Source organism: Camellia sinensis, chromosome 14, assembly GCF_055761805.1.
Source record: "Camellia sinensis isolate YWXY chromosome 14, ASM5576180v1, whole genome shotgun sequence".
Lineage (NCBI taxonomy): Eukaryota > Viridiplantae > Streptophyta > Magnoliopsida > Ericales > Theaceae > Camellia > Camellia sinensis.
Genome location: NC_138974.1, coordinates 124359653 through 124431741, shown reverse-complemented (window position 1 = coordinate 124431741; position 72089 = coordinate 124359653).

Genomic DNA, 72089 nt, shown 5'->3' with positions numbered 1-72089 from the left:
GAGAATCCGTATAGGTGTCCGAGTTTTCGAACCGTAATGCGCAAGAAATGGTATGTAAACCTCGTATTTACATATCTGTCACTGTGCAGGATAATCCGTATAGGTGTTCGAGTGTTCGAACCGTAATGCGCAAGAAATGGTATGTAAACCCCGTATTTACGTATCTGCCACTGTGCAGGAGAATCCGTAAAGGTGTTCGAGTGTTCGATCCGTAATGCGCAAGAAATGGTATGTAAACCCCGTATTTAAATATCTGCCACTGTGCAGGAGAATCCGTATAGGTGTTCGAGTGTTCGAACCGTAATGCGCAAGAAATGGTATGTAAACCCCGTATTTACATATCTGCCACTGTCCAGGAGAATCCGTATAGGTGTTCGAGTGTTCGAACCGTAATGCGCAAGAAATGGTATGTAAACCCCGTATTTACATATCTGCCACTGTGCAGGAGAATCCGTATAGGTGTTCGAGTGTTCGAACCGTAATGCGCATGAAATGGTATGTAAACCCCGTATTTACATTTCTGCCACTGTGCGGGAGAATCCGTATAGGTGTTCGAGTGTTCGAACCGTAATGCGCAAGAAATGGTAAGTAAACCCCGTATTTACATATCTGCCACTGTGCGGGAGAATCCGTATAGGTGTTCGAGTGTTCGAACCGTAATGCGCAAGAAATGGTCTGTAAACCCCATATTTACATATCTGCCCCTGTGCGGGAGAATCCGTATAGTTGTTCGAGTGTTCGAACCGTAATGCGCAAGAAATGGTATGTAAACCCCGTATTTACATATCTGCCACCGTGCAGGAGAATCCGTATAGGTGTTCGAGTGTTCGAACCGTAATGCGCAAGAAATGGTATGTAAACCCCGTATTTACATATCTGCCACTGTGCAGAAGAATCCGTATAGGTGTTCGAGTGTTCGAACCCTAATGCGTGAGAAATGGTAAGTAAACGCCGTATTTACATATCTGCCACTGTGCTGGAGAATCCGTATAGGTGTTCGAGTGTTCGAACCGTAATGCGCAAAAATGTTATGTAAACCCCATATTTACATATCTGCCACTGTGCAGTAGAATCCGCATAGGTGTTCGTGTGTTCGAACCATAATGCGCAAAAAATGGTATGTAAACCCCGTATTTACATATCTGCCACTGTGCAGGAGAATCCGTATAGGTGTTCGAGTGTTCGAACCGTAATGCGCATGAAATGGTATGTAAACCCCGTATTTACATTTCTGCCACTGTGCGGGAGAATCCGTATAGGTGTTCGAGTGTTCGAACCGTAATGCGCAAGAAATGGTAAGTAAACCCCGTATTTACATATCTGCCACTGTGCGGGAGAATCCGTATAGGTGTTCGAGTGTTCGAACCGTAATGCGCAAGAAATGGTCTGTAAACCCCATATTTACATATCTGCCCCTGTGCGGGAGAATCCGTATAGGTGTTCGAGTGTTCGAACCGTAATGCGCAAGAAATGGTATGTAAACCCCGTATTTACATATCTGCCACTGTGCAGGAGAATCCGTATAGGTGTTCGACTGTTCGAACCGTAATGCGCAAGAAATGGTATGTAAACACCGTATTTACATATCTGCCACTGTGCAGGAGAATCCGTATAGGTGTTCGAGTGTTCGAACCGTAATGCGCAAGAAATGGTATGTAAACCTCGTATTTACATATCTGCCACTGTGCAGAAGAATCCGTATAGGTGTTCGAGTGTTCGAACCCAAATGCGTGAGAAATGGTAAGTAAACGCCGTATTTACATATCTGCCACTGTGCAGGAGAATCCGTATCGGTGTTCGAGTGTTCGAACCGTAATGCGCAAAAATGTTATGTAAACCCCGTATTTACATATCTGCCACTATGCAGGAGAATCCGCATAGGTGTTCGTGTGTTCGAACCATAATGCACAAAAAATGGTATGTATACCCCGTATTTACATATCTGTCACTGTGCAGGAGAATCCGTATAGGTGTTCGAGTGTTCGAACCGTAATGCGCAAGAAATGGTATGTAAACCCCGTATTTACGTATCTGCCACTGTGCAGGAGAATCCGTAAAGGTGTTCGAGTGTTCGATCCGTAATGCGCAAGAAATGGTATGTAAACCCCGTATTTACATATCTGCCACTGTGCAGGAGAATCCGTATAGGTGTTCGAGTGTTCGAACCGTAATGCGCAAGAAATGGTATGTAAACCCCGTATTTACATATCTGCCACTGTGCAGGAGAATCCGTATAGGTGTTCGAGTGATCGAACCGTAATGCGCAAGAAATGGTATGTAAACCCGGTATTTACATATCTGCCACAGTGCAGGAGAATCCGTATAGGTGTTCGAGTGTTCGAACCGTAATGCGCATGAAATGGTATGTAAACCCCGTATTTACATTTTTGCCACTGTGCGGGAGAATCCGTATAGGTGTTCGAGTGTTCGAACCGTAATGCGCAAGAAATGGTAAGTAAACCCCGTATTTACATATCTGCCACTGTGCGGGAGAATCCGTATAGGTGTTCGAGTGTTCGAACCGTAATGCGCAAGAAATGGTCTGTAAACCCCATATTTACATATCTGCCCCTGTGCGGGAGAATCCGTATAGTTGTTCGAGTGTTCGAACCGTAATGCGCAAGAAATGGTATGTAAACCCCGTATTTACATATCTGCCACTGTGCAGGAGAATCCGTATAGGTGTTCGACTGTTCCAACCGTAATGCGCAAGAAATGGTTTGTAAACCCCGTATTTACATATCTGCCACTGTGCAGGAGAATCCGTATAGGTGTTCGAGTGTTCAAACCGTAATGCGCAAGAAATGGTATGTAAACCCCGTATTTACATATCTGCCACTGTGCAGAAGAATCCGTATAGGTGTTCGAGTGTTCGAACCCTAATGCGTGAGAAATGGTAAGTAAACGCCGTATTTACATATCTGCCACTGTGCTGGAGAATCCGTATAGGTGTTCAAGTGTTCGAACCGTAATGCGCAAAAATGTTATGTAAACCCCGTATTTACATATCTGCCACTGTGCAGGAGAATCCGCATAGGTGTTCGTGTGTTCGAACCGTAATGCGCAAAAAATGGTATGTAAACCCCGTATTTACATATCTGCCACTGTGCAGGAGAATCCGTATAGGTGTTCGAGTGTTCGAACCGTAATGCGCATGAAATGGTATGTAAACCCCGTATTTACATTTCTGCCACTGTGCGGGAGAATCCGTATAGGTGTTCGAGTGTTCGTACCGTAATGCGCAAGAAATGGTATGTAAACCCCGTATTTACATATCTGCCACTGTGCCGGAGAATCCGTATAGGTGTCCGAGTTTTCGAACCGTAATGCGCAAGAAATGGTATGTAAACCCCGTATTTACATATCTGTCACTGTGCAGGAGAATCCGTATAGGTGTTCGAGTGTTCGAACCGTAATGCGCAAGAAATGGTATGTAAACCCCGTATTTACGTATCTGCCACTGTGCAGGAGAATCCGTGAAGGTGTTCGAGTGTTCGATCCGTAATGCGCAAGAAATGGTATGTAAACCCCGTATTTAAATATCTGCCACTGTGCAGGAGAATCCGTATAGGTGTTCGAGTGTTCGAACCGTAATGCGCAAGAAATGGTATGTAAACCCCGTATTTACATATCTGCCACTGTCCAGGAGAATCCGTATAGGTGTTCGAGTGTTCGAACCGTAATGCGCAAGAAATGGTATGTAAACCCCGTATTTAAATATCTGCCACTGTACAGGAGAAACCGTATAGGTGTTCGAGTGTTCGAACCGTAATGCGCATGAAATGGTATGTAAACCCCGTATTTACATTTCTGCCACTGTGCGGGAGAATCCGTATAGGTGTTCGAGTGTTCGAACCGTAATGCGCAGGAAATGGTAAGTAAACCCCGTATTTACATATCTGCCACTGTGCGGGAGAATCCGTATAGGTGTTCGAGTGTTCGAACCGTAATGCGCAAGAAATGGTCTGTAAACCCCATATTTACATATCTGCCCCTGTGCGGGAGAATCCGTATAGTTGTTCGAGTGTTCGAACCGTAATGCGCAAGAAATGGTATGTAAACCCCGTATTTACATATCTGCCACTGTGCAGGAGAATCCGTATAGGTGTTCGAGTGTTCGAACCGTAATGCGCAAGAAATGGTATGTAAACCCCGTATTTACATATCTGCCACTGTGCAGAAGAATCCGTATAGGTGTTCGAGTGTTCGAACCCTAATGCGTGAGAAATGGTAAGTAAACGCCGTATTTACATATCTGCCACTGTGCTGGAGAATCCGTATAGGTGTTCGAGTGTTCGAACCGTAATGCGCAAAAATGTTATGTAAACCCCATATTTACATATCTGCCACTGTGCAGTAGAATCCGCATAGGTGTTCGTGTGTTCGAACCATAATGCGCAAAAAATGGTATGTAAACCCCGTATTTACATATCTGCCACTGTGCAGGAGAATCCGTATAGGTGTTCGAGTGTTCGAACCGTAATGCGCATGAAATGGTATGTAAACCCCGTATTTACATTTCGGCCACTGTGCGGGAGAATCCGTATAGGTGTTCGAGTGTTCGAACCGTAATGCGCAAGAAATGGTAAGTAAACCCCGTATTTACATATCTGCCACTGTGCGGGAGAATCCGTATAGGTGTTCGAGTGTTCGAACCGTAATGCGCAAGAAATGGTCTGTAAACCACATATTTACATATCTGCCCCTGTGCGCGAGAATCCGTATAGGTGTTCGAGTGTTCGAACCGTAATGCGCAAGAAATGGTATGTAAACCCCGTATTTACATATCTGCCACTGTGCAGGAGAATCCGTATAGGTGTTCGACTGTTCGAACCGTAATGCGCAAGAAATGGTATGTAAACCCCGTATTTACATATCTGCCACTGTGCAGGAGAATCCGTATAGGTGTTCGAGTGTTCGAACCGTAATGCGCAAGAAATGGTATGTAAACCTCGTATTTACATATCTGCCACTATGCAGAAGAATCCGTATAGGTGTTCGAGTGTTCGAACCCTAATGCGTGAGAAATGGTAAGTAAACGCCGTATTTACATATCTGCCACTGTGCTGGAGAATCCGTATAGGTGTTCGAGTGTTCGAACCGTAATGCGCAAAAATGTTATGTAAACCCCGTATTTACATATCTGCCACTGTGCAGGAGAATCCGCATAGGTGTTCGTGTGTTCGAACCATAATGCGCAAAAAATTGTATGTAAACCCCGTATTTACATATCTGCCACTGTGCAGGAGAATCCGTATAGGTGTTCAAGTGTTCGAACCGTAATGCGCATGAAATGGTATGTAAACCCCGTATTTACATTTCTGCCACTGTGCGGGAGAATCCGTATAGGTGTTCGAGTGTTCGAACCGTAATGCGCAAGAAATGGTAAGTAAACCCCGTATTTACATATCTGCCACTGTGCGGGAGAATCCGTATAGGTGTTCGAGTGTTCGAACCGTAATGCGCAAGAAATGGTCTGTAAACCCCATATTTACATATCTGCCCCTGTGCGGGAGAATCCGTATAGGTGTTCGAGTGTTCGAACCGTAATGCGCAAGAAATGGTATGTAAACCCCGTATTTACATATCTGCCACTGTGCAGGAGAATCCGTATAGGTGTTCGACTGTTCGAACCGTAATGCGCAAGAAATGGTATGTAAACCCCGTATTTACATATCTGCCACTGTGCAGGAGAATCCGTATAGGTGTTCGAGTGTTCGAACCGTAATGCGCAAGAAATGGTATGTAAACTCGTATTTACATATCTGCCACTGTGCAGAAGAATCCGTATAGGTGTTCGAGTGTTCGAACCCTAATGCGTGAGAAATGGTAAGTAAACGCCGTATTTACATATATGCCACTGTGCTGGAGAATCCGTATAGGTGTTCGAGTGTTCGAACCGTAATGCGCAAAAATGTTATGTAAACCCCGTATTTACATATCTGCCACTGTGCAGGAGAATCCGCATAGGTGTTCGTGTGTTCGAACCATAATGCGCAAAAAATGGTATGTATACCCCGTATTTACATATCTGTCACTGTGCAGGAGAATCCGTATAGGTGTTCGATTGTTCGAACCGTAATGCGCAAGAAATGGTATGTAAACCCCGTATTTACGTATCTGCCACTGTGCAGGAGAATCCGTAAAGGTGTTCGAGTGTTCGATCCGTAATGCGCAAGAAATGGTATGTAAACCCCGTATTTACATATCTGCCACTGTGCAGGAGAATCCGTATAGGTGTTCGAGTGTTCGAACCGTAATGCGGAAGAAATGGTATGTAAACCCCGTATTTACATATCTGCCACTGTGCAGGAGAATCCGTATAGGTGTTCGAGTGTTCGAACCGTAATGCGCCAGAAATGGTATGTAAACCCGGTATTTACATATCTGCCACTGTGCAGGAGAATCCGTATAGGTGTTCGAGTGTTCGAACCGTAATGCGCATGAAATGGTATGTAAACCCCGTATTTACATTTCTGCCACTGTGCGGGAGAATCCGTATAGGTGTTCGAGTGTTCGAACCGTAATGCGCAAGAAATGGTAAGTAAACCCCGTATTTACATATCTGCCACTGTGCGGGAGAATCCGTATAGGTGTTCGAGTGTTCGAACCGTAATGCGCAAGAAATGGTCTGTAAACCCCATATTTACATATCTGCCCCTGTGCGGGAGAATCCGTATAGTTGTTCGAGTGTTCGAACCGTAATGCGCAAGAAATGGTATGTAAACCCCGTATTTACATATCTGCCACTGTGCAGGAGAATCCGTATAGGTGTTCGACTGTTCGAACCGTAATGCGCAAGAAATGGTATGTAAACCCCGTATTTACATATCTGCCACTGTGCAGGAGAATCCATATAGGTGTTCGAGTGTTCGAACCGTAATGCGCAAGAAATGGTATGTAAACCCCGTATTTACATATCTGCCACTGTGCAGAAGAGTCCGTATAGGTGTTCGAGTGTTCGAACCCTAATGCGTGAGAAATGGTAAGTAAACGCCGTATTTACATATCTGCCACTGTGCTGGAGAATCCGTATAGGTGTTCAAGTGTTCGAACCGTAATGCGCAAAAATGTTATGTAAACCCCGTATTTACATATCTGCCACTGTGCAGGAGAATCCGCATAGGTGTTCGTGTGTTCGAACCATAATGCGCAAAAAATGTTATGTAAACCCCGTATTTACATATCTGCCACTGTGCAGGAGAATCCGTATAGGTGTTCGAGTGTTCGAACCGTAATGCGCATGAAATGGTATGTAAACCCCGTATTTACATTTCTGCCACTGTGCGGGAGAATCCGTATAGGTGTTCGAGTGTTCGAACCGTAATGCGCAAGAAATGGTAAGTAAACCCCGTATTTACATATCTGCCACTGTACGGGAGAATCCGTATAGGTGTTCGAGTGTTCGAACCGTAATGCGCAAGAAATGGTCTGTAAACCCCATATTTACATATCTGCCCCTGTGCGGGAGAATCCGTATAGGTGTTCGAGTGTTCGAACCGTAATGCGCAAGAAATGGTATGTAAACCCCGTATTTACATATCTGCCACTGTGCAGGAGAATCCGTATAGGTGTTCGACTGTTCGAACCGTAATGCGCAAGAAATGGTATGTAAACCCCGTATTTACATATCTGCCTCTGTGTAGGAGAATCCGTATAGGTGTTCGAGTGTTCGAACCGTAATGCGCAAGAAATGGTATGTGAACCTCGTATTTACATATCTGCCACTGTGCAGAAGAATCCGTATAGGTGTTCGAGTGTTCGAACCCTAATGCGTGAGAAATGGTAAGTAAACGCCGTATTTACTTATCTGCCACTGTGCTGGAGAATCCGTATAGGTGTTCGAGTGTTCGAACCGTAACGCGCAAAAATGTTATGTAAACCCCGTATTTACATATCTGCCACTGTGCAGGAGAATCCGCATAGGTGTTCGTGTGTTCGAACCATAATGCGCAAAAAATGGTATGTAAACCCCGTATTTACATATCTGCCACTGAGCTGGAGAATCCGCATAGGTGTTCGTGTGTTCGAACCATAATGCGCAAGAAATGTTATGTAAACCCCGTATTTACATATCTGCCACTGTGCAGGAGAATCCGCATAGGTGTTCGTGTGTTCGAACCATAATGCGCAAAAAATGGTATGTAAACCCCGTATTTACATATCTGCCACTGTGCTGGAGAATCCGTATAGGTGTTCGAGTGTTCGAACCGTAATGCGCAAGAAATGGTATGTAAACCCCGTATTTACATATCTGTCACTGTGCAGGAGAATCCGTAAAGGTGTTCGAGTGTTCGAACCGTAATGCGCAAGAAATGGTATGTAAACCCCGTATTTACGTATCTGCCACTGTGTAGGAGAATCCGTAAAGGTGTTCGAGTGTTCGATCCGTAATGCGCAAGAAATGGTATGTAAACCCCGTATGTACATATCTGCCACTGTGCAGGAGAATCCGTATAGGTGTTCGAGTGTTCGAACCCTAATGCGTGAAAAATGGTAAGTAAACGCCGTATGTACATATCTGCCACTGTCCAGGAGAATCCGTATAGGTGTTCGAGTGTTCGAACCGTAATGCGCAAGAAATGGTATGTAAACCCCGTATTTACATATCTGCCACTGTGCAGGAGAATCCGTATAGGTGTTCGAGTGTTCGAACCGTAATGCGCAAGAAATGGTATGTAAACCCCATATTTACATTTCTGCCACTGTGCGGGAGAATCCGTATAGGTGTTCGAGTGTTCGAACCGTAATGCGCAAGAAATGGTAAGTAAACCCCGTATTTACAGATCTGCCACTGTGCGGGAGAATCCGTGTAGGTGTTCGAGTGTTCGAACCGTAATGCGCAAGAAATGGTATGTAAACCGGTATTTACATATCTGCCACTGTGCAGGAGAATCCGTATAGGTGTTCGAGTGTTCGAACCGTAATGCGCATGAAATGGTATGTAAACCCCGTATTTACATTTCTGCCACTGTGCGGGAGAATCCGTATAGGTGTTCGAGTGTTCGAACCGTAATGCGCAAGAAATGGTAAGTAAACCCCGTATTTACATATCTGCCACTGTGCGGGAGAATCCGTATAGGTGTTCGAGTGTTCGAACCGTAATGCGCAAGAAATGGTCTGTAAACCCCATATTTACATATCTGCCCCTGTGCGGGAGAATCCGTATAGTTGTTCGAGTGTTCGAACCGTAATGCGCAAGAAATGGTATGTAAACCCCGTATTTACATATCTGCCACTGTGCAGGAGAATCCGTATAGGTGTTCGACTGTTCGAACCGTAATGCGCAAGAAATGGTATGTAAACCCCGTATTTACATATCTGCCACTGTGCAGGAGAATCCGTATAGGTGTTCGAGTGTTCGAACCGTAATGCGCAAGAAATGGTATGTAATCCCCGTATTTACATATCTGCCACTGTGCAGAAGAATCCGTATAGGTGTTCGAGTGTTCGAACCCTAATGCGTGAGAAATGGTAAGTAAACGCCGTATTTACATATCTGCCACTGTGCCGGAGAATCCGTATAGGTGTTCAAGTGTTCGAACCGTAATGCGCAAAAATGTTATGTAAACCCCGTATTTACATATCTGCCACTGTGCAGGAGAATCCGCATAGGTGTTCGTGTGTTCGAACCATAATGCGCAAAAAATGGTATGTAAACCCCGTATTTACATATCTGCCACTGTGCAGGAGAATCCGTATAGGTGTTCGACTGTTCGAACCGTAATGCGCATGAAATGGTATGTAAACCCCGTATTTACATTTCTGCCACTGTGCGGGAGAATCCGTATAGGTGTTCGACTGTTCGAACCGTAATGCGCAAGAAATGGTAAGTAAACCCCGTATTTACATATCTGCCACTGTGCGGGAGAATCCGTATAGGTGTTCGAGTGTTCGAACCGTAATGCGCAAGAAATGGTCTGTAAACCCCATATTTACATATCTGCCCCTGTGCGGGAGAATCCGTATAGGTGTTCGAGTGTTCGAACCGTAATGCGCAAGAAATAGTATGTAAACCGCGTATTTACATATCTGCGACTGTGCAGGAGAATCCGTATAGGTGTTCGACTGTTCGATCCGTAATGCGCAAGAAATGGTATGTAAACCCCGTATTTACATATCTGCCACTGTGCAGGAGAATCCGTATAGGTGTTCGAGTGTTCGAACCGTAATGCGCTAGAAATGGTATGTAAACCTCGTATTTACATATCTGCCACTGTGCAGAAGAATCCGTATAGGTGTTCGAGTGTTCGAACCCTAATGCGTGAGAAATGGTAATTAAACGCCGTGTTTACATATCTGCCACTGTGCTGGAGAATCCGTATAGGTGTTAGAGTGTTCGAACCGTAACGCGCAAAAATGTTATGTAAACCCCGTATTTACATATCTGCCACTGTGCAGGAGAATCCGCATAGGTGTTCGTGTGTTCGAACCATAATGCGCAAAAAATGGTATGTAAACCCCGTATTTACATATCTGCCACTGAGCTGGAGAATCCGCATAGGTGTTCGTGTGTTCGAACCATAATGCGCAAGAAATGTTATGTAAACCCCGTATTTACATATCTGCCACTGTGCAGGAGAATCCGCATAGGTGTTCGTGTGTTCGAACCATAATGCGCAAAAAATGGTATGTAAACCCCGTATTTACATATCTGCCACTGTGCTGGAGAATCCGTATAGGTGTTCGAGTGTTCGAACCGTAATGCGCAAGAAATGGTATGTAAACCCCGTATTTACATATCTGTCACTGTGCAGGAGAATCCGTATAGGTGTTCGAGTGTTCGAACCGTAATGCGCAAGAAATGGTATGTAAACCCCGTATTTACGTATCTGCCACTGTGTAGGAGAATCCGTAAAGGTGTTCGAGTGTTCGATCCGTAATGCGCAAGAAATGGTATGTAAACCCCGTATTTACATATCTGCCACTGCGCAGGAGAATCCGTATAGGTGTTCGAGTGTTCGAACCGTAATGCGCAAGAAATGGTATGTAAACCCCGTATTTACATATCTGCCACTGTGCAGGAGAATCCGTATAGGTGTTCGAGTGTTCGAACCGTAATGCGCAAGAAATGGTATGTAAACCCCGTATTTACATATCTGCCGCTGTGCAGGAGAATCCGTATAGGTGTTCGAGTGTTCGAACCGTAATGCGCATGAAATGGTATGTAAACCCCGTATTTACATATCTGCCACTGTGCGGGAGAATCCGTATAGGTGTTCGAGTGTTCGAACCGTAATGCGCAAGAAATGATAAGTAAATCCCGTATTTACATATCTGCCACTGTGCGGGAGAATCCGTATAGGTGTTCGAGTGTTCGAACCGTAATGCGCAAGAAATGGTCTGTAAACCCCATATTTACGTATCTGCCCCTGTGCGGGAGAATTCGTATAGGTGTTCGAGTGTTCGAACCGTAATGCGCAAGAAATGGTATGTAAACCCCGTATTTACATATCTGCCACTGTGCAGGAGAATCCGTATAGGTGTTCGAGTGTTCGAACCGTAATGCGCAAGAAATGGTATGTAAACCCCGTATTTACATATCTGCCGCTGTGCAGGAGAATCCGTATAGGTGTTCGAGTGTTCGAACCGTAATGCGCATGAAATGGTATGTAAACCCCGTATTTACATATCTGCCACTGTGCGGGAGAATCCGTATAGGTGTTCGAGTGTTCGAACCGTAATGCGCAAGAAATGATAAGTAAATCCCGTATTTACATATCTGCCACTGTGCGGGAGAATCCGTATAGGTGTTCGAGTGTTCGAACCGTAATGCGCAAGAAATGGTCTGTAAACCCCATATTTACGTATCTGCCCCTGTGCGGGAGAATCCGTATAGGTGTTCGAGTGTTCGAACCGTAATGCGCAAGAAATTGTAAGTAAACCCCGTATTTACATATCTGCCACTGTGCGGGAGAATCCGTATAGGTGTTCGAGTGTTCGAACCGTAATGCGCAAGAAATGGTCTGTAAACCCCATATTTACATATCTGCCCCTGTGCGGGAGAATCCGTATAGGTGTTCGAGTGTTCGAACCGTAATGCGCAAGAAATGGTATGTAAACCCCGTATTTACATATCTGCCGCTGTGCAGGAGAATCCGTATAGGTGTTCGAGTGTTCGAACCGTAATGCGCAAGAAATGGTATGTAAACCCCGTATTTACATATCTGCCACTGTGCAGGAGGATCCGTATAGGTGTTCGAGTGTTCGAACCGTAATGCGCAAGAAATGGTATGTAAACCTCGTATTTACATATCTGCCACTGTGCAGAAGAATCCGTATAGGTGTTCGAGTGTTCGAACCCTAATGCGTGAGAAATGGTAAGTAAACGCCGTATTTACTTATCTGCCACTGTGCTGGAGAATCCGTATAGGTGTTCGAGTGTTCGAACCGTAACGCGCAAAAATGTTATGTAAACCCCGTATTTACATATCTGCCACTGTGCAGGAGAATCCGCATAGGTGTTCGTGTGTTCGAACCATAATGCGCAAAAAATGGTATGTAAACCCCGTATTTACATATCTGCCACTGAGCTGGAGAATCCGCATAGGTGTTCGTGTGTTCGAACCATAATGCGCAAGAAATGTTATGTAAACCCCGTATTTACATATCTGCCACTGTGCAGGAGAATCCGCATAGGTGTTCGTGTGTTCGAACCATAATGCGCAAAAAATGGTATGTAAACCCCGTATTTACATATCTGCCACTGTGCTGGAGAATCCGTATAGGTGTTCGAGTGTTTGAACCGTAATGCGCAAGAAATGGTATGTAAACCCCGTATTTACATATCTGTCACTGTGCAGGAGAATCCGTATAGGTGTTCGAGTGTTCGAACCGTAATGCGCAAGAAATGGTATGTAAACCCCGTATTTACGTATCTGCCACTGTGTAGGAGAATCCGTAAAGGTGTTCGAGTGTTCGATCCGTAATGCGCAAGAAATGGTATGTAAACCCCGTATGTACATATCTGCCACTGTGCAGGAGAATCCGTATAGGTGTTCGAGTGTTCGAACCCTAATGCGTGAAAAATGGTAAGTAAACGCCGTATGTACATATCTGCCACTGTCCAGGAGAATCCGTATAGGTGTTCGAGTGTTCGAACCGTAATGCGCAAGAAATGGTATGTAAACCCCGTATTTACATATCTGCCACTGTGCAGGAGAATCCGTATAGGTGTTCGAGTGTTCGAACCGTAATGCGCAAGAAATGGTATGTAAACCCCGTATTTACATTTCTGCCACTGTGCGGGAGAATCCGTATAGGTGTTCGAGTGTTCGAACCGTAATGCGCAAGAAATGGTAAGTAAACCCCGTATTTACAGATCTGCCACTGTGCGGGAGAATCCGTGTAGGTGTTCGAGTGTTCGAACCGTAATGCGCAAGAAATGGTATGTAAACCGGTATTTACATATCTGCCACTGTGCAGGAGAATCCGTATAGGTGTTCGAGTGTTCGAACCGTAATGCGCATGAAATGGTATGTAAACCCCGTATTTACATTTCTGCCACTGTGCGGGAGAATCCGTATAGGTGTTCGAGTGTTCGAACCGTAATGCGCAAGAAATGGTAAGTAAACCCCGTATTTACATATCTGCCACTGTGCGGGAGAATCCGTATAGGTGTTCGAGTGTTCGAACCGTAATGCGCAAGAAATGGTCTGTAAACCCCATATTTACATATCTGCCCCTGTGCGGGAGAATCCGTATAGTTGTTCGAGTGTTCGAACCGTAATGCGCAAGAAATGGTATGTAAACCCCGTATTTACATATCTGCCACTGTGCAGGAGAATCCGTATAGGTGTTCGACTGTTCGAACCGTAATGCGCAAGAAATGGTATGTAAACCCCGTATTTACATATCTGCCACTGTGCAGGAGAATCCGTATAGGTGTTCGAGTGTTCGAACCGTAATGCGCAAGAAATGGTATGTAAACCCCGTATTTACATATCTGCCACTGTGCAGAAGAATCCGTATAGGTGTTCGAGTGTTCGAACCCTAATGCGTGAGAAATGGTAAGTAAACGCCGTATTTACATATCTGCCACTGTGCTGGAGAATCCGTATAGGTGTTCAAGTGTTCGAACCGTAATGCGCAAAAATGTTATGTAAACCCCGTATTTACATATCTGCCACTGTGCAGGAGAATCCGCATAGGTGTTCGTGTGTTCGAACCATAATGCGCAAAAAATGGTATGTAAACCCCGTATTTACATATCTGCCACTGTGCAGTAGAATCCGTATAGGTGTTCGACTGTTCGAACCGTAATGCGCATGAAATGGTATGTAAACCCCGTATTTACATTTCTGCCACTGTGCGGGAGAATCCGTATAGGTGTTCGACTGTTCGAACCGTAATGCGCAAGAAATGGTAAGTAAACCCCGTATTTACATATCTGCCACTGTGCGGGAGAATCCGTATAGGTGTTCGAGTGTTCGAACCGTAATGCGCAAGAAATGGTCTGTAAACCCCATATTTACATATCTGCCCCTGTGCGGGAGAATCCGTATAGGTGTTCGAGTGTTCGAACCGTAATGCGCAAGAAATGGTATGTAAACCGCGTATTTACATATCTGCGACTGTGCAGGAGAATCCGTATAGGTGTTCGACTGTTCGATCCGTAATGCGCAAGAAATGGTATGTAAACCCCGTATTTACATATCTGCCACTGTGCAGGAGAATCCGTATAGGTGTTCGAGTGTTCGAACCGTAATGCGCTAGAAATGGTATGTAAACCTCGTATTTACATATCTGCCACTGTGCAGAAGAATCCGTATAGGTGTTCGAGTGTTCGAACCCTAATGCGTGAGAAATGGTAATTAAACGCCGTGTTTACATATCTGCCACTGTGCTGGAGAATCCGTATAGGTGTTCGAGTGTTCGAACCGTAACGCGCAAAAATGTTATGTAAACCCCGTATTTACATATCTGCCACTGTGCAGGAGAATCCGCATAGGTGTTCGTGTGTTCGAACCATAATGCGCAAAAAATGGTATGTAAACCCCGTATTTACATATCTGCCACTGAGCTGGAGAATCCGCATAGGTGTTCGTGTGTTCGAACCATAATGCGCAAGAAATGTTATGTAAACCCCGTATTTACATATCTGCCACTGTGCTGGAGAATCCGTATAGGTGTTCGAGTGTTCGAACCGTAATGCGCAAGAAATGGTATGTAAACCCCGTATTTACATATCTGTCACTGTGCAGGAGAATCCGTATAGGTGTTCGAGTGTTCGAACCGTAATGCGCAAGAAATGGTATGTAAACCCCGTATTTACGTATCTGCCACTGTGTAGGAGAATCCGTAAAGGTGTTCGAGTGTTCGATCCGAAATGCGCAAGAAATGGTATGTAAACCCCGTATTTACATATCTGCCAGTGTGCAGGAGAATCCGTATAGGTGTTCGAGTGTTCGAACCGTAATGCGCAAGAAATGGTATGTAAACCCCGTATTTACATATCTGCCACTGTGCAGGAGAATCCGTATAGGTGTTCGAGTGTTCGAACCGTAATGCGCAAGAAATGGTATGTAAACCCCGTATTTACATATCTGCCGCTGTGCAGGAGAATCCGTATAGGTGTTCGAGTGTTCGAACCGTAATGCGCATGAAATGGTATGTAAACCCCGTATTTACATATCTGCCACTGTGCGGGAGAATCCGTATAGGTGTTCGAGTGTTCGAACCGTAATGCGCAAGAAATGATAAGTAAATCCCGTATTTACATATCTGCCACTGTGCGGGAGAATCCGTATAGGTGTTCGAGTGTTCGAACCGTAATGCGCAAGAAATGGTCTGTAAACCCCATATTTACGTATCTGCCCCTATGAGGGAGAATCCGTATAGGTGTTCGAGTGTTCGAACCGTAATGCGCAAGAAATGGTATGTAAACCCCGTATTTACATATCTGCCACTGTGCAGGAGAATCCGTATAGGTGTTCGAGTGTTCGAACCGTAATGCGCAAGAAATGGTATGTAAACCCCGTATTTACATATCTGCCGCTGTGCAGGAGAATCCGTATAGGTGTTCGAGTGTTCGAACCGTAATGCGCATGAAATGGTATGTAAACCCCGTATTTACATATCTGCCACTGTGCGGGAGAATCCGTATAGGTGTTCGAGTGTTCGAACCGTAATGCGCAAGAAATGATAAGTAAATCCCGTATTTACATATCTGCCACTGTGCGGGAGAATCCGTATAGGTGTTCGAGTGTTCGAACCGTAATGCGCAAGAAATGGTCTGTAAACCCCATATTTACGTATCAGCCCCTGTGCGGGAGAATCCGTATAGGTGTTCGAGTGTTCGAACCGTAATGCGCAAGAAATTGTAAGTAAACCCCGTATTTACATATCTGCCACTGTGCGGGAGAATCCGTATAGGTGTTCGAGTGTTCGAACCGTAATGCGCAAGAAATGGTCTGTAAACCCCATATTTACATATCTGCCCCTGTGCGGGAGAATCCGTATAGGTGTTCGAGTGTTCGAACCGTAATGCGCAAGAAATGGTATGTAAACCCCGTATTTACATATCTGCCACTGTGCAGGAGAATCCGTATAGGTGTTCGACTGTTCGAACCGTAATGCGCAAGAAATGGTATGTAAACCCCGTATTTACATATCTGCCACTGTGCAGGAGGATCCGTATAGGTGTTCGAGTGTTCGAACCGTAATGCGCAAGAAATGGTATGTAAACCCCGTATTTACATATCTGCCACTGTGCTGGAGAATCCGTATTGGTGTTCAAGTGTTCGAACCGTAATGCGCAAGAAATGGTAAATAAACCCCGTATTTACATATCTGCCACTGTGCGAGAGAATCCGTATAGGTGTTCGAGTGTTCGAACCGTAATGCGCAAGAAATGGTTTGTAAACCCCGTATTTAAATATCTGCCACTGTGCAGGAGAATCCGTATAGGTGTTCGAGTGTTCGAACCGTAATGCGCAAGAAATGGTATGTAAACCCCGTATTTACATATCTGCCACTGTGCAGAAGAATCCGTACAGGGGTTTGAGTGTTCGAACCCTAATTCGTGAGAAATGGTAAGTAAACGCCGTATTTACATATCTGCCACTGTGCTGGAGAATCCGTATAGGTGTTCGAGTGTTCGAACCGTAATGCGCAAGAAATGTTATGTAAACCCCGTATTTACATATCTGCCACTGTGCAGGAGAATCCGCATAGGTGTTCGTGTGTTCGAACCATAATGCGCAAAAAATGGTATGTAAACCCCGTATTTACATATCTGCCACTGTGCAGGAGAATCCGTATAGGTGTTCGAGTGTTCGAACCGTAATGCGCAAGAAATGGTATGTAAACCCCGTATTTACATATCTGCCACTGTGCAGGAGAATCCGTATAGGTGTTCGAGTGTTCGAACCGTAATGCGCAAGAAATGGTATGTAAACCCCGTATTTACGTATCTGCCACTGTGCAGGAGAATCCGTAAAGGTGTTCGAGTGTTCGATCCGTAATGCGCAAGAAATGGTATGTAAACCCCATATTTACATATCTGCCACTGTGCAGAAGAATCCGTATAGGTGTTCGAGTGTTCGAACCCTAATGCGTGAGAAATGGTAAGTAAACGCCGTATTTACATATCTGCCACTGTGCTGGAGAATCCGTATAGGCGTTCGAGTGTTCGAACCGTAATGCGCAAGAAATGTTATGTAAACCCCGTATTTACATATCTGCCACTGTGCAGGAGAATCCGCATAGGTGTTCGTGTGTTCGAACCATAATGCGCAAAAAATGGTATGTAAACCCCGTATTTACATATCTGCCCCTGTGATGGAGAATCCGTATAGGTGTTCGAGTGTTCGAACCGTAATGCGCAAGAAATGGTATGTAAACCCCGTATTTACATATCTGCCACTGTGCAGGAGAATCCGTATAGGTGTTCGAGTGTTCGATCCGTAATGCGCAAGAAATGGTTTGTAAACCCCGTATTTACATATCTGCCACAGAGTTGGAGAATCCGTATAGGTGTTCGAGTGTTCGAACCATAATGCGCAAGAAAAGGTATGTAAACCCCGTATTTACATATCTGCCACTGTGCAGGAGAATCCGTATAGGTGTTCGACTGTTCGAACCGTAATGCGCAAGAAATGGTATGTAAACCCCGGATTTACATATCTGCCACTGTGCAGGAGAATCCGTATAGGTGTTCGAGTGTTCGAACCGTAATGCGCAAGAAATGGTATGTAAACCCCGTATTTACATATCTGCCACTGTGCAGGAGAATCCGTATAGGTGTTCGAGTGCTCGAACCGTAATGCGCAAGAAATGGTATGTAAACCCCGTATTTACATATCTGCCACTGTGCGGGAGAATCCGTATAGGTGTTCGAGTGTTCGAACCGTAATGCGCAAGAAATTGTAAGTAAACCCCGTATTTACATATCTGCCACTGTGCGGGAGAATCCGTATAGGTGTTCGAGTGTTCGAACCGTAATGCGCAAGAAATGGCCTGTAAACCCCATATTTACATATCTGCCCCTGTGCGGGAGAATCCGTATAGGTGTTCGAGTGTTCGAACCGTAATGCGCAAGAAATGGTATGTAAACCCCGTATTTACATATCTGCCACTGTGCAGGAGAATCCGTATAGGTGTTCGACTGTTCGAACCGTAATGCGCAAGAAATGGTATGTAAACCCCGTATTTACATATCTGCCACTGTGCAGGAGAATCCGTATAGGTGTTCGAGTGTTCGAACCGTAATGCGCAAGAAATGGTATGTAAACCCCGTATTTACATATCTGCCACTGTGCTGGAGAATTCGTATAGGTGTTCAAGTGTTCGAACCGTAACGCGCAAGAAATGGTAAGTAAACCCCGTATTTACATATCTGCCACTGTGCGGGAGAATCCCTAGAGGTGTTCGAGTGTTCGAACCGTAATGCGCAAGAAATGGTTTGTAAACCCCGTATTTACATATCTGCCACTGTGCAGGAGAATCCGTATAGGTGTTCGAGTGTTCGAACCGTAATGCGCAAGAAATGGTATGTAAACCCCGTATTTACATATCTGCCACTGTGCAGGAGAATCCGTATAGGTGTTCGAGTGTTCGAACCGTAATGCGCAAGAAATGGTATGTAAACCCCGTATTTACATATCTGCCACTGTGCGGGAGAATCCGTATAGTTGTTCGAGTGTTCGAACCGTAATGCGCAAGAAATGGTAAGTAAGTCCCGTATTTACATATCTGCCACTGTGCGGGAGAATCCGTATAGGTGTTCGAGTGTTCGAACCGTAATGCGCAAGAAATGGTCTATAAACCCCATATTTACATATCTGCCCCTGTGCGGGAGAATCCATATAGGTGTTCGAGTGTTCGAACCGTAATGCGCAAGAAATGGTATGTAAACCCCGTATTTACATATCTGCCACTGTGCAGTTGAATCCGTATAGGTGTTCGACTGTTCGAACCGTAATGCGCAAGAAATGGTTTGTAAACCCCGTATTTACATATCTGCCACTGTGCAGGAGAATCCGTATAGGTGTTCGAGTGTTCGAACCGTAATGCGCATGAAATGGTATGTAAACCCCGTATTTACATTTCTGCCACTGTGCGGGAGAATCCGTATAGGTGTTCGAGTGTTCGAACCGTAATGCGCAAGAAATGGTAAGTAAACCCCGTATTTACATATCTGCCACTGTGCGGGAGAATCCGTATAGGTGTTCGAGTGTTCGAACCGTAATGCGCAAGAAATGGTATGTAAACCCCGTATTTACATATCTGCCACTGTGCAGGAGAATCCGTATAGGTGTTCGAGTGTTCGAACCGTAATGCGCAAGAAATGGTATGTAAACCCCGTATTTACATATCTGCCACTGTGCAGGAGAATCCGTATAGGTGTTCAAGTGTTCGAACCGTAATGCGCAAGAAATGGTAAGTAAACCCCGTATTTACATATCTGCCACTGTGCGGGAGAATCCGTATAGGTGTTCGAGTGTTCGAACCGTAATGCGCAAGAAATGGTTTCTAAACCCTGTATTAACATATCTGCCACTGTGCAGGAGAATCCGTATAGGTGTTCGAGTGTTCGAACCGTAATGCGCAAGAAATGGTATGTAAACCCCGTATTTACATATCTGCCACTGTGCAGGAGAATCCGTATAGGTGTTCGAGTGTTCGAACCGTAATGCGCAAGAAATGGTATGTAAACCCCGTATTTACATATCTGCCACTGTGCGGGAGAATACGTATAGGTGTTCGAGTGTTCGAACCGTAATGCGCAAGAAATGGTAAGTAAACCCCGTATTTACATATCTGCCACTGTGTAGGAGAATCCGTATAGGTGTTCGAGTGTTCGAACCGTAATGCGCAAGAAATGGTTTGTAAACCCCGTATTTCCATATCTGCCACTGTGCAGGAGAATCCGTATAGGTGTTCGAGTGTTCGAACCGTAATGCGCAAGAAATGGTATGTAAATCCCGTATTTACATATCTGCCACTGTGCGGAAGAATCCGTATAGGTGTTCGAGTGTTCGAACCCTAATGCGTGAGAAATGGTAAGTAAACGCCGTATTTACATATCTGCCACTGTGCTGGAGAATCCGTATAGGTATTCGAGTGTTCGAACCGTAATGCACAAGAAATGGTATGTAAACCCCGTATTTACATATCTGCCGCTGTGCAGGAGAATCCGTATAGGTGTTCGAGTGTTCGATCCGTAATGCGCAAGAAATGGTTTGTAAACCCCGTATTTACATATCTGCCACTGAGCTGGAGAATCCGTTTAGGTGTTCGAGTGTTCGAACCGTAATGCGCAAGAAATGGTATGTAAACCCCGTATTTACATATCTGCCACTGTGCAGGAGAATCCGTATAGGTGTTCGACTGTTCGAACCGTAATGCGCAAGAAATGGTATATAAACCCCGTATTTACATATCTGCCACTGTGCAGGAGAATCCGTATAGGTGTTCGAGTGTTCGAACCGTAATGCGCAAGAAATGGTATGTAAATCCCGTATTTACATATCTGCCACTGTGCGGGAGAATCCGTATAGGTGTTCGAGTGTTCGAACCGTAATGCGCAAGAAATGGTAAGTAAACCCCGTATTTACATATCTGCCACTTTGCGGGAGAATCCGTATAGGTGTTCGAGTGTTCGAACCGTAATGCGCAAGAAATGGTCTGTAAACCCCATATTTACATATCTGCCCCTGTGCGGGAGAATCCGTATAGGTGTTCGAGTGTTCGAACCGTAATGCGCAAGAAATGGTAAGTAAGCCCCGTATTTACATATCTGCCACTGTGCGGGAGAATCCGTATAGGTGTTCGAGTGTTCGAACCGTAATGCGCAAGAAATGGTATGTAAACCCCGTATTTACATATCTGCCACTGTGCTGGAGAATCCGTATAGGTGTTCGACTGTTCGAACCGTAATGCGCAAGAAATGGTATGTAAACCCCGTATTTACATATCTGCCACTGTGCAGGAGAATCCGTATAGGTGTTCGAGTGTTCGAACCGTAATGCGCATGAAATGGTATGTAAACCCCGTATTTACTTATCTGCCACTGTGCAGGAGAATCCGTATAGGTGTTCAAGTGTTCGAACCGTAATGCGCAAGAAATGGTAAGTAAACCCCGTATTTACATATCTGCCACTGTGCGGGAGAATCCGTATAGGTGTTCGAGTGTTCGAACCGTAATGCGCAAGAAATGGTTTGTAAACCCCGTATTTACATATCTGCCACTGTGCAGGAGAATCCGTATAGGTGTTCGAGTGTTCGAACCGTAATGCGCAAGAAATGGTATGTAAACCCCGTATTTACATATCTGCCACTGTGCAGGAGAATCCGTATAGGTGTTCGAGTGTTCGAACCGTAATGCGCAAGAAATGGTAAGTAAACCCCGTATTTACATATCTGCCACTTTGCGGGAGAATCCGTATAGGTGTTCGAGTGTTCGAACCGTAATGCGCAAGAAATGGTCTGTAAACCCCATATTTACATATCTGCCCCTGTGCGGGAGAATCCGTATAGGTGTTCGAGTGTTCGAACCGTAATGCGCAAGAAATGGTATGTAAATCCCGTATTTACATATCTGCCACTGTGCAGGAGAATCCGTATAGGTGTTCGACTGTTCGAACCGTAATGCGCAAGAAATGGTATATAAACCCCGTATTTACATATCTGCCACTGTGCAGGAGAATCCGTATAGGTGTTCGAGTGTTCGAACCGTAATGCGCAAGAAATGGTATGTAAATCCCGTATTTACATATCTGCCACTGTGCGGGAGAATCCGTATAGGTGTTCGAGTGTTCGAACCGTAATGCGCAAGAAATGGTAAGTAAACCCCGTATTTACATATCTGCCACTTTGCGGGAGAATCCGTATAGGTGTTCGAGTGTTCGAACCGTAATGCGCAAGAAATGGTCTGTAAACCCCATATTTACATATCTGCCCCTGTGCGGGAGAATCCGTATAGGTGTTCGAGTGTTCGAACCGTAATGCGCAAGAAATGGTAAGTAAGCCCCGTATTTACATATCTGCCACTGTGCGGGAGAATCCGTATAGGTGTTCGAGTGTTCGAACCGTAATGCGCAAGAAATGGTATGTAAACCCCGTATTTACATATCTGCCACTGTGCTGGAGAATCCGTATAGGTGTTCGACTGTTCGAACCGTAATGCGCAAGAAATGGTATGTAAACCCCGTATTTACATATCTGCCACTGTGCAGGAGAATCCGTATAGGTGTTCGAGTGTTCGAACCGTAATGCGCATGAAATGGTATGTAAACCCCGTATTTACTTATCTGCCACTGTGCAGGAGAATCCGTATAGGTGTTCAAGTGTTCGAACCGTAATGCGCAAGAAATGGTAAGTAAACCCCGTATTTACATATCTGCCACTGTGCGGGAGAATCCGTATAGGTGTTCGAGTGTTCGAACCGTAATGCGCAAGAAATGGTTTGTAAACCCCGTATTTACATATCTGCCACTGTGCAGGAGAATCCGTATAGGTGTTCGAGTGTTCGAACCGTAATGCGCAAGAAATGGTATGTAAACCCCGTATTTACATATCTGCCACTGTGCAGGAGAATCCGTATAGGTGTTCGAGTGTTCGAACCGTAATGCGCAAGAAATGGTAAGTAAACCCCGTATTTACATATCTGCCACTTTGCGGGAGAATCCGTATAGGTGTTCGAGTGTTCGAACCGTAATGCGCAAGAAATGGTCTGTAAACCCCATATTTACATATCTGCCCCTGTGCGGGAGAATCCGTATAGGTGTTCGAGTGTTCGAACCGTAATGCGCAAGAAATGGTATGTAAACCCCGTATTTACATATCTGCCACTGTGCTGGAGAATCCGTATAGGTGTTCGACTGTTCGAACCGTAATGCGCAAGAAATGGTATGTAAACCCCGTATTTACATATCTGCCACTGTGCAGGAGAATCCGTATAGGTGTTCGAGTGTTCGAACCGTAATGCGCATGAAATGGTATGTAAACCCCGTATTTACTTATCTGCCACTGTGCAGGAGAATCCGTATAGGTGTTCAAGTGTTCGAACCGTAATGCGCAAGAAATGGTAAGTAAACCCCGTATTTACATATCTGCCACTGTGCGGGAGAATCCGTATAGGTGTTCGAGTGTTCGAACCGTAATGCGCAAGAAATGGTTTGTAAACCCCGTATTTACATATCTTCCACTGTGCAGGAGAATCCGTATAGGTGTTCGAGTGTTCGAACCGTAATGCGCAAGAAATGGTATGTAAACCCCGTATTTACATATCTGCCACTGTGCAGGAGAATCCGTATAGGTGTTCGAGTGTTCGAACCGTAATGCGCAAGAAATGGTAAGTAAACCCCGTATTTACATATCTGCCACTTTGCGGGAGAATCCGTATAGGTGTTCGAGTGTTCGAACCGTAATGCGCAAGAAATGGTCTGTAAACCCCATATTTACATATCTGCCCCTGTGCGGGAGAATCCGTATAGGTGTTCGAGTGTTCGAACCGTAATGCGTAAGAAATGGTATGTAAACCCCGTATTTACATATCTGCCACTGTGCAGGAGAATCCGTATAGGTGTTCGACTGTTCGAACCGTAATGCGCAAGAAATGGTATGTAAACCCCGTATTTACATATCTGCCACTGTGCAGGAGAATCCGTATAGGTGTTCGAGTGTTCGAACCGTAATGCGCAAGAAATGGTATGTAAACCCCGTATTTACATATCTGCCACTGTGCAGGAGAATCCGTATAGGTGTTCCAGTGTTCGAACCGTAATGCGCAAGAAATGGTAAGTAAACCCCGTATTTACATATCTGCCACTGTGCGGGAGAATCCGTATAGGTGTTCGAGTGTTCGAACCGTAATGCGCAAGAAATGGTTTGTAAACCCCGTATTTACATATCTGTCACTGTGTAGGAGAATCCGTATAGGTGTTCGAGTGTTCGAACCGTAATGCGCAAGAAATGGTATGTAAACCCCGTATTTACATATCTGCCACTGTGCAGGAGAATCCGTATAGGTGTTCGACTGTTCGAACCGTAATGCGCAAGAAATGGTATGTAAACCCCGTATTTACATATCTGCCACTGTGCAGGAGAATCCGTATAGGTGTTCAAGTGTTCGAACCGTAATGCGCAAGAAATGGTAAGTAAACCCCGTATTTACATATCTGCCAATGTGCGGGAGAATCCGTATAGGTGTTCGAGTGTTCGAACCGTAATGCGCAAGAAATGGTTTGTAAACCCCGTATTTACATATCTGCCACTGTGCAGGAGACTCCGTATAGGTGTTCGAGTGTTCGAACCGTAATGCGCAAGAAATGGTATGTAAACCCCGTATTTACATATCTGCCACTGTGCAGGAGAATCCGTATTGGTGTTCGAGTGTTCGAACCGTAATGCGCAAGAAATTGTATGTAAACCCCGTATTTACATATCTGCCACTGTGCGGGAGAATCCGTATAGGTGTTCGAGTGTTCGAACCGTAATGCGCAAGAAATGGTAAGTAAACCCCGTATTTACATATCTGCCACTGTGCGGGAGAATCCGTATAGGTGTTCGAGTGTTCGAACCGTAATGCGCAAGAAATGGTCTGTAAACCCCATATTTACATATCTGCCCCTGTGCGGGAGAATCCGTATAGGTGTTCGAGTGTTCGAACCGTAATGCGCAAGAAATGGTAAGTAAGCCCCGTATTTACATATCTGCCACTGTGCGGGAGAATCCGTATAGGTGTTCGAGTGTTCGAACCGTAATGCGCAAGAAATGGTATGTAAACCCCGTATTTACATATCTGCCACTGTGCTGGAGAATCCGTATAGGTGTTCGACTGTTCGAACCGTAATGCGCAAGAAATGGTATGTAAACCCCGTATTTACATATCTGCCACTGTGCAGGAGAATCCGTATAGGTGTTCGAGTGTTCGAACCGTAATGCGCATGAAATGGTATGTAAACCCCGTATTTACTTATCTGCCACTGTGCAGGAGAATCCGTATAGGTGTTCAAGTGTTCGAACCGTAATGCGCAAGAAATGGTAAGTAAACCCCGTATTTACATATCTGCCACTGTGCGGGAGAATCCGTATAGGTGTTCGAGTGTTCGAACCGTAATGCGCAAGAAATGGTTTGTAAACCCCGTATTTACATATCTGCCACTGTGCAGGAGAATCCGTATAGGTGTTCGAGTGTTCGAACCGTAATGCGCAAGAAATGGTATGTAAACCCCGTATTTACATATCTGCCACTGTGCAGGAGAATCCGTATAGGTGTTCGAGTGTTCGAACCGTAATGCGCAAGAAATGGTAAGTAAACCCCGTATTTACATATCTGCCACTTTGCGGGAGAATCCGTATAGGTGTTCGAGTGTTCGAACCGTAATGCGCAAGAAATGGTCTGTAAACCCCATATTTACATATCTGCCCCTGTGCGGGAGAATCCGTATAGGTGTTCGAGTGTTCGAACCGTAATGCGCAAGAAATGGTATGTAAATCCCGTATTTACATATCTGCCACTGTGCAGGAGAATCCGTATAGGTGTTCGACTGTTCGAACCGTAATGCGCAAGAAATGGTATATAAACCCCGTATTTACATATCTGCCACTGTGCAGGAGAATCCGTATAGGTGTTCGAGTGTTCGAACCGTAATGCGCAAGAAATGGTATGTAAATCCCGTATTTACATATCTGCCACTGTGCGGGAGAATCCGTATAGGTGTTCGAGTGTTCGAACCGTAATGCGCAAGAAATGGTAAGTAAACCCCGTATTTACATATCTGCCACTTTGCGGGAGAATCCGTATAGGTGTTCGAGTGTTCGAACCGTAATGCGCAAGAAATGGTCTGTAAACCCCATATTTACATATCTGCCCCTGTGCGGGAGAATCCGTATAGGTGTTCGAGTGTTCGAACCGTAATGCGCAAGAAATGGTAAGTAAGCCCCGTATTTACATATCTGCCACTGTGCGGGAGAATCCGTATAGGTGTTCGAGTGTTCGAACCGTAATGCGCAAGAAATGGTATGTAAACCCCGTATTTACATATCTGCCACTGTGCTGGAGAATCCGTATAGGTGTTCGACTGTTCGAACCGTAATGCGCAAGAAATGGTATGTAAACCCCGTATTTACATATCTGCCACTGTGCAGGAGAATCCGTATAGGTGTTCGAGTGTTCGAACCGTAATGCGCATGAAATGGTATGTAAACCCCGTATTTACTTATCTGCCACTGTGCAGGAGAATCCGTATAGGTGTTCAAGTGTTCGAACCGTAATGCGCAAGAAATGGTAAGTAAACCCCGTATTTACATATCTGCCACTGTGCGGGAGAATCCGTATAGGTGTTCGAGTGTTCGAACCGTAATGCGCAAGAAATGGTTTGTAAACCCCGTATTTACATATCTTCCACTGTGCAGGAGAATCCGTATAGGTGTTCGAGTGTTCGAACCGTAATGCGCAAGAAATGGTATGTAAACCCCGTATTTACATATCTGCCACTGTGCAGGAGAATCCGTATAGGTGTTCGAGTGTTCGAACCGTAATGCGCAAGAAATGGTAAGTAAACCCCGTATTTACATATCTGCCACTTTGCGGGAGAATCCGTATAGGTGTTCGAGTGTTCGAACCGTAATGCGCAAGAAATGGTCTGTAAACCCCATATTTACATATCTGCCCCTGTGCGGGAGAATCCGTATAGGTGTTCGAGTGTTCGAACCGTAATGCGCAAGAAATGGTATGTAAACCCCGTATTTACATATCTGCCACTGTGCTGGAGAATCCGTATAGGTGTTCGACTGTTCGAACCGTAATGCGCAAGAAATGGTATGTAAACCCCGTATTTACATATCTGCCACTGTGCAGGAGAATCCGTATAGGTGTTCGAGTGTTCGAACCGTAATGCGCATGAAATGGTATGTAAACCCCGTATTTACTTATCTGCCACTGTGCAGGAGAATCCGTATAGGTGTTCAAGTGTTCGAACCGTAATGCGCAAGAAATGGTAAGTAAACCCCGTATTTACATATCTGCCACTGTGCGGGAGAATCCGTATAGGTGTTCGAGTGTTCGAACCGTAATGCGCAAGAAATGGTTTGTAAACCCCGTATTTGCATATCTTCCACTGTGCAGGAGAATCCGTATAGGTGTTCGAGTGTTCGAACCGTAATGCGCAAGAAATGGTATGTAAACCCCGTATTTACATATCTGCCACTGTGCAGGAGAATCCGTATAGGTGTTCGAGTGTTCGAACCGTAATGCGCAAGAAATGGTAAGTAAACCCCGTATTTACATATCTGCCACTTTGCGGGAGAATCCGTATAGGTGTTCGAGTGTTCGAACCGTAATGCGCAAGAAATGGTCTGTAAACCCCATATTTACATATCTGCCCCTGTGCGGGAGAATCCGTATAGGTGTTCGAGTGTTCGAACCGTAATGCGTAAGAAATGGTATGTAAACCCCGTATTTACATATCTGCCACTGTGCAGGAGAATCCGTATAGGTGTTCGACTGTTCGAACCGTAATGCGCAAGAAATGGTATGTAAACCCCGTATTTACATATCTGCCACTGTGCAGGAGAATCCGTATAGGTGTTCGAGTGTTCGAACCGTAATGCGCAAGAAATGGTATGTAAACCCCGTATTTACATATCTGCCACTGTGCAGGAGAATCCGTATAGGTGTTCCAGTGTTCGAACCGTAATGCGCAAGAAATGGTAAGTAAACCCCGTATTTACATATCTGCCACTGTGCGGGAGAATCCGTATAGGTGTTCGAGTGATCGAACCGTAATGCGCAAGAAATGGTTTGTAAACCCCGTATTTACATATCTGTCACTGTGTAGGAGAATCCGTATAGGTGTTCGAGTGTTCGAACCGTAATGCGCAAGAAATGGTATGTAAACCCCGTATTTACATATCTGCCACTGTGCAGGAGAATCCGTATAGGTGTTCGACTGTTCGAACCGTAATGCGCAAGAAATGGTATGTAAACCCCGTATTTACATATCTGCCACTGTGCAGGAGAATCCGTATAGGTGTTCAAGTGTTCGAACCGTAATGCGCAAGAAATGGTAAGTAAACCCCGTATTTACATATCTGCCAATGTGCGGGAGAATCCGTATAGGTGTTCGAGTGTTCGAACCGTAATGCGCAAGAAATGGTTTGTAAACCCCGTATTTACATATCTGCCACTGTGCAGGAGAATCCGTATAGGTGTTCGAGTGTTCGAACCGTAATGCGCAAGAAATGGTATGTAAACCCCGTATTTACATATCTGCCACTGTGCAGGAGAATCCGTATTGGTGTTCGAGTGTTCGAACCGTAATGCGCAAGAAATTGTATGTAAACCCCGTATTTACATATCTGCCACTGTGCGGGAGAATCCGTATAGGTGTTCGAGTGTTCGAACCGTAATGCGCAAGAAATGGTAAGTAAACCCCGTATTTACATATCTGCCACTGTGCGGGAGAATCCGTATAGGTGTTCGAGTGTTCGAACCGTAATGCGCAAGAAATGGTCTGTAAACCCCATATTTACATATCTGCCCCTGTGCGGGAGAATCCGTATAGGTGTTCGAGTGTTCGAACCGTAATGAGCAAGAAATGGTATGTAAACCCCGTATTTACATATCTGCCACTGTGCAGGAGAATCCGTATAGGTGTTCGACTGTTCGAACCGTAATGCGCAAGAAATGGTATGTAAACGCCGTATTTACATATCTGCCACTGTGCTGGAGAATCCGTATAGGTGTTCGAGTGTTCGAACCGTAACGCGGAAAAATGTTATGTAAACCCCGTATTTACATATCTGCCACTGTGCAGGAGAATCCGCATAGGTGTTCGTGTGTTCGAACCATAATGCGCAAAAAATGGTATGTAAACCCCGTATTTACATATCTGCCACTGAGCTGGAGAATCCGCATAGGTGTTCGTGTGTTCGAACCATAATGCGCAAGAAATGTTATGTAAACCCCGTATTTACATATCTGCCACTGTGCAGGAGAATCCGCATAGGTGTTCGTGTGTTCGAACCATAATGCGCAAAAAATGGTATGTAAACCCTGTATTTACATATCTGCCACTGTGCTGGAGAACCCGTATAGGTGTTCGAGTGTTCGAACCGTAATGCGCAAGAAATGGTATGTAAACCCCGTATTTACATATCTGTCACTGTGCAGGAGAATCCGTATAGGTGTTCGAGTGTTCGAACCGTAATGCGCAAGAAATGGTATGTAAACCCCGTATTTACGTATCTGCCACTGTGTAGGAGAATCCGTAAAGGTGTTCGAGTGTTCGATCCGTAATGCGCAAGAAATGGTATGTAAACCCCGTATTTACATATCTGCCACTGTGCAGGAGAATCCGTATAGGTGTTCGAGTGTTCGAACCGTAATGCGCAAGAAATGGTATGTAAACCCCGTATTTACATATCTGCCACTGTGCAGGAGAATCCGTATAGGTGTTCGAGTGTTCGAACCGTAATGCGCAAGAAAAGGTATGTAAACCCCGTATTTACATATCTGCCGCTGTGCAGGAGAATCCGTATAGGTGTTCGAGTGTTCGAACCGTAATGCACATGAAATGGTATGTAAACCCCGTATTTACATATCTGCCACTGTGCGGGAGAATCCGTATAGGTGTTCGAGTGTTCGAACCGTAATGCGCAAGAAATGATAAGTAAACCCCGTATTTACATATCTGCCACTGTGCGGGAGAATCCGTATAGGTGTTCGAGTGTTCGAACCGTAATGCGCAAGAAATGGTCTGTAAACCCCATATTTACATATCTGCCCCTGTGCGGGAGAATCCGTATAGGTGTTCGAGTGTTCGAACCGTAATGCGCAAGAAATGGTATGTAAACCCCGTATTTACATATCTGCCACTGTGCAGGAGAATCCGTATAGGTGTTCGACTGTTCGAACCGTAATGCGCAAGAAACGGTATGTAAACCCCGTATTTACATATCTGCCACTGTGCAGGAGGATCCGTATAGGTGTTCGAGTGTTCGAACCGTAATGCGCAAGAAATGGTATGTAAACCCCGTATTTACATATCTGCCACTGTGCTGGAGAATCCGTATTGGTGTTCAAGTGTTCGAACCGTAATGCGCAAGAAATGGTAAATAAACCCCGTATTTACATATCTGCCACTGTGCGAGAGAATCCGTATAGGTGTTCGAGTGTTCGAACCGTAATGCGCAAGAAATGGTTTGTAAACCCCGTATTTAAATATCTGCCACTGTGCAGGAGAATCCGTATAGGTGTTCGAGTGTTCGAACCGTAATGCGCAAGAAATGGTATGTAAACCCCGTATTTACATATCTGCCACTGTGCAGAAGAATCCGTACAGGGGTTCGAGTGTTCGAACCCTAATGCGTGAGAAATGGTAAGTAAACGCCGTATTTACATATCTGCCACTGTGCTGGAGAATCCGTATAGGTGTTCGAGTGTTCGAACCGTAATGCGCAAGAAATGTTATGTAAACCCCGTATTTACATATCTGCCACTGTGCAGGAGAATCCGCATAGGTGTTCGTGTGTTCGAACCATAATGCGCAAAAAATGGTATGTAAACCCCGTATTTACATATCTGCCACTGTGCAGGAGAATCTGTATAGGTGTTCGAGTGTTCGAACCGTAATGCGCAAGAAATGGTATGTAAACCCCGTATTTACATATCTGCCACTGTGCAGGAGAATCCGTATAGGTGTTCGAGTGTTCGAACCGTAATGCGCAAGAAATGGTATGTAAACCCCGTATTTACGTATCTGCCACTTTGCAGGAGAATCCGTAAAGGTGTTCGAGTGTTCGATCCGTAATGCGCAAGAAATGGTATGTAAACCCCATATTTACATATCTGCCACTGTGCAGAAGAATCCGTATAGGTGTTCGAGTGTTCGAACCCTAATGCGTGAGAAATGGTAAGTAAACGCCGTATTTACATATCTGCCACTGTGCTGGAGAATCCGTATAGGCGTTCGAGTGTTCGAACCGTAATGCGCAAGAAATGTTATGTAAACCCCGTATTTACATATCTGCCACTGTGCAGGAGAATCCGCATAGGTGTTCGTGTGTTCGAACCATAATGCGCAAAAAATGGTATGTAAACCCCGTATTTACATATCTGCCCCTGTGATGGAGAATCCGTATAGGTGTTCGAGTGTTCGAACCGTAATGCGCAAGAAATGGTATGTAAACCCCGTATTTACATATCTGCCACTGTGCAGGAGAATCCGTATAGGTGTTCGAGTGTTCGATCCGTAATGCGCAAGAAATGGTTTGTAAACCCCGTATTTACATATCTGCCACAGAGTTGGAGAATCCGTATAGGTGTTCGAGTGTTCGAACCGTAATGCGCAAGAAAAGGTATGTAAACCCCGTATTTACATATCTGCCACTGTGCAGGAGAATCCGTATAGGTGTTCGACTGTTCGAACCGTAATGCGCAAGAAATGGTATGTAAACCCCGGATTTACATATCTGCCACTGTGCAGGAGAATCCGTATAGGTGTTCGAGTGTTCGAACCGTAATGCGCAAGAAATGGTATGTAAACCCCGTATTTACATATCTGCCACTGTGCAGGAGAATCCGTATAGGTGTTCGAGTGCTCGAACCGTAATGCGCAAGAAATGGTATGTAAACCCCGTATTTACATATCTGCCACTGTGCGGGAGAATCCGTATAGGTGTTCGAGTGTTCGAACCGTAATGCGCAAGAAATTGTAAGTAAACCCCGTATTTACATATCTGCCACTGTGCGGGAGAATCCGTATAGGTGTTCGAGTGTTCGAACCGTAATGCGCAAGAAATGGTCTGTAAACCCCATATTTACATATCTGCCCCTGTGCGGGAGAATCCGTATAGGTGTTCGAGTGTTCGAACCGTAATGCGCAAGAAATGGTATGTAAACCCCGTATTTACATATCTGCCACTGTGCAGGAGAATCCGTATAGGTGTTCGACTGTTCGAACCGTAATGCGCAAGAAATGGTATGTAAACCCCGTATTTACATATCTGCCACTGTGCAGGAGAATCCGTATAGGTGTTCGAGTGTTCGAACCGTAATGCGCAAGAAATGGTTTGTAAACCCCGTATTTACATATCTGCCACTGTGCAGGAGAATTCGTATAGGTGTTCAAGTGTTCGAACCGTAATGCGCAAGAAATGGTAAGTAAACCCCGTATTTACATATCTGCCACTGTGCGGGAGAATCCCTAGAGGTGTTCGAGTGTTCGAACTGTAATGCGCAAGAAATTGTTTGTAAACCCCGTATTTACATATCTGCCACTGTGCAGGAGAATCCGTATAGGTGTTCGAGTGTTCGAACCGTAATGCGCAAGAAATGGTATGTAAACCCCGTATTTACATATCTGCCACTGTGCAGGAGAATCCGTATAGGTGTTCGAGTGTTCGAACCGTAATGCGCAAGAAATGGTATGTAAACCCCGTATTTACATATCTGCCACTGTGCGGGAGAATCCGTATAGGTGTTCGAGTGTTCGAACCGTAATGCGCAAGAAATGGTAAGTAAGCCCCGTATTTACATATCTGCCACTGTGCGGGAGAATCCGTATAGCTGTTTGAGTGTTCGAACCGTAATGCGCAAGAAATGGTCTGTAAACCCCATATTTACATATCTGCCCCTGTGCGGGAGAATCCATATAGGTGTTCGAGTGTTCGAACCGTAATGCGCAAGAAATGGTATGTAAACCCCGTATTTACATATCTGCCACTGTGCAGTAGAATCCGTATAGGTGTTCGACTGTTCGAACCGTAATGCGCAAGAAATGGTTTGTAAACCCCGTATTTACATATCTGCCACTGTGCAGGAGAATCCGTATAGGTGTTCGAGTGTTCGAACCGTAATGCGCATGAAATGGTATGTAAACCCCGTATTTACATTTCTGCCACTGTGCGGGAGAATCCGTATAGGTGTTCGAGTGTTCGAACCGTAATGCGCAAGAAATGGTAAGTAAACCCCGTATTTACATATCTGCCACTGTGCGGGGGAATCCGTATAGGTGTTCGAGTGTTCGAACCGTAATCCGCAAGAAATGGTCTGTAAACCCCACATTTACATATCTGCCCCTGTGCGGGAGAATCCGTATAGGTGTTCGAGTGTTCGAACCGTAATGCGCAAGAAATGGTATGCAAACCCCGTATTCACATATCTGCCACTGTGCAGGAGAATCCGTATAGGTGTTCGACTGTTCGAACCGTAATGCGCAAGAAATGGTATGTCAACCCCGTATTTACATATCTGCCACTGTGCAGGAGAATCCGTATAGGCGTTCGAGTGTTCGAACCGTAATGCGCAAGAAATGGTATGTAAACCCCGTATTTACATATCTGCCACTGTGCAGGAGAATCCGTATAGGTGTTCAAGTGTTCGAACCGTAATGCGCAAGAAATGGTAAGTAAACCCCGTATTTACATATCTGCCACTGTGCGGGAGAATCCGTATAGGTGTTCGAGTGTTCAAACCGTAATGCGCAAGAAATGGTTTGTAAACCCCGTATTTACATATCTGCCACTGTGCAGGAGAATCCGTATAGGTGTTCGAGTGTTCGAACCGTAATGCGCAAGAAATGTTATGTAAACCCCGTATTTACATATCTGCCACTGTGCAGGAGAATCCGCATAGGTGTTCGTGTGTTCGAACCATAATGCGCAAAAAATGGTATGTAAACCCCGTATTTACATATCTGCCACTGTGATGGAGAATCCGTATAGGTGTTCGAGTGTTCGAACCGTAATGCGCAAGAAATGGTATGTAAACCCCGTATTTACATATCTGCCACTGTGCAGGAGAATCCGTATAGGTGTTCGAGTGTTCGAACCGTAATGCGCAAGAAATGGTCTGTAAACCCCATATTTACATATCTGCCCCTGTGCGGGAGAATCCGTATAGGTGTTCGAGTGTTCGAACCGTAATGCGCAAGAAATGGTATGTAAACCCCGTATTTACATATCTGCCACTGTGCAGGAGAATCCGTATAGGTGTTCGACTGTTCGAACCGTAATGCGCAAGAAATGGTATGTAAACCCCGTATTTACATATCTGCCACTGTGCAGGAGAATCCGTATAGGTGTTCGAGTGTTCGAACCGTAATGCGCAAGAAATGGTTTGTAAACCCCGTATTTACATATCTGCCACTGTGTTGGAGAATTCGTATAGGTGTTCAAGTGTTCGAACCGTAATGCGCAAGAAATGGTAAGTAAACCCCGTATTTACATATCTGCCACTGTGCGGGAGAATCCCTAGAGGTGTTCGAGTGTTCGAACTGTAATGCGCAAGAAATGGTTTGTAAACCCCGTATTTACATATCTGCCACTGTGCAGGAGAATCCGTATAGGTGTTCGAGTGTTCGAACCGTAATGCGCAAGAAATGGTATGTAAACCCCGTATTTACATATCTGCCACTGTGCAGGAGAATCCGTATAGGTGTTCGAGTGTTCGAACCGTAATGCGCAAGAAATGGTATGTAAACCCCGTATTTACATATCTGCCACTGTGCGGGAGAATCCGTATAGGTGTTCGAGTGTTCGAACCGTAATGCGCAAGAAATGGTAAGTAAGCCCCGTATTTACATATCTGCCACTGTGCGGGAGAATCCGTATAGCTGTTTGAGTGTTCGAACCGTAATGCGCAAGAAATGGTCTGTAAACCCCATATTTACATATCTGCCCCTGTGCGGGAGAATCCATATAGGTGTTCGAGTGTTCGAACCGTAATGCGCAAGAAATGGTATGTAAACCCCGTATTTACATATCTGCCACTGTGCAGGAGAATCCGTATAGGTGTTCGACTGTTCGAACCGTAATGCGCAAGAAATGGTTTGTAAACCCCGTATTTACATATCTGCCACTGTGCAGGAGAATCCGTATAGGTGTTCGAGTGTTCGAACCGTAATGCGCATGAAATGGTATGTAAACCCCGTATTTACATTTCTGCCACTGTGCGGGAGAATCCGTATAGGTGTTCGAGTGTTCGAACCGTAATGCGCAAGAAATGGTAAGTAAACCCCGTATTTACATATCTGCCACTGTGCGGGAGAATCCGTATAGGTGTTCGAGTGTTCGAACCGTAATGCGCAAGAAATGGTCTGTAAACCCCACATTTACATATCTGCCCCTGTGCGGGAGAATCCGTATAGGTGTTCGAGTGTTCGAACCGTAATGCGCAAGAAATGGTATGCAAACCCCGTATTCACATATCTGCCACTGTGCAGGAGAATCCGTATAGGTGTTCGACTGTTCGAACCGTAATGCGCAAGAAATGGTATGTAAACCCCGTATTTACATATCTGCCACTGTGCAGGAGAATCCGTATAGGCGTTCGAGTGTTCGAACCGTAATGCGCAAGAAATGGTATGTAAACCCCGTATTTACATATCTGCCACTGTGCAGGAGAATCCGTATAGGTGTTCAAGTGTTCGAACCGTAATGCGCAAGAAATGGTAAGTAAACCCCGTATTTACATATCTGCCACTGTGCGGGAGAATCCGTATAGGTGTTCGAGTGTTCAAACCGTAATGCGCAAGAAATGGTTTGTAAACCCCGTATTTACATATCTGCCACTGTGCAGGAGAATCCGTATAGGTGTTCGAGTGTTCGAACCGTAATGCGCAAGAAATGTTATGTAAACCCCGTATTTACATATCTGCCACTGTGCAGGAGAATCCGCATAGGTGTTCGTGTGTTCGAACCATAATGCGCAAAAAATGGTATGTAAACCCCGTATTTACATATCTGCCACTGTGATGGAGAATCCGTATAGGTGTTCGAGTGTTCGAACCGTAATGCGCAAGAAATGGTATGTAAACCCCGTATTTACATATCTGCCACTGTGCAGGAGAATCCGTATAGGTGTTCCAGTGTTCGATCCGTAATGCGCAAGAAATGGTTTGTAAACCCCGTATTTACATATCTGCCACTGAGCTGGAGAATCCGTGTAGGTGTTCGAGTGTTCGAACCGTAATGCGCAAGAAAGGGTATGTAAACCCCGTATTTACATATCTGCCACTGTGCAGGAGAATCCGTATAGGTGTTCGACTGTTCGAACCGTAATGCGCAAGAAATGGTTTGTAAACCCCGTATTTACATATCTGCCACTGTGCAGGAGAATCCGTATAGGTGTTCGAGTGTTCGAACCGTAATGCGCAAAAAATGGTATGTAAACCCCGTATTTACATATCTGCCACTGTGCAGGAGAATCGGTATAGGTGTTCGAGTGTTCGAACCGTAATGCGCAAGAAATGGTATGCAAACCCCGTATTTACATATCTGCCACTGTGCGGGAGAATCCGTATAGGTGTTCGAGTGTTCGATCCGTAATGCGCAACAAATGGTAAGTAAACCCCGTATTTACATATCTGCCACTTTGCGGGAGAATCCGTATAGGTGTTCGAGTGTTCGAGCCGTAATGCGCAAGAAATGGTCTGTAAACCCCATATTTACATATCTGCCCCTGTGCGGGAGAATCCGTATAGGTGTTCGAGTGTTCGAACCGTAATGCGCAAGAAATGGTTTGTAAACCACGTATTTACATATCTGCCACTGTGCCGGAGAATCCGTATAGGTGTTCGACTGTTCGAACCGTAATGCGCAAGAAATGGTATGTAAACCCCGTATTTACATATCTGCCACTGTGCAGGAGAATCTGTATAGGTGTTCGAGTGTTCGAACCGTAATGCGCAAGAAATGGTATGTAAACCCCGTATTTACATATCTGCCACTGTGCAGGAGAATCCGTATAGGTGTTCCAGTGTTCGAACCGTAATGCGCAAGAAATGGTAAGTAAACCCCGTATTTACATATCTGCCACTGTGCGGGAGAATCCGTATAGGTGTTCGAGGGTTCGAACCGTAATGCGCAAGAAATGGTTTGTAAACCCCGTATTTACATATCTGCCACTGTGCAGGAGAATCCGTATAGGAGTTCGAGTGTTCGAACCGTAATGCGCAAGAAATGGTATGTAAACCCCGTATTTACATATCTGCCACTATGCAGGAGAATCCGTATAGGTGTTCGACTGTTCGAACCGTAATGCGCAAGAAATGGTATGTAAACCCCGTATTTACATATCTGCCACTGTGCAGGAGAATCCGTATAGGTGTTCGAGTGTTCGAACCGTAATGCGCAAGAAATGGTATGTAAACCCCGTATTTACATATCTGCCACTGTGCAGGAGAATCCGTATAGGTGTTCAAGTGTTCGAACCGTAATGCGCAAGAAATGGTAAGTAAACCCCGTATTTACATATCTGCCACTGTGCGGGAGAATCCGTATAGGTGTTCGAGTGTTCGAACCGTAATGCGCAAGAAATAGTTTGTAAACCCTGTATTTACATATCTGCCACTGTGCAGGAGAATCCGTATAGGTGTTCGAGTGTTCGAACCGTAATGCGCAAGAAATGGTATGTAAACCCCGTATTTACATATCTGCCACTGTGCAGGAGAATCCGTATAGGTGTTCGAGTGTTCGAACCGTAATGCGCAAGAAATGGTATGTAAACCCCGTATTTACATATCTGCCACTGTGCGGGTGAATACGTATAGGTGTTCGAGTGTTCGAACCGTAATGCGCAAGAAATGGTAAGTAAACCCCGTATTTACATATCTGCCACTGTGCGGGAAAATCCGTATAGGTGTTCGAGTGTTCGAACCGTAATGCGCAAGAAATGGTCTGTAAACCCCATATTTACATATCTGCCCCTGTGCGGGAGAATCCGTATAGGTGTTCGAGTGTTCGAACCGTAATGCGCAAGAAATGGTATGTAAACCCCGTATTTACATATCTGCCACTGTGCAGGAGAATCCGTATAGGTGTTCGACTGTTCGAACCGTAATGCGCAAGAAATGGTATGTAAACCCCGTATTTACATATCTGCCACTGTGCAGGAGAATCCGTATAGGTGTTCGAGTGTTCGAACCGTAATGCGCAAGAAATGGTATGTAAACCCCGTATTTACATATCTGCCACTGTGTAGGAGAATCCGTATAGGTGTTCAAGTGTTCGAACCGTAATGCGCAAGAAATGGTAAGTAAACCCCGTATTTACATATCTGCCACTGTGCGGGAGAATCCGTATAGGTGTTCGAGTTTTCGAACCGTAATGCGCAAGAAATGGTTTGTAAACCCCGTATTTACATATCTGCCACTGTGCAGGAGAATCCGTATAGGTGTTCGAGTGTTCGAACCGTAATGCGCAAGAAATGGTATGTAAACCCCGTATTTACATATCTGCCACTGTGCAGAAGAATCCGTATAGGTGTTCGAGTGTTCGAACCCTAATGCGTGACAAATGGTAAGTAAACGCCGTATTTACATATCTGCCACTGTGCTGGAGAATCCGTATAAGTGTTCGAGTGTTCGAACCGTAATGCGCAAGAAATGTTATGTAAACCCCGTATTTACATATCTGCCACTGTGCAGGAGAATCCGCATAGGTGTTCGTGTGTTCGAACCATAATGCGCAAAAAATGGTATGTAAACCCCGTATTTACATATCTGCCACTGTGATGGAGAATCCGTATAGGTGTTCGAGTGTTCGAACCGTAATGCGCAAGAAATGGTATGTAAACCCCGTATTTACATATCTGCCACTGTGCAGGAGAATCCGTATAGGTGTTCGAGTGTTCGATCCGTAATGCGCAAGAAATGGTTTGTAAACCCCGTATTTACATATCTGCCACTGAGCTGGAGAATCCGTATAGGTGTTCGAGTGTTCGAACCGTAATGCGCAAGAAATGGTATGTAAACCCCGTATTTACATATCTGCCACTGTGCGGGTGAATCCGTATAGGTGTTCGAGTGTTCGAACCGTAATGCGCAAGAAATGATAAGTAAACCCCGTATTTACATATCTGCCACTGTGCGGGAGAATCCGTATAGGTGTTCGAGTGTTCGAACCGTAATGCGCAAGAAATGGTCTGTAAACCCCATATTTACATATCTGCCCCTGTGCGGGAGAATCCGTATAGGTGTTCGAGTGTTCGAACCGTAATGCGCAAGAAATGGTATGTAAACCCCGTATTTACATATCTGCCACTGTGCAGGAGAATCCGTATAGGTGTTCGACTGTTCGAACCGTAATGCGCAAGAAACGGTATGTAAACCCCGTATTTACATATCTGCCACTGTGCAGGAGGATCCGTATAGGTGTTCGAGTGTTCGAACCGTAATGCGCAAGAAATGGTATGTAAACCCCGTATTTACATATCTGCCACTGTGCTGGAGAATCCGTATTGGTGTTCAAGTGTTCGAACCGTAATGCGCAAGAAATGGTAAATAAACCCCTTATTTACATATCTGCCACTGTGCGAGAGAATCCGTATAGGTGTTCGAGTGTTCGAACCGTAATGCGCAAGAAATGGTTTGTAAACCCCGTATTTAAATATCTGCCACTGTGCAGGAGAATCCGTATAGGTGTTCGAGTGTTCGAACCGTAATGCGCAAGAAATGGTATGTAAACCCCGTATTTACATATCTGCCACTGTGCAGAAGAATCCGTACAGGGGTTCGAGTGTTCGAACCCTAATGCGTGAGAAATGGTAAGTAAACCCCGTATTTACATATCTGCCACTGTGCTGGAGAATCCGTATAGGTGTTCGAGTGTTCGAACCGTAATGCGCAAGAAATGTTATGTAAACCCCGTATTTACATATCTGCCACTGTGCAGGAGAATCCGCATAGGTGTTCGTGTGTTCGAACCATAATGCGCAAAAAATGGTATGTAAATCCCGTATTTACATATCTGCCACTGTGCAGGAGAATCTGTATAGGTGTTCGAGTGTTCGAACCGTAATGCGCAAGAAATGGTATGTAAACCCCGTATTTACATATCTGCCACTGTGCAGGAGAATCCGTATAGGTGTTCGAGTGTTCGAACCGTAATGCGCAAGAAATGGTATGTAAACCCCGTATTTACGTATCTGCCACTGTGCAGGAGAATCCGTAAAGGTGTTCGAGTGTTCGATCCGTAATGCGCAAGAAATGGTATGTAAACCCCATATTTACATATCTGCCACTGTGCAGAAGAATCCGTATAGGTGTTCGAGTGTTCGAACCCTAATGCGTGAGAAATGGTAAGTAAACGCCGTATTTACATATCTGCCACTGTGCTGGAGAATCCGTATAGGCGTTCGAGTGTTCGAACCGTAATGCGCAAGAAATGTTATGTAAACCCCGTATTTACATATCTGCCACTGTGCAGGAGAATCCGCATAGGTGTTCGTGTGTTCGAACCATAATGCGCAAAAAATGGTATGTAAACCCCGTATTTACATATCTGCCACTGTGATGGAGAATCCGTATAGGTGTTCGAGTGTTCGAACCGTAATGCGCAAGAAATGGTATGTAAACCCCGTATTTACATATCTGCCACTGTGCAGGAGAATCCGTATAGGTGTTCCAGTGTTCGATCCGTAATGCGCAAGAAATGGTTTGTAAACCCCGTATTTACATATCTGCCACTGAGCTGGAGAATCCGTGTAGGTGTTCGAGTGTTCGAACCGTAATGCGCAAGAAAGGGTATGTAAACCCCGTATTTACATATCTGCCACTGTGCAGGAGAATCCGTATAGGTGTTCGACTGTTCGAACCGTAATGCGCAAGAAATGGTTTGTAAACCCCGTATTTACATATCTGCCACTGTGCAGGAGAATCCGTATAGGTGTTCGAGTGTTCGAACCGTAATGCGCAAAAAATGGTATGTAAACCCCGTATTTACATATCTGCCACTGTGCAGGAGAATCGGTATAGGTGTTCGAGTGTTCGAACCGTAATGCGCAAGAAATGGTATGCAAACCCCGTATTTACATATCTGCCACTGTGCGGGAGAATCCGTATAGGTGTTCGAGTGTTCGATCCGTAATGCGCAACAAATGGTAAGTAAACCCCGTATTTACATATCTGCCACTTTGCGGGAGAATCCGTATAGGTGTTCGAGTGTTCGAGCCGTAATGCGCAAGAAATGGTCTGTAAACCCCATATTTACATATCTGCCCCTGTGCGGGAGAATCCGTATAGGTGTTCGAGTGTTCGAACCGTAATGCGCAAGAAATGGTTTGTAAACCACGTATTTACATATCTGCCACTGTGCAGGAGAATCCGTATAGGTGTTCGACTGTTCGAACCGTAATGCGCAAGAAATGGTATGTAAACCCCGTATTTACATATCTGCCACTGTGCAGGAGAATCTGTATAGGTGTTCGAGTGTTCGAACCGTAATGCGCAAGAAATGGTATGTAAACCCCGTATTTACATATCTGCCACTGTGCAGGAGAATCCGTATAGGTGTTCAAGTGTTCGAACCGTAATGCGCAAGAAATGGTAAGTAAACCCCGTATTTACATATCTGCCACTGTGCGGGAGAATCCGTATAGGTGTTCGAGGGTTCGAACCGTAATGCGCAAGAAATGGTTTGTAAACCCCGTATTTACATATCTGCCACTGTGCAGGAGAATCCGTATAGGAGTTCGAGTGTTCGAACCGTAATGCGCAAGAAATGGTATGTAAACCCCGTATTTACATATCTGCCACTCTGCAGGAGAATCCGTATAGGTGTTCGACTGTTCGAACCGTAATGCGCAAGAAATGGTATGTAAACCCCGTATTTACATATCTGCCACTGTGCAGGAGAATCCGTATAGGTGTTCGAGTGTTCGAACCGTAATGCGCAAGAAATGGTATGTAAACCCCGTATTTACATATCTGCCACTGTGCAGGAGAATCCGTATAGGTGTTCAAGTGTTCGAACCGTAATGCGCAAGAAATGGTAAGTAAACCCCGTATTTACATATCTGCCACTGTGCGGGAGAATCCGTATAGGTGTTCGAGTGTTCGAACCGTAATGCGCAAGAAATAGTTTGTAAACCCTGTATTTACATATCTGCCACTGTGCAGGAGAATCCGTATAGGTGTTCGAGTGTTCGAACCGTAATGCGCAAGAAATGGTATGTAAACCCCGTATTTACATATCTGCCACTGTGCAGGAGAATCCGTATAGGTGTTCGAGTGTTCGAACCGTAATGCGCAAGAAATGGTATGTAAACCCCGTATTTACATATCTGCCACTGTGCGGGTGAATACGTATAGGTGTTCGAGTGTTCGAACCGTAATGCGCAAGAAATGGTAAGTAAACCCCGTATTTACATATCTGCCACTGTGCGGGAAAATCCGTATAGGTGTTCGAGTGTTCGAACCGTAATGCGCAAGAAATGGTCTGTAAACCCCATATTTACATATCTGCCCCTGTGCGGGAGAATCCGTATAGGTGTTCGAGTGTTCGAACCGTAATGCGCAAGAAATGGTATGTAAACCCCGTATTTACATATCTGCCACTGTGCAGGAGAATCCGTATAGGTGTTCGACTGTTCGAACCGTAATGCGCAAGAAATGGTATGTAAACCCCGTATTTACATATCTGCCACTGTGCAGGAGAATCCGTATAGGTGTTCGAGTGTTCGAACCGTAATGCGCAAGAAATGGTATGTAAACCCCGTATTTACATATCTGCCACTGTGTAGGAGAATCCGTATAGGTGTTCAAGTGTTCGAACCGTAATGCGCAAGAAATGGTAAGTAAACCCCGTATTTACATATCTGCCACTGTGCGGGAGAATCCGTATAGGTGTTCGAGTTTTCGAACCGTAATGCGCAAGAAATGGTTTGTAAACCCCGTATTTACATATCTGCCACTGTGCAGGAGAATCCGTATAGGTGTTCGAGTGTTCGAACCGTAATGCGCAAGAAATGGTATGTAAACCCCGTATTTACATATCTGCCACTGTGCAGAAGAATCCGTATAGGTGTTCGAGTGTTCGAACCCTAATGCGTGACAAATGGTAAGTAAACGCCGTATTTACATATCTGCCACTGTGCTGGAGAATCCGTATAAGTGTTCGAGTGTTCGAACCGTAATGCGCAAGAAATGTTATGTAAACCCCGTATTTACATATCTGCCACTGTGCAGGAGAATCCGCATAGGTGTTCGTGTGTTCGAACCATAATGCGCAAAAAATGGTATGTAAACCCCGTATTTACATATCTGCCACTGTGATGGAGAATCCGTATAGGTGTTCGAGTGTTCGAACCGTAATGCGCAAGAAATGGTATGTAAACCCCGTATTTACATATCTGCCACTGTGCAGGAGAATCCGTATAGGTGTTCGAGTGTTCGATCCGTAATGCGCAAGAAATGGTTTGTAAACCCCGTATTTACATATCTGCCACTGAGCTGGAGAATCCGTATAGGTGTTCGAGTGTTCGAACCGTAATGCGCAAGAAATGGTATGTAAACCCCGTATTTACATATCTGCCACTGTGCGGGTGAATCCGTATAGGTGTTCGAGTGTTCGAACCGTAATGCGCAAGAAATGATAAGTAAACCCCGTATTTACATATCTGCCACTGTGCGGGAGAATCCGTATAGGTGTTCGAGTGTTCGAACCGTAATGCGCAAGAAATGGTCTGTAAACCCCATATTTACATATCTGCCCCTGTGCGGGAGAATCCGTATAGGTGTTCGAGTGTTCGAACCGTAATGCGCAAGAAATGGTATGTAAACCCCGTATTTACATATCTGCCACTGTGCAGGAGAATCCGTATAGGTGTTCGACTGTTCGAACCGTAATGCGCAAGAAACGGTATGTAAACCCCGTATTTACATATCTGCCACTGTGCAGGAGGATCCGTATAGGTGTTCGAGTGTTCGAACCGTAATGCGCAAGAAATGGTATGTAAACCCCGTATTTACATATCTGCCACTGTGCTGGAGAATCCGTATTGGTGTTCAAGTGTTCGAACCGTAATGCGCAAGAAATGGTAAATAAACCCCTTATTTACATATCTGCCACTGTGCGAGAGAATCCGTATAGGTGTTCGAGTGTTCGAACCGTAATGCGCAAGAAATGGTTTGTAAACCCCGTATTTAAATATCTGCCACTGTGCAGGAGAATCCGTATAGGTGTTCGAGTGTTCGAACCGTAATGCGCAAGAAATGGTATGTAAACCCCGTATTTACATATCTGCCACTGTGCAGAAGAATCCGTACAGGGGTTCGAGTGTTCGAACCCTAATGCGTGAGAAATGGTAAGTAAACGCCGTATTTACATATCTGCCACTGTGCTGGAGAATCCGTATAGGTGTTCGAGTGTTCGAACCGTAATGCGCAAGAAATGTTATGTAAACCCCGTATTTACATATCTGCCACTGTGCAGGAGAATCCGCATAGGTGTTCGTGTGTTCGAACCATAATGCGCAAAAAATGGTATGTAAATCCCGTATTTACATATCTGCCACTGTGCAGGAGAATCTGTATAGGTGTTCGAGTGTTCGAACCGTAATGCGCAAGAAATGGTATGTAAACCCCGTATTTACGTATCTGCCACTGTGCAGGAGAATCCGTAAAGGTGTTCGAGTGTTCGATCCGTAATGCGCAAGAAATGGTATGTAAACCCCATATTTACATATCTGCCACTGTGCAGAAGAATCCGTATAGGTGTTCGAGTGTTCGAACCCTAATGCGTGAGAAATGGTAAGTAAACGCCGTATTTACATATCTGCCACTGTGCTGGAGAATCCGTATAGGCGTTCGAGTGTTCGAACCGTAATGCGCAAGAAATGTTATGTAAACCCCGTATTTACATATCTGCCACTGTGCAGGAGAATCCGCATAGGTGTTCGTGTGTTCGAACCATAATGCGCAAAAAATGGTATGTAAACCCCGTATTTACATATCTGCCCCTGTGATGGAGAATCCGTATAGGTGTTCGAGTGTTCGAACCGTAATGCGCAAGAAATGGTATGTAAACCCCGTATTTACATATCTGCCACTGTGCAGGAGAATCCGTATAGGTGTTCGAGTGTTCGATCCGTAATGCGCAAGAAATGGTTTGTAAACCCCGTATTTACATATCTGCCACAGAGTTGGAGAATCCGTATAGGTGTTCGAGTGTTCGAACCGTAATGCGCAAGAAAAGGTATGTAAACCCCGTATTTACATATCTGCCACTGTGCAGGAGAATCCGTATAGGTGTTCGACTGTTCGAACCGTAATGCGCAAGAAATGGTATGTAAACCCCGGATTTACATATCTGCCACTGTGCAGGAGAATCCGTATAGGTGTTCGAGTGTTCGAACCGTAATGCGCAAGAAATGGTATGTAAACCCCGTATTTACATATCTGCCACTGTGCAGGAGAATCCGTATAGGTGTTCGAGTGCTCGAACCGTAATGCGCAAGAAATGGTATGTAAACCCCGTATTTACATATCTGCCACTGTGCGGGAGAATCCGTATAGGTGTTCGAGTGTTCGAACCGTAATGCGCAAGAAATTGTAAGTAAACCCCGTATTTACATATCTGCCACTGTGCGGGAGAATCCGTATAGGTGTTCGAGTGTTCGAACCGTAATGCGCAAGAAATGGTCTGTACACCCCATATTTACATATCTGCCCCTGTGCGGGAGAATCCGTATAGGTGTTCGAGTGTTCGAACCGTAATGCGCAAGAAATGGTATGTAAACCCCGTATTTACATATCTGCCACTGTGCAGGAGAATCCGTATAGGTGTTCGACTGTTCGAACCGTAATGCGCAAGAAATGGTATGTAAACCCCGTATTTACATATCTGCCACTGTGCAGGAGAATCCGTATAGGTGTTCGAGTGTTCGAACCGTAATGCGCAAGAAATGGTTTGTAAACCCCGTATTTACATATCTGCCACTGTGCAGGAGAATTCGTATAGGTGTTCAAGTGTTCGAACCGTAATGCGCAAGAAATGGTAAGTAAACCCCGTATTTACATATCTGCCACTGTACGGGAGAATCCCTAGAGGTGTTCGAGTGTTCGAACCGTAATGCGCAAGAAATGGTTTGTAAACCCCGTATTTACATATCTGCCACTGTGCAGGAGAATCCGTATAGGTGTTCGAGTGTTCGAACCGTAATGCGCAAGAAATGGTATGTAAACCCCGTATTTACATATCTGCCACTGTGCAGGAGAATCCGTATAGGTGTTCGAGTGTTCGAACCGTAATGCGCAAGAAATGGTATGTAAACCCCGTATTTACATATCTGCCACTGTGCGGGAGAATCCGTATAGGTGTTCGAGTGTTCGAACCGTAATGCGCAAGAAATGGTAAGTAAGCCCCGTATTTACATATCTGCCACTGTGCGGGAGAATCCGTATAGCTGTTCGAGTGTTCGAACCGTAATGCGCAAGAAATGGTCTGTAAACCCCATATTTACATATCTGCCCCTGTGCGGGAGAATCCATATAGGTGTTCGAGTGTTCGAACCGTAATGCGCAAGAAATGGTATGTAAACCCCGTATTTACATATCTGCCACTGTGCAGGAGAATCCGTATAGGTGTTCGACTGTTCGAACCGTAATGCGCAAGAAATGGTTTGTAAACCCCGTATTTACATATCTGCCACTGTGCAGGAGAATCCGTATAGGTGTTCGAGTGTTCGAACCGTAATGCGCATGAAATGGTATGTAAACCCCGTATTTACATTTCTGCCACTGTGCGGGAGAATCCGTATAGGTGTTCGAGTGTTCGAACCGTAATGCGCAAGAAATGGTAAGTAAACCCCGTATTTACATATCTGCCACTGTGCGGGAGAATCCGTATAGGTGTTCGAGTGTTCGAACCGTAATGCGCAAGAAATGGTCTGTAAACCCCACATTTACATATCTGCCCCTGTGCGGGAGAATCCGTATAGGTGTTCGAGTGTTCGAACCGTAATGCGCAAGAAATGGTATGCAAACCCCGTATTCACATATCTGCCACTGTGCAGGAGAATCCGTATAGGTGTTCGACTGTTCGAACCGTAATGCGCAAGAAATGGTATGTAAACCCCGTATTTACATATCTGCCACTGTGCAGGAGAATCCGTATAGGCGTTCGAGTGTTCGAACCGTAATGCGCAAGAAATGGTATGTAAACCCCGTATTTACATATCTGCCACTGTGCAGGAGAATCCGTATAGGTGTTCAAGTGTTCGAACCGTAATGCGCAAGAAATGGTAAGTAAACCCCGTATTTACATATCTGCCACTGTGCGGGAGAATCCGTATAGGTGTTCGAGTGTTCAAACCGTAATGCGCAAGAAATGGTTTGTAAACCCCGTATTTACATATCTGCCACTGTGCAGGAGAATCCGTATAGGTGTTCGAGTGTTCGAACCGTAATGCGCAAGAAATGTTATGTAAACCCCGTATTTACATATCTGCCACTGTGCAGGAGAATCCGCATAGGTGTTCGTGTGTTCGAACCATAATGCGCAAAAAATGGTATGTAAACCCCGTATTTACATATCTGCCACTGTGATGGAGAATCCGTATAGGTGTTCGAGTGTTCGAACCGTAATGCGCAAGAAATGGTATGTAAACCCCGTATTTACATATCTGCCACTGTGCAGGAGAATCCGTATAGGTGTTCGAGTGTTCGATCCGTAATGCGCAAGAAATGGTTTGTAAACCCCGTATTTACATATCTGCCACTGAGCTGGAGAATCCGTGTAGGTGTTCGAGTGTTCGAACCGTAATGCGCAAGAAAGGGTATGTAAACCCCGTATTTACATATCTGCCACTGTGCAGGAGAATCCGTATAGGTGTTCGACTGTTCGAACCGTAATGCGCAAGAAATGGTTTGTAAACCCCGTATTTACATATCTGCCACTGTGCAGGAGAATCCGTATAGGTGTTCGAGTGTTCGAACCGTAATGCGCAAAAAATGGTATGTAAACCCCGTATTTACATATCTGCCACTGTGCAGGAGAATCGGTATAGGTGTTCGAGTGTTCGAACCGTAATGCGCAAGAAATGGTATGCAAACCCCGTATTTACATATCTGCCACTGTGCGGGAGAATCCGTATAGGTGTTCGAGTGTTCGATCCGTAATGCGCAACAAATGGTAAGTAAACCCCGTATTTACATATCTGCCACTTTGCGGGAGAATCCGTATAGGTGTTCGAGTGTTCGAGCCGTAATGCGCAAGAAATGGTCTGTAAACCCCATATTTACATATCTGCCCCTGTGCGGGAGAATCCGTATAGGTGTTCGAGTGTTCGAACCGTAATGCGCAAGAAATGGTTTGTAAACCACGTATTTACATATTTGCCACTGTGCAGGAGAATCCGTATAGGTGTTCGACTGTTCGAACCGTAATGCGCAAGAAATGGTATGTAAACCCCGTATTTACATATCTGCCACTGTGCAGGAGAATCCGTATAGGTGTTCGAGTGTTCGAACCGTAATGCGCAAGAAATGGTATGTAAACCCCGTATTTACATATCTGCCACTGTGCAGGAGAATCCGTATAGGTGTTCAAGTGTTCGAACCGTAATGCGCAAGAAATGGTAAGTAAACCCCGTATTTACATAACTGCCACTGTGCGGGAGAATCCGTATAGGTGTTCGAGGGTTCGAACCGTAATGCGCAAGAAATGGTTTGTAAACCCCGTATTTACATATCTGCCACTGTGCAGGAGAATCCGTATAGGAGTTCGAGTGTTCGAACCGTAATGCGCAAGAAATGGTATGTAAACCCCGTATTTACATATCTGCCACTATGCAGGAGAATCCGTATAGGTGTTCGACTGTTCGAACCGTAATGCGCAAGAAATGGTATGTAAACCCCGTATTTACATATCTGCCACTGTGCAGGAGAATCCGTATAGGTGTTCGAGTGTTCGAACCGTAATGCGCAAGAAATGGTATGTAAACCCCGTATTTACATATCTGCCACTGTGCAGGAGAATCCGTATAGGTGTTCAAGTGTTCGAACCGTAATGCGCAAGAAATGGTAAGTAAACCCCGTATTTACATATCTGCCACTGTGCGGGAGAATCCGTATAGGTGTTCGAGTGTTCGAACCGTAATGCGCAAGAAATAGTTTGTAAACCCTGTATTTACATATCTGCCACTGTGCAGGAGAATCCGTATAGGTGTTCGAGTGTTCGAACCGTAATGCGCAAGAAATGGTATGTAAACCCCGTATTTACATATCTGCCACTGTGCAGGAGAATCCGTATAGGTGTTCGAGTGTTCGAACCGTAATGCGCAAGAAATGGTATGTAAACCCCGTATTTACATATCTGCCACTGTGCGGGTGAATACGTATAGGTGTTCGAGTGTTCGAACCGTAATGCGCAAGAAATGGTAAGTAAACCCCGTATTTACATATCTGCCACTGTGCGGGAAAATCCGTATAGGTGTTCGAGTGTTCGAACCGTAATGCGCAAGAAATGGTCTGTAAACCCCATATTTACATATCTGCCCCTGTGCGGGAGAATCCGTATAGGTGTTCGAGTGTTCGAATCGTAATGCGCAAGAAATGGTATGTAAACCCCGTATTTACATATCTGCCACTGTGCAGGAGAATCCGTATAGGTGTTCGACTGTTCGAACCGTAATGCGCAAGAAATGGTATGTAAACCCCGTATTTACATATCTGCCACTGTGCAGGAGAATCCGTATAGGTGTTCGAGTGTTCGAACCGTAATGCGCAAGAAATGGTATGTAAACCCCGTATTTACATATCTGCCACTGTGCAGGAGAATCCGTATAGGTGTTCAAGTGTTCGAACCGTAATGCGCAAGAAATGGTAAGTAAACCCCGTATTTACATATCTGCCACTGTGCGGGAGAATCCGTATAGGTGTTCGAGTTTTCGAACCGTAATGCGCAAGAAATGGTTTGTAAACCCCGTATTTACATATCTGCCACTGTGCAGGAGAATCCGTATAGGTGTTCGAGTGTTCGAACCGTAATGCGCAAGAAATGGTATGTAAACCCCGTATTTACATATCTGCCACTGTGCAGAAGAATCCGTATAGGTGTTCGAGTGTTCGAACCCTAATGCGTGACAAATGGTAAGTAAACGCCGTATTTACATATCTGCCACTGTGCTGGAGAATCCGTATAAGTGTTCGAGTGTTCGAACCGTAATGCGCAAGAAATGTTATGTAAACCCCGTATTTACATATCTGCCACTGTGCAGGAGAATCCGCATAGGTGTTCGTGTGTTCGAACCATAATGCGCAAAAAATGGTATGTAAACCCCGTATTTACATATCTGCCACTGTGATGGAGAATCCGTATAGGTGTTCGAGTGTTCGAACCGTAATGCGCAAGAAATGGTATGTAAACCCCGTATTTACATATCTGCCACTGTGCAGGAGAATCCGTATAGGTGTTCGAGTGTTCGATCCGTAATGCGCAAGAAATGGTTTGTAAACCCCGTATTTACATATCTGCCACTGAGCTGGAGAATCCGTATAGGTGTTCGAATGTTCGAACCGTAATGCGCAAGAAATGGTATGTAAACCCCGTATTTACATATCTGCCACTATGCAGGAGAATCCGTATAGGTGTTCGACTGTTCGAACCGTAATGCGCAAGAAATGGTATGTAAACCCCGTATTTACATATCTGCCACTGTGTAGGAGAATCCGTATAGGTGTTCGAGTGTTCGAACCGTAATGCGCAAGAAATGGTTTGTAAACCCCGTATTTCCATATCTGCCACTGTGCAGGAGAATCCGTATAGGTGTTCGAGTGTTCGAACCGTAATGCGCAAGAAATGGTATGTAAATCCCGTATTTACATATCTGCCACTGTGCGGAAGAATCCGTATAGGTGTTCGAGTGTTCGAACCCTAATGCGTGAGAAATGGTAAGTAAACGCCGTATTTACATATCTGCCACTGTGCTGGAGAATCCGTATAGGTATTCGAGTGTTCGAACCGTAATGCGCAAGAAATGGTATGTAAACCCCGTATTTACATATCTGCCACTGTGCAGGAGAATCCGTATAGGTGTTCGAGTGTTCGATCCGTAATGCGCAAGAAATGGTTTGTAAACCCCGTATTTACATATCTGCCACTGAGCTGGAGAATCCGTTTAGGTGTTCGAGTGTTCGAACCGTAATGCGCAAGAAATGGTATGTAAACCCCGTATTTACATATCTGCCACTGTGCAGGAGAATCCGTATAGGTGTTCGACTGTTCGAACCGTAATGCGCAAGAAATGGTATATAAACCCCGTATTTACATATCTGCCACTGTGCAGGAGAATCCGTATAGGTGTTCGAGTGTTCGAACCGTAATGCGCAAGAAATGGTATGTAAATCCCGTATTTACATATCTGCCACTGTGCGGGAGAATCCGTATAGGTGTTCGAGTGTTCGAACCGTAATGCGCAAGAAATGGTAAGTAAACCCCGTATTTACATATCTGCCACTTTGCGGGAGAATCCGTATAGGTGTTCGAGTGTTCGAACCGTAATGCGCAAGAAATGGTCTGTAAACCCCATATTTACATATCTGCCCCTGTGCGGGAGAATCCGTATAGGTGTTCGAGTGTTCGAACCGTAATGCGTAAGAAATGGTATGTAAACCCCGTATTTACATATCTGCCACTTTGCTGGAGAATCCGTATAGGTGTTCGACTGTTCGAACCGTAATGCGCAAGAAATGGTATGTAAACCCCGTATTTACATATCTGCCACTGTGCAGGAGAATCCGTATAGGTGTTCGAGTGTTCGAACTGTAATGCGCATGAAATGGTATGTAAACCCCGTATTTACTTATCTGCCACTGTGCAGGAGAATCCGTATAGGTGTTCAAGTGTTCGAACCGTAATGCGCAAGAAATGGTAAGTAAACCCCGTATTTACATATCTGCCACTGTGCGGGAGAATCCGTATAGGTGTTCGAGTGTTCGAACCGTAATGCGCAAGAAATGGTTTGTAAACCCCGTATTTACATATCTGCCACTGTGCAGGAGAATCCGTATAGGTGTTCGAGTGTTCGAACCGTAATGCGCAAGAAATGGTATGTAAACCCCGTATTTACATATCTGCCACTGTGCAGGAGAATCCGTATAGGTGTTCGAGTGTTCGAACCGTAATGCGCAAGAAATGGTAAGTAAACCCCGTATTTACATATCTGCCACTTTGCGGGAGAATCCGTATAGGTGTTCGAGTGTTCGAACCGTAATGCGCAAGAAATGGTCTGTAAACCCCATATTTACATATCTGCCCCTGTGCGGGAGAATCCGTATAGGTGTTCGAGTGTTCGAACCGTAATGCGTAAGAAATGGTATGTAAACCCCGTATTTACATATCTGCCACTGTGCAGGAGAATCCGTACAGGTGTTCGACTGTTCGAACCGTAATGCGCAAGAAATGGTATGTAAACCCCGTATTTACATATCTGCCACTGTGCAGGAGAATCCGTATAGGTGTTCGAGTGTTCGAACCGTAATGCGCAAGAAATGGTATGTAAACCCCGTATTTACATATCTGCCACTGTGCAGGAGAATCCGTATAGGTGTTCCAGTGTTCGAACCGTAATGCGCAAGAAATGGTAAGTAAACCCCGTATTTACATATCTGCCACTGTGCGGGAGAATCCGTATAGGTGTTCGAGTGTTCGAACCGCAATGCGCAAGAAATGGTTTGTAAACCCCGTATTTACATATCTGCCACTGTGCAGGAGAATCCGTATAGGTGTTCGAGTGTTCGAACCGTAATGCGCAAGAAATGGTATGTAAACCCCGTATTTACATATCTGCCACTGTGCAGGAGAATCCGTATAGGTGTTCGACTGTTCGAACCGTAATGCGCAAGAAATGGTATGTAAACCCCGTATTTACATATCTGCCACTGTGCAGGAGAATCCGTATAGGTGTTCAAGTGTTCGAACCGTAATGCGCAAGAAATGGTAAGTAAACCCCGTATTTACATATCTGCCACTGTGCGGGAGAATTCGTATAGGTGTTCGAGTGTTCGAACCGTAATGCGCAAGAAATGGTTTGTAAACCCCGTATTTACATATCTGCCACTGTGCAGGAGAATCCGTATAGGTGTTCGAGTGTTCGAACCGTAATGCGCAAGAAATGGTATGTAAACCCCGTATTTACATATCTGCCACTGTGCAGGAGAATCCGTATTGGTGTTCGAGTGTTCGAACCGTAATGCGCAAGAAATGGTATGTAAACCCCGTATTTACATATCTGCCACTGTGCGGGAGAATCCGTATAGGTGTTCGAGTGTTCGAACCGTAATGCGCAAGAAATGGTAAGTAAACCCCGTATTTACATATCTGCCACTGTGCGGGAGAATCCGTATAGGTGTTCGAGTGTTCGAACCGTAATGGGCAAGAAATGGTCTGTAAATCCCATATTTACATATCTGCCCCTGTGCGGGAGAATCCGTATAGGTGTTCGAGTGTTCGAACCGTAATGAGCAAGAAATGGTATGTAAACCCCGTATTTACATATCTGCCACTGTGCAGGAGAATCCGTATAGGTGTTCGACTGTTCGAACCGTAATGCGCAAGAAATGGTATGTAAACCCCGTATTTACATATCTGCCACTGTGTAGGAGAATCCGTATAGGTGTTCGAGTGTTCGAACCGTAATGCGCAAGAAATGGTATGTAAACCCCGTATTTACATATCTGCCACTGTGCAGGAGAATCCGTATAGGTGTTCCAGTGTTCGAACCGTAATGCGCAAGAAATGGTAAGTAAACCCCGTATTTACATATCTGCCACTGTGCGGGAGAATCCGTATAGGTGTTCGAGTTTTCGAACCGTAATGCGCAAGAAATGGTTTGTAAACCCCGTATTTACATATCTGCCACTGTGCAGGAGAATCCGTATAGGTGTTCGAGTGTTCGAACCGTAATGCGCAAGAAATGGTATGTAAACCCCGTATTTACATATCTGCCACTGTGCAGAAGAATCCGTATAGGTGTTCGAGTGTTCGAACCCTAATGCGTGAGAAATGGTAAGTAAACGCCGTATTTACATATCTGCCACTGTGCTGGAGAATCCGTATAGGTGTTCGAGTGTTCGAACCGTAATGCGCAAGAAATGTTATGTAAACCCCGTATTTACATATCTGCCACTGTGCAGGAGAATCCGCATAGGTGTTCGTGTGTTCGAACCATAATGCGCAAAAAATGGTATGTAAACCCCGTATTTACATATCTGCCACTGTGATGGAGAATCCGTATAGGTGTTCGAGTGTTCGAACCGTAATGCGCAAGAAATGGTATGTAAACCCCGTATTTACATATCTGCCACTGTGGAGGAGAATCCGTATAGGTGTTCGAGTGTTCGATCCGTAATGCGCAAGAAATGGTTTGTAAACCCCGTATTTACATATCTGCCACTGTGCAGGAGAATCCGTATAGGTGTTCGACTGTTCGAACCGTAATGCGCAAGAAATGGTATGTAAACCCCGTATTTACATATCTGCCACTGTGCAGGAGAATCCGTATAGGTGTTCGAGTGTTCGAACCGTAATGCGCAAGAAATGGTATGTAAACCCCGTATTTACATATCTGCCACTGTGCAGGAGAATCCGTATAGGTGTTCAAGTGTTCGAACCGTAATGCGCAATAAATGGTAAGTAAACCCCGTATTTACATATCTGCCACTGTGCGGGAGAATCCGTATAGGTGTTCGAGTTTTCGAACCGTAATGCGCAAGAAATGGTTTGTAAACCCCGTATTTACATATCTGCCACTGTGCAGGAGAATCCGTATAGGTGTTCGAGTGTTCGAACCTTAATGCGCAAGAAATGGTATGTAAACCCCGTATTTACATATCTGCCACTGTGCAGAAGAATCCGTATAGGTGTTCGAGTGTTCGAACCCTAATGCGTGAGAAATGGTAAGTAAACGCCGTATTTACATATCTGCCACTGTGCTGGAGAATCCGTATAGGTGTTCGAGTGTTCGAACCGTAATGCGAAAGAAATGTTATGTAAACCCCGTATTTACATATCTGCCACTGTGCAGGAGAATCCGCATAGGTGTTCGTGTGTTCGAACCATAATGCGCAAAAAATGGTATGTAAACCCCGTATTTACATATCTGCCACTGTGCAGGAGAATCCGTATAGGTGTTCCAGTGTTCGAACCGTAATGCGCAAGAAATGGTATATAAACCCCGTATTTACATATCTGCCACTGTGCAGGAGAATCCGTATAGGTGTTCGAGTGTTCGAACCGTAATGCGCAAGAAATGGTATGTAAATCTCGTATTTACATATCTGCCACTGTGCGGGAGAATCCGTATAGGTGTTCGAGTGTTCGAACCGTAATGCGCAAGAAATGGTAAGTAAACCCCGTATTTACATATCTGCCACTTTGCGGGAGAATCCGTATAGGTGTTCGAGTGTTCGAACCGTAATGCGCAAGAAATGGTCTGTAAACCCCATATTTACATATCTGCCCCTGTGCGGGAGAATCCGTATAGGTGTTCGAGTGTTCGAACCGTAATGCGTAAGAAATGGTATGTAAACCCCGTATTTACATATCTGCCACTGTGCAGGAGAATCCGTATAGGTGTTCGACTGTTCGAACCGTAATGCGCAAGAAATGGTATGTAAACCCCGTATTTACATATCTGCCACTGTGCAGGAGAATCCGTATAGGTGTTCCAGTGTTCGAACCGTAATGCGCATGAAATGGTATGTAAACCCCGTATTTACTTATCTGCCACTCTGCAGGAGAATCCGTATAGGTGTTCAAGTGTTCGAACCGTAATGCGCAAGAAATGGTAAGTAAACCCCGTATTTACATATCTGCCACTGTGCGGGAGAATCCGTATAGGTGTTCGAGTGTTCGAACCGTAATGCGCAAGAAATGGTTTGTAAACCCCGTATTTACATATCTGCCACTGTGCAGGAGAATCCGTATAGGTGTTCGAGTGTTCGAACCGTAATGCGCAAGAAATGGTATGTAAACCCCGTATTTACATATCTGCCACTGTGCAGGAGAATCCGTATAGGTGTTCGAGTGTTCGAACCGTAATGCGCAAGAAATGGTAAGTAAACCCCGTATTTACATATCTGCCACTTTGCGGGAGAATCCGTATAGGTGTTCGAGTGTTCGAACCGTAATGCGCAAGAAATGGTTTGTAAACCCCATATTTACATATCTGCCCCTGTGCGGGAGAATCCGTATAGGTGTTCGAGTGTTCGAACCGTAATGCGTAAGAAATGGTATGTAAACCCCGTATTTACATATCTGCCACTGTGCAGGAGAATCCGTATAGGTGTTCGACTGTTCGAACCGTAATGCGCAAGAAATGGTATGTAAACCCCGTATTTACATATCTGCCACTGTGCAGGAGAATCCGTATAGGTGTTCGAGTGTTCGAACCGTAATGCGCAAGAAATGGTATGTAAACCCCGTATTTACATATCTGCCACTGTGCAGGAGAATCCGTATAGGTGTTCCAGTGTTCGAACCGTAATGCGCAAGAAATGGTAAGTAAACCCCGTATTTACATATCTGCCACTGTGCGGGAGAATCCGTATAGGTGTTCGAGTGTTCGAACCGTAATGCGCAAGAAATGGTTTGTAAACCCCGTATTTACATATCTGCCACTGTGCAGGAGAATCCGTATAGGTGTTCGAGTGTTCGAACCGTAATGCGCAAGAAATGGTATGTAAACCCCGTATTTACATATCTGCCACTGTGCAGGAGAATCCGTATAGGTGTTCGACTGTTCGAACCGTAATGCGCAAGAAATGGTATGTAAACCCCATATTTACATATCTGCCACTGTGCAGGAGAATCCGTATAGGTGTTCGAGTGTTCGAACCGTAATGCGCAAGAAATGGTATGTAAACCCCGTATTTACATATCTGCCACTGTGCAGGAGAATCCGTATAGGTGTTCAAGTGTTCGAACCGTAATGCGCAAGAAATGGTAAGTAAACCCCGTATTTACATATCTGCCACTGTGCGGGAGAATCCGTATAGGTGTTCGAGTGTTCGAACCGTAATGCGCAAGAAATGGTTTGTAAACCCCGTATTTACATATCTGCCACTGTGCAGGAGAATCCGTATAGGTGTTCGAGTGTTCGAACCGTAATGCGCAAGAAATGGTATGTAAACCCCGTATTTACATATCTGCCACTGTGCAGGAGAATCCGTATTGGTGTTCGAGTGTTCGAACCGTAATGCGCAAGAAATGGTATGTAAACCCCGTATTTACATATCTGCCACTGTGCGGGAGAATCCGTATAGGTGTTCGAGTGTTCGAACCGTAATGCGCAAGAAATGGTAAGTAAACCCCGTATTTACATATCTGCCACTGTGCGGGAGAATCCGTATAGGTGTTCGAGTGTTCGAACCGTAATGCGCAAGAAATGGTCTGTAAACCCCATATTTACATATCTGCCCCTGTGCGGGAGAATCCGTATAGGTGTTCGAGTGTTCGAACCGTAATGAGCAAGAAATGGTATGTAAACCCCGTATTTACATATCTGCCACGGTGCAGGAGAATCCGTATAGGTGTTCGAGTGTTCGAACCGTAATGCGCAAGAAATTGTATGTAAATCCCGTATTTACATATCTGCCACTGTGCAGGAGAATCCGTATAGGTGTTCGAGTGTTCGAACCGTAATGCGCAAGAAATGGTAAGTAAACCCCGTATTTACATATCTGCCACTGTGCGGGAGAATCCGTATAGGTGTTCGAGTGTTCGAACCGTAATGCGCAAGAAATGGTATGTAAACCCCGTATTTACATATCTGCCACTGTGCAGGAGAATCCGTATAGGTGTTCGAGTGTTCGAAACGTAATGCGCAAGAAATGGTATGTAAACCCCGTATTTACATATCTGCCACTGTGCAGGAGAATCCGTATAGGTGTTCGACTGTTCGAACCGTAATGCGCAAGAAATGGTATGTAAACCCCGTATTTACATATCTGCCACTGTGCAGGAGAATCCGTATAGGTGTTCGAGTGTTCGAACCGTAATGCGCAAGAAATGGTATGTAAACCCCGTATTTACATATCTGCCACTGTGCAGGAGAATCCGTATAGGTGTTCGAGTGTTCGAACCGTAATGCGCAAGAAATGGTAAGTAAACCCCGTATTTACATATCTGCCACTGTGCGGGAGAATCCGTATAGGTGTTCGAGTGTTCGAACCGTAATGCGCAAGAAATGGTTTGTAAACCCCGTATTTACATATCTGCCACTGTGCAGGAGAATCCGTATAGGTATTCGAGTGTTCGAACCGTAATGCGCAAGAAATGGTATGTAAACCCCGTATTTACATATCTGCCACTGTGCAGAAGAATCCGTATAGGTGTTCGAGTGTTCGAACCGTAATGCGCAAGAAATGGTCTGTAAACCCCATATTTACATATCTGCCCCTGTGCGGGAGAATCCGTATAGGTGTTCGAGTGTTCGAACCGTAATGCGCAAGAAATAGTTTGTAAACCCCGTATTTACATATCTGCCACTGTGCAGGAGAATCCGTATAGGTGTTCGAGTGTTCGAACCGTAATGCGCAAGAAATGGTATGTAAACCCCGTATTTACATATCTGCCACTGTGCAGAAGAATCCGTATAGGTGTTCGAGTGTTCGAACCCTAATGCGTGAGAACTGGTAAGTAAACGCCGTATTTACATATCTGCCACTGTGCTAGAGAATCCGTATAGGTGTTCGAGTGTTCGAACCGTAATGCGCAAGAAATGTTATGTAAACCCCGTATTTACATATCTGCCACTGTGCAGGAGAATCCGCATAGGTGTTCGTGTGTTCGAACCATAATGCGCAAAAAATGGTATGTAAACCCCGTATTTACATATCTGCCACTGTGCTGGAAAATCCGTATAGGTGTTCGAGTGTTCGAACCGTAATGCCCAAGAAATGGTATGTAAACCCCGTATTTACATATCTGCCACTGTGCAGGAGAATCCGTATAGGTGTTCGAGTGTTCGATCCGTAATGCGCAAGAAATGGTTTGTAAACCCCGTATTTACATATCTGCCACTGAGCTGGAGAATCCGTATAGGTGTTCGAGTGTTCGAACCGTAATGCGCAAGAAATGGTATGTAAACCCCGTATTTACATATCTGCCACTGTGCAGGAGAATCCGTATAGGTGTTCGAGTGTTCGAACCGTAATGCGCAAGAAATGGTGTGTAAACCCCGTATTTACATATCTGCCACTGTGCGGGAGAATCCGTATAGGTGTTCGAGTGTTCGAACCGTAATGCGCAAGAAATGGTAAGTAAACCCCGTATTTACATATCTGCCACTGTGCGGGAGAATCCGTATAGGTGTTCGAGTGTTCGAACCGTAATGCGCAAGAAATGGTCTGTAAACCCCATATTTACATATCTGCCCCTGTGCGGGAGAATCCGTATAGGTGTTCGAGTGTTCGAACCGTAATGCGCAAGAAATGGTATGTAAACCCCGTATTTACATATCTGCCACTGTGCAGGAGAATCCGTATAGGTGTTCGACTGTTCGAACCGTAATGCGCAAGAAATGGTATGTAAACCCCGTATTTACATATCTGCCACTGTGCAGGAGAATCCGTATAGGTGTTCGAGTGTTCGAACCGTAATGCGCAAGAAATTGTATGTAAACCCCGTATTTACATATCTGCCACTGTGCAGGAGAATCCGTATAGGTGTTCGAGTGTTCGAACCGTAATGCGCAAGAAATGGTATGTAAACCCCGTATTTACATATCTGCCACTGTGCAGGAGAATCCGTATAGGTGTTCAAGTGTTCGAACCGTAATGGGCAAGAAATGGTAAGTAAACCCCGTATTTACATATCTGCCACTGTGCGGGAGAATCCGTATAGGTGTTCGAGTGTTCGAACCGTAATGCGCAAGAAATGGTTTGTAAACCCCGTATTTACATATCTGCCACTAAGCTGGAGAATCCGTATAGGTGTTCGAGTGTTCGAACCGTAATGCGCAAGAAATGGTATGTAAACCCCGTATTTACATATCTGCCACTGTGCAGGAGAATCCGTATAGGTGTTCGAGTGTTCGAACCGTAATGCGCAAGAAATGGTATGTAAACCCCGTATTTACATATCTGCCACTGCGCAGGAGAATCCGTATAGGTGTTCAAGTGTTCGAACCGTAATGCGCAAGAAATGGTAAGTAAACCCCGTATTTACATATCTGCCACTGTGCGGGAGAATCCGTATAGGTGTTCGAGTGTTCGAACCGTAATGCGCAAGAAATGGTTTGTAAACCCCGTATTTACATATCTGCCACTGTGCAGGAGAATCCGTATAGGTGTTCGAGTGTTCGAACCGTAATGCGCAAGAAATGGTACGTAAACCCCGTATTTACATATCTGTCACTGTGCCGAAGAATCCGTATAGGTGTTCGAGTGTTCGAACCCTAATGCGTGAGAAATGGTAAGTAAACGCCGTATTTACATATCTGCCACTGTGCAGGAGAATCCGTATAGGTGTTCGATTGTTCGAACCGTAATGCGCAAGAAATGTTATTTAAACCCCGTATTTACATATCTGCCACTGTGCAGGAGAATCCGCATAGGTGTTCGTGTGTTCGAACCCTAATGCGTAAAAAATGGTATGTAAACCCCGTATTTACATATCTGCCACTGTGCTGGAGAATCCGTATAGGTGTTCGAGTGTTCGAACCGTAATGCGCAAGAAATGTTATGTAAACCCCGTATTTACATATCTGCCACTGTGCAGGAGAATCCGCATAGGTGTTCGTGTGTTCGAACCATAACGCGCAAAAAATGGTATGTAAACCCCGTATTTACATATCTGCCACTGTGCTGGAAAATCCGTATAGGTGTTCGAGTGTTCGAACCGTAATGCGCAAGAAATGGTATGTAAACCCCGTATTTACATATCTGCCACTGTGCAGGAGAATCCGTATAGGTGTTCGAGTGTTCGATCCGTAATGCGCAAGAAATGGTTTGTAAACCCCGTATTTACATATCTGCCACTGAGCTGGAGAATCCGTATAGGTGTTCGAGTGTTCGAACCGTAATGCGCAAGAAATGGTATGTAAACCCCGTATTTACATATCTGCCACTGTGCAGGAGAATCCGTATAGGTGTTCGAGTGTTCGAACCGTAATGCGCAAGAAATGGTATGTAAACCCCGTATTTACATATCTGCCACTGTGCAGGAGAATCCGTATAGGTGTTCAAGTGTTCGAACCGTAATGCGCAAGAAATGGTAAGTAAACCCCGTATTTACATATCTGCCACTGTGCGGGAGAATCCGTATAGGTGTTCGAGTGTTCGAACCGTAATGCGCAAGAAATGGTTTGTAAACCCCGTATTTACATATCTGCCACTGTGCAGGAGAATCCGTATAGGTGTTCGAGTGTTCGAACCGTAATGCGCAAGAAATGGTATGTAAACCCCGTATTTACATATCTGCCACTGTGCCGAAGAATCCGTATAGGTGTTCGAGTTTTCGAACCCTAATGCGTGAGAAATGGTAAGTAAACGCCGTATTTACATATCTGCCACTGTGCAGGAGAATCCGTATAGGTGTTCGATTGTTCGAACCGTAATGCGCAAGAAATGTTATTTAAACCCCGTATTTACATATCTGCCACTGTGCAGGAGAATCCGCATAGGTGTTCGTGTGTTCGAACCCTAATGCGTAAAAAATGGTATGTAAACCCCGTATTTACATATCTGCCACTGTGCTGGAGAATCCGTATAGGTGTTCGAGTGTTCGAACCGTAATGCGCAAGAAATGTTATGTAAACCCCGTATTTACATATCTGCCACTGTGCAGGAGAATCCGCATAGGTGTTCGTGTGTTCGAACCATAACGCGCAAAAAATGGTATGTAAACCCCGTATTTACATATCTGCCACTGTGCTGGAAAATCCGTAAGTAAACCCCGTATTTACATATCTGCCACTGTGCGGGAGAATCCGTATAGGTGTTCGAGTGTTCGAACCGTAATGCGCAAGAAATGGTCTGTAAACCCCATATTTACATATCTGTCCCTGTGCGGGAGAATCCGTATAGGTGTTCGAGTGTTCGAACCGTAATGCGCAAGAAATGGTATGTAAACCCCGTATTTACATATCTGCCACTGTGCAGGAGAATCCGTATAGGTGTTCGACTGTTCGAACCGTAATGCGCAAGAAATGGTATGTAAACCCCGTATTTACATATCTGCCACTGTGCAGGAGAATCCGTATAGGTGTTCGAGTGTTCGAACCGTAATGCGCAAGAAATGGTATGTAAACCCCGTATTTACATATCTGCCACTGTGCAGGAGAATCCGTATAGGTGTTCAAGTGTTCGAACCGTAATGCGCAAGAAATGGTAAGTAAACCCTGTATTTACATATCTGCCACTGTGCGGGAGAATCCGTATAGGTGTTCGAGTGTTCGAACCGTAATGCGCAAGAAATGGTTTGTAAACCCCGTATTTACATATCTGCCACTGTGCAGGAGAATCCGTATAGGAGTTCGAGTGTTCGAACCGTAATGCGCAAGAAAGGGTATGTAAACCCCGTATTTACATATCTGCCACTGTGCAGAAGAATCCGTATAGGTGTTCGAGTGTTCGAACCCTAATGCGTGAGAAATGGTAAGTAAACGCCGTATTTACATATCTGCCACTGTGCTAGAGAATCCGTATAGGTGTTCGAGTGTTCGAACCGTAATGCGCAAGAAATGTTATGTAAACCCCGTATTTACATATCTGCCACTGTGCAGGAGAATCCGCATAGGTGTTCGTGTGTTCGAACCATAATGCGCAAAAAATGGTATGTAAACCCCGTATTTACATATCTGCCACTGTGCTGGAAAATCCGTATAGGTGTTCGAGTGTTCGAACCGTAATGCGCAAGAAATGGTATGTAAACCCCGTATTTACATATCTGCCACTGTGCAGGAGAATCCGTATAGGTGTTCGAGTGTTCGATCCGTAATGCGCAAGAAATGGTTTGTAAACCCCGTATTTTCATATCTGCCACTGAGCTGGAGAATCCGTATAGGTGTTCGAGTGTTCGAACCGTAATGCGCAAGAAATGGTATGTAAACCCCGTATTTACATATCTGCCACTGTGCAGGAGAATCCGTATAGGTGTTCGAGTGTTCGAACCGTAATGCGCAAGAAATGGTATGTAAACCCCGTATTTACATATCTGCCACTGTGCAGGAGAATCCGTATAGGTGTTCAAGTGTTCGAACCGTAATGCGCAAGAAATGGTAAGTAAACCCCGTATTTACATATCTGCCACTGTGCGGGAGAATCCGTATAGGTGTTCGAGTGTTCGAACCGTAATGCGCAAGAAATGGTTTGTAAACCCCGTATTTACATATCTGCCACTGTGCAGGAGAATCCGTATAGGTGTTCGAGTGTTCGAACCGTAATGCGCAAGAAATGGTATGTAAACCCCGTATTTACATATCTGCCACTGTGCCGAAGAATCCGTATAGGTGTTCGAGTGTTCGAACCCTAATGCGTGAGAAATGGTAAGTAAACGCCGTATTTACATATCTGCCACTGTGCAGGAGAATCCGTATAGGTGTTCGATTGTTCGAACCGTAATGCGCAAGAAATGTTATGTAAATCCCGTATTTACATATCTGCCACTGTGCAGGAGAATCCGCATAGGTGTTCGTGTGTTCGAACCCTAATGCGTAAAAAATGGTATGTAAACCCCGTATTTACATATCTGCCACTGTGCTGGAGAATCCGTATAGGTGTTCGAGTGTTCGAACCGTAATGCGCAAGAAATGGTATGTAAACCCCGTATTTACATATCTGCCACTGTGCAGGGGAATCCGTATAGGTGTTCGACTGTTCGAACCGTAATGCGCAAGAAATGGTATGTAAACCCCGTATTTACATATCTGCCACTGTGCAGGAGAATCCGTATAGGTGTTCGAGTGTTCGAACCGTAATGCGCAAGAAATGGTATGTAAACCCCGTATTTACATATCTGCCACTGTGCAGGAGAATCCGTATAGGTGTTCGAGTGTTCGAACCGTAATGCGCAAGAAATGGTATGTAAACCCTGTATTTACATATCTGCCACTGTGCGGGAGAATGCGTATAGGTGTTCGAGTGTTCGACCCGTAGTGCGCAAGAAATGGTAAGTAAACCCCGTATTTACATATCTGCCACTGTGCGGGAGAATCCGTATAGGTGTTCGAGTGTTCGAACCGTAATGCGCAAGAAATGGTCTGTAAACCCCATATTTACATATCAGCCCCTGTGCGGGAGAATCCGTATAGGTGTTCGAGTGTTCGAACCGTAATGCGCAAGAAATGGTATGTAAACCCCGTATTTACATATCTGCCACTGTGCAGGAGAATCCGTATAGGTGTTCGACTGTTCGAACCGTAATGCGCAAGAAATGGTATGTAAACCCCGTATTTACATATCTGCCACTGTGCAGGAGAATCCGTATAGGTGTTCGAGTGTTCGAACCGTAATGCGCAAGAAATTGTATGTAAACCCCGTATTTACATATCTGCCACTGTGCAGGAGAATCCGTATAGGTGTTCGAGTGTTCGAACCGTAATGCGCAAGAAATGGTATGTAAACCCCGTATTTACATATCTGCCACTGTGCAGGAGAATCCGTATAGGTGTTCAAGTGTTCGAACCGTAATGGGCATGAAATGGTAAGTAAACCCCGTATTTACATATCTGCCACTGTGCGGGAGAATCCGTATAGGTGTTCGAGTGTTCGAACCGTAATGCGCAAGAAATGGTTTGTAAACCCCGTATTTACATATCTGCCACTAAGCTGGAGAATCCGTATAGGTGTTCGAGTGTTCGAACCGTAATGCGCAAGAAATGGTATGTAAACCCCGTATTTACATATCTGCCACTGTGCAGGAGAATCCGTATAAGTGTTCGAGTGTTCGAACCGTAATGCGCAAGAAATGGTATGTAAACCCCGTATTTACATATCTGCCACTGCGCAGGAGAATCCGTATAGGTGTTCAAGTGTTCGAACCGTAATGCGCAAGAAATGGTAAGTAAACCCCGTATTTACATATCTGCCACTGTGCGGGAGAATCCGTATAGGTGTTCGAGTGTTCGAACCGTAATGCGCAAGAAATGGTTTGTAAACCCCGTATTTACATATCTGCCACTGTGCAGGAGAATCCGTATAGGTGTTCGAGTGTTCGAACCGTAATGCGCAAGAAATGGTATGTAAACCCCGTATTTACATATCTGCCACTGTGCCGAAGAATCCGTATAGGTGTTCGAGTGTTCGAACCCTAATGCGTGAGAAATGGTAAGTAAACGCCGTATTTACATATCTGCCACTATGCTAGAGAATCCGTATAGGTGTTCGAGGGTTCGAACCGTAATGCGCAAGAAAGGGTATGTAAACCCCGTATTTACATATCTGCCACTGTGCAGAAGAATCCGTATAGGTGTTCGAGTGTTCGAACCCTAATGCGTGAGAAATGGTAAGTAAACGCCGTATTTACATATCTGCCACTGTGCTAGAGAATCCGTATAGGTGTTCGAGTGTTCGAACCGTAATGCGCAAGAAATGTTATGTAAACCCCGTATTTACATATCTGCCACTGTGCAGGAGAATCCGCATAGGTGTTCGTGTGTTCGAACCATAATGCGCAAAAAATGGTATGTAAACCCCGTATTTACATATCTGCCACTGTGCAGGGGAATCCGTATAGGTGTTCGACTGTTCGAACCGTAATGCGCAAGAAATGATATGTAAACCCCGTATTTACATATCTGCCACTGTGCAGGAGAATCCGTATAGGTGTTCGAGTGTTCGAACCGTAATGCGCAAGAAATGGTATGTAAACCCCGTATTTACATATCTGCCACTGTGCAGGAGAATCCGTATAGGTGTTCGAGTGTTCGATCCGTAATGCGCAAGAAATGGTTTGTAAACCCCGTATTTACATATCTGCCACTGAGCTGGAGAATCCGTATAGGTGTTCGAGTGTTCGAACCGTAATGCGCAAGAAATGGTATGTAAACCCCGTATTTACATATCTGCCACTGTGCAGGAGAATCCGTATAGGTGTTCGAGTGTTCGAACCGTAATGCGCAAGAAATGGTATGTAAACCCCGTATTTACATATCTGCCACTGTGCAGGAGAATCCGTATAGGTGTTCAAGTGTTCGAACCGTAATGCGCAAGAAATGGTAAGTAAACCCCGTATTTACATATCTGCCACTGTGCGGGAGAATCCATATAGGTGTTCGAGTGTTCGAACCGTAATGCGCAAGAAATGGTTTGTAAACCCCGTATTTACATATCTGCCACTGTGCAGGAGAATCCGTATAGGTGTTCGAGTGTTCGAACCGTAATGCGCAAGAAATGGTATGTAAACCCCGTATTTACATATCTGCCACTGTGCCAAAGAATCCGTATAGGTGTTCGAGTGTTCGAACCGTAATGCGTGAGAAATGGTAAGTAAACGCCGTATTTACATATCTGCCACTGTGCAGGAGAATCCGTATAGGTGTTCGATTGTTCGAACCGTAATGCGCAAGAAATGTTATGTAAACCCCGTATTTACATATCTGCCACTGTGCAGGAGAATCCGCATAGGTGTTCGTGTGTTCGAACCCTAATGCGTAAAAAATGGTATGTAAACCCCGTATTTACATATCTGCCACTGTGCTGGAGAATCCGTATAGGTGTTCGAGTGTTCGAACCGTAATGCGCAAGAAATGGTATGTAAACCCCGTATTTACATATCTGCCACTGTGCAGAGGAATCCGTATAGGTGTTCGACTGTTCGAACCGTAATGCGCAAGAAATGGTATGTAAACCCCGTATTTACATATCTGCCACTGTGCAGGAGAATCCGTATAGGTGTTCGAGTGTTCGAACCGTAATGCGCAAGAAATGGTATGTAAACCCCGTATTTACATATCTGCCACTGTGCAGGAGAATCCGTATAGGTGTTCGAGTGTTCGAACCGTAATGCGCAAGAAATGGTATGTAAACCCTGTATTTACATATCTGCCACTGTGCGGGAGAATGCGTATAGGTGTTCGAGTGTTCGACCCGTAGTGCGCAAGAAATGGTAAGTAAACCCCGTATTTACATATCTGCCACTGTGCGGGAGAATCCGTATAGGTGTTCGAGTGTTCGAACCGTAATGCGCAAGAAATGGTCTGTAAACCCCATATTTACATATCTGCCCCTGTGCGGGAGAATCCGTATAGGTGTTCGAGTGTTCGAACCGTAATGCGCAAGAAATGGTATGTAAACCCCGTATTTACATATCTGCCACTGTGCAGGAGAATCCGTATAGGTGTTCGACTGTTCGAACCGTAATGCGCAAGAAATGGTATGTAAACCCCGTATTTACATATCTGCCACTGTGCAGGAGAATCCGTATAGGTGTTCGAGTGTTCGAACCGTAATGCGCAAGAAATTGTATGTAAACCCCGTATTTACATATCTGCCACTGTGCAGGAGAATCCGTATAGGTGTTCGAGTGTTCGAACCGTAATGCGCAAGAAATGGTATGTAAACCCCGTATTTACATATCTGCCACTGTGCAGGAGAATCCGTATAGGTGTTCAAGTGTTCGAACCGTAATGGGCAAGAAATGGTAAGGAAACCCCGTATTTACATATCTGCCACTGTGCGGGAGAATCCGTATAGGTGTTCGAGTGTTCGAACCGTAATGCGCAAGAAATGGTTTGTAAACCCCGTATTTACATATCTGCCACTAAGCTGGAGAATCCGTATAGGTGTTCGAGTGTTCGAACCGTAATGCGCAAGAAATGGTATGTAAACCCCGTATTTACGTATCTGCCACTGTGCAGGAGAATCCGTATAGGTGTTCGAGTGTTCGAACCGTAATGCGCAAGAAATGGTATGTAAACCCCGTATTTACATATCTGCCACTGCGCAGGAGAATCCGTATAGGTGTTCAAGTGTTCGAACCGTAATGCGCAAGAAATGGTAAGTAAACCCCGTATTTACATATCTGCCACTGTGCGGGAGAATCCGTATAGGTGTTCGAGTGTTCGAACCGTAATGCGCAAGAAATGGTTTGTAAACCCCGTATTTACATATCTGCCACTGTGCAGGAGAATCCGTATAGGTGTTCGAGTGTTCGATCCGTAATGCGCAAGAAGTGGTTTGTAAACCCCGTATTTACATATCTGCCACTGAGCTGGAGAATCCGTATAGGTGTTCGAGTGTTCGAACCGTAATGCGCAAGAAATGGTAAGTAAACCCCGTATTTACATATCTGCCACTGTGCGGGAGAATCCGTATAGGTGTTCGAGTGTTCGAACCGTAATGCGCAAGAAATGGTTTGTAAACCCCGTATTTACATATCTGCCACTGTGCCGGAGAATCCGTATAGGTGTTCGAGTGTTCGAACCGTAATGCGCAAGAAATGGTATGTAAACCCCGTATTTACATATCTGCCACTGTGCCGAAGAATCCGTATAGGTGTTCGAGTGTTCGAACCCTAATGCGTGAGAAATGGTAAGTAAACGCCGTATTTACATATCTGCCACTGTGCAGGAGAATCCGTATAGGTGTTCGATTGTTCGAACCGTAATGCGCAAGAAATGTTATGTAAACCCCGTATTTACATATCTGCCACTGTGCAGGAGAATCCGCATAGTTGTTCGTGTGTTCGAACCCTAATGCGTAAAAAATGGTATGTAAACCCCGTATTTACATATCTGCCACTGTGCTGGAGAATCCGTATAGGTGTTCGAGTGTTCGAACCGTAATGCGCAAGAAATGGTATGTAAACCCCGTATTTACATATCTGCCACTGTGCAGGGGAATCCGTATAGGTGTTCGACTGTTCGAACCGTAATGCGCAAGAAATGATATGTAAACCCCGTATTTACATATCTGCCACTGTGCAGGAGAATCCGTATAGGTGTTCGAGTGTTCGAACCGTAATGCGCAAGAAATGGTATGTAAACCCCGTATTTACATATCTGCCACTGTGCAGGAGAATCCGTATAGGTGTTCGAGTGTTCGAACCGTAATGCGCAAGAAATGGTATGTAAACCCTGTATTTACATATCTGCCACTGTGCGGGAGAATCCGTATAGGTGTTCGAGTGTTCGACCCGTAGTGCGCAAGAAATGGTAAGTAAACCCCGTATTTACATATCTGCCACTGTGCGGGAGAATCCGTATAGGTGTTCGAGTGTTCGAACCGTAATGCGCAAGAAATGGTCTGTAAACCCCATATTTACATATCTGCCCCTGTGCGGGAGAATCCGTATAGGTGTTCGAGTGTTCGAACCGTAATGCGCAAGAAATGGTATGTAAACCCCGTATTTACATATCTGCCACTGTGCAGGAGAATCCGTATAGGTGTTCGAGTGTTCGAACCGTAATGCGCAAGAAATGGTATGTAAACCCCGTATTTACATATCTGCCACTGTGCGGGAGAATCCGTATAGGTGTTCGAGTGTTCGAACCGTAATGCGCAAGAATTTGTATGTAAACCCCGTATTTACATATCTGCCACTGTGCAGGAGAATCCGTATAGGTGTTCGAGTGTTCGAACCCTAATGCGTGAGAAATGGTAAGTAAACGCCGTATTTACATATCTGCCACTGTGCAGGAGAATCCGTATAGGTGTTCGATTGTTCGAACCGTAATGCGCAAGAAATGTTATGTAAACCCCGTATTTACATATCTGCCACTGTGCAGGAGAATCCGCATAGGTGTTCGTGTGTTCGAACCCTAATGCGTAAAAAATGGTATGTAAACCCCGTATTTACATATCTGCCACTGTGCTGGAGAATCCGTATAGGTGTTCGAGTGTTCGAACCGTAATGCGCAAGAAATGGTATGTAAACCCCGTATTTACATATCTGCCACTGTGCAGGGGAATCCGTATAGGTGTTCGACTGTTCGAACCGTAATGCGCAAGAAATGATATGTAAACCCCGTATTTACATATCTGCCACTGTGCAGGAGAATCCGTATAGGTGTTCGAGTGTTCGAACCGTAATGCGCAAGAAATGGTATGTAAACCCCGTATTTACATATCTGCCACTGTGCAGGAGAATCCGTATAGGTGTTCGAGTGTTCGAACCGTAATGCGCAAGAAATGGTATGTAAACCCTGTATTTACATATCTGCCACTGTGCGGGAGAATCCGTATAGGTGTTCGAGTGTTCGACCCGTAGTGCGCAAGAAATGGTAAGTAAACCCCGTATTTACATATCTGCCACTGTGCGGGAGAATCCGTATAGGTGTTCGAGTGTTCGAACCGTAATGCGCAAGAAATGGTCTGTAAACCCCATATTTACATATCTGCCCCTGTGCGGGAGAATCCGTATAGGTGTTCGAGTGTTCGAACCGTAATGCGCAAGAAATGGTATGTAAACCCCGTATTTACATATCTGCCACTGTGCAGGAGAATCCGTATAGGTGTTCGACTGTTCGAACCGTAATGCGCAAGAAATGGTATGTAAACCCCGTATTTACATATCTGCCACTGTGCAGGAGAATCCGTATAGGTGTTCGAGTGTTCGAACCGTAATGCGCAAGAATTTGTATGTAAACCCCGTATTTACATATCTGCCACTGTGCAGGAGAATCCGTATAGGTGTTCGAGTGTTCGAACCGTAATGCGCAAGAAATGGTATGTAAACCCCGTATTTACATATCTGCCACTGTGCAGGAGAATCCGTATAGGTGTTCAAGTGTTCGAACCGTAATGCGCAAGAAATGGTAAGTAAACCCCGTATTTACATATCTGCCACTGTGCGGGAGAATCCGTATAGGTGTTCGAGTGTTCGAACCGTAATGCGCAAGAAATGGTATGTAAACCCCGTATTTACATATCTGCCACTGTGCAGGAGAATCCGTATAGGTGTTCAAGTGTTCGAACCGTAATGCGCAAGAAATGGTAAGTAAACCCCGTATTTACATATCTGCCACTGTGCGGGAGAATCCGTATAGGTGTTCGAGTGTTCGAACCGTAATGCGCATGAAATGGTTTGTAAACCCCGTATTTACATATCTGCCACTGTGCAGGAGAATCCGTATAGGTGTTCGAGTGTTCGAACCGTAATGCGCAAGAAATGGTATGTAAACCCCGTATTTACATATCTGCCACTGTGCCGAAGAATCCGTATAGGTGTTCGAGTGTTCGAACCCTAATGCGTGAGAAATGGTAAGTAAACGCCGTATTTACATATCTGCCACTGTGCTAGAGAATCCGTATAGGTGTTCGAGTGTTCGAACCGTAATGCGCAAGAAATGTTATGTAAACCCCGTATTTACATATGTGCCACTGTGCAGGAGAATCCGCATAGGTGTTCGTGTGTTCGAACCCTAATGCGCAAAAAATGGTATGTAAACCCCGTATTTACATATCTGCCACTGTGCTGGAGAATCCGTATAGGTGTTCGAGTGTTCGAACCGTAATGCGCAAGAAATGGTATGTAAACCCCGTATTTACATATCTGCCACTGTGCAGGGGAATCCGTATAGGTGTTCGACTGTTCAAACCGTAATGCGCAAGAAATGGTATGTAAACCCCGTATTTACATATCTGCCACTGTGCAGGAGAATCCGTATAGGTGTTCGAGTGTTCGAACCGTAATGCGCAAGAAATGGTATGTAAACCCCGTATTTACATATCTGCCACTGTGCGGGAGAATCCGTATAGGTGTTCGAGTGTTCGAACCGTAATGCGCAAGAAACGGTATGTAAATCCCGTATTTACATATCTGCCACTGTGCGGGAGAATCCGTATAGGTGTTCGAGTATTCGAACCGTAGTGCGCAAGAAATGGTAAGTAAACCCCGTATTTACATATCTGCCACTGTGCGGGAGAATCCGTATAGGTGTTCGAGTGTTCGAACCGGAATGCGGAAGAAATGGTCTGTAA